This window comes from Lactuca virosa, chromosome 2, assembly GCF_052849685.1.
Source record: "Lactuca virosa cultivar CGN04683 chromosome 2, Lactuca_virosa_CGN04683_v6, whole genome shotgun sequence".
Taxonomy (NCBI): domain Eukaryota; kingdom Viridiplantae; phylum Streptophyta; class Magnoliopsida; order Asterales; family Asteraceae; genus Lactuca; species Lactuca virosa.
Window position 1 is genome coordinate 161,773,794 of NC_136427.1, and position 72,089 is coordinate 161,845,882.

Genomic DNA, 72,089 nt, shown 5'->3' on the forward strand with positions numbered 1-72,089 from the left:
AAATAATCAACGACAAAATAAGGGTTATAGATTGGTACATCGGACGCACATACACCAGATTATACCAAAAATTCACTTCATTTTTTTAGGCCATGTTTTTTGTTGAAAAAAACCGATTACATCGTTGTTCATGGTTTTGCGTCATATTTAAATAAAGATCCATATTGATATGTAAAAAAAAAATTTAAAAACTCATTTCGTTTTTTTTTTTTTTTTGAAAAGTTAAGGTTTATTTTTTATCAACAAATATTAATAAATATATCAAAATTCATATTTTTTGTAGTTTTTAAATATAGATTCATATTGATATAAAAAATAATTTTATTTTTAAAAATTTAGCTCATATTCACATTGTGAAGCTATTAAAATTACTTTCCATTTCATATTCAAAATATGAATAATTATAAGTCAGATTCATATTATGAATTAATAAAATTGAATCATATATAGTTCAAATTCACAATCTGAATAAACTCACTTCCGAATTTCACAAAATTAATTTCCAAAAAAAAAAAAACCTATCTTGTTTTATTGTTTTTTTATCATATTTAGGTTTAGTTTTATTGAAAAATAAAATAAATATATCAAAATTCATAATTTTGTTATACTATTTAAATAGAAATTCATATTGATCTATAAAAACAATTCAAAATTTTAGCTTAGATTCATACTCTAAATCTACTGAAAACTAAATTATATTCAGTTTAGATTTACAGTGTAAATAATAGTAAGTTAGAATCAGAATGTGAATTCTAAAAACTAAATTATATATAGTTCATATTCACAATGTGAATAAATTCACTTATGAATTTTAGAAAATAATTTATAAATAATCAAAATGTTAAAATATTCTAAAATTACAAGGAAAAATAATTTGATTCACATATAAATTCCACTAAATTGATTTGTGAATGATCATAAAGGTAAAATAGTAAGTTCAATTTTACACTGTGAATGTTAAACACTGAATTATTTACAAATTGGACTCACTATGTGAATCAACGTTAAACACTGAATTATTTACAAATTGGACTCACTATGTGAATCAACTCAGATTCATAGTGTGAATCAGTTCAGATTCACAGTAGGAATCAGTTCAGATTCACACTGACTATATGAAGGTGGAAAAAAAATTACATCGATGTTTATGACTATTCATAGAGGACAAAAAACTAATAATTTTGGTATATTTAATTTTCTTTTAAAACAATTTATTGAAAAAAACACCAAAACCAAGTGTGTGTTTTTGAAAAACAATTTATTTTTTATATATCAATATGGATCTCTCTCTCTATATATATATATATATATATATATATATATATATATATATATATATATATATATATATATATATATATAATTTTTGTATATTCGGATTTTGTTTCCAATGAAAAAAAATGGCCTAAAAAAATTTAATGAAAAAAAGAAGTTGTTTTTTTCTGTATAATCCGATGCATGCACGTTCAATGTAAAAATCTATAACCATTTTCTTTGGCCGTGAATTGTTTTAATTTTCGACGCTCACGATTGGCTCTTTAATTATTTGTTAATAATGGTTCCTTCTCTCTCTCTCTCTGTGTGTATATATATATATATATATATATATATATATATATATATATATATATATATATATATATATATATATATACTAGTAATTTTTTTGTAAGAATGGATTTTTGTTAAAAAAAATAGCTAGCAACAAAATTACAATAAAGAAATAGTTTTGATTGGGGTTTTAAGCCGATCAATCCATTTCATATTGACCTTATGACACCTATTTGGTGAAACACCATTGTTTTGATTTAATGTTTAAATCATTTAAAAATCATTTTATCATTTTCGAATCGTCATTTGCGGAAATAAGATCTTACGATCATTGTTCACAAAAGTTTTCTAGTTTTAAAAGGACTTTAAAGGAGGATGAATCGATTATAATATCAAAACAATAGTTAAAGTTACCATACAGTAAAGTGGAATGTTAAATATATAAGCTTCATTTGCATCTGAATACATACATGTAAAAATATAAGCTAGACATTGAATAATACCATAATTTCACACCTTTGAAGTCAATTGATTTGGCACATTCCTTTGATTAATGAGAAATCTCAAAAATCATTTGTAAAAGTCTTGATAAAAGAATTTAGTATCAACTTATTTTGTATATATTTATAAAATGTTGGAGACTGTTTTGAAAATTCTTGAAAGATTAAGGGTAATGTTTTTATGGGGTGGCGATCAGGAAAATAATAAGATGACATGGATTAAATGGGAGAGATATTTTCAACGTTATCTTATTATTTTATATTATATTTTTATATTATTTTGAACAAAATATGCTTATAAAGTTTTAATTTGCTATTTAAAAATATAATATGTTGCGGGAGCAAAAGGGAAGAAAAAACGATGAAAAACAGAGCTAGATTAGAAAAACTGAAAAAGCGTTGAATTTATCTGAGAGGTACGCCTCGTCTTTTCGACAAATAAGAAAAATTCGTTTTTCCAAGCCGACGAGTTTGGGTACGTTATAAATTCTCGTTACCACAACATGACAAAGCCATTACCGCATAGTGGTGTTGCTGAAATCAATAAATAGATGCAAAAAATAACCCTAATAAGAGATCTGATAATTCACTTTGACTTGGGAAATAAGAAACCTCAAAGCTGCCGTTTTGAAGGTCTAGATGGCGGTTGGAGGGCCGTTAAGCTGATTTGGAGTGAAGATCTAAAGCATTCGAGAGTTGATTTATGGCGGGAATTATTCGGTTTGATGTTCTTATCATGATTAGTATTCCAATTGCTTTCCTAATGTTTTTAGTTTATGAGTTAGGGTGTTCAAACCATTTGCTTTGTGTTTGAATTAAATGAATTATTAAGATTTCAGATTAAATTGCTGTTTGGATAATTTATTCTTATTTGATTTATTATGTCAAGTTTGATGAAAGATTCATATGTGTTAAATATCGTTGCTTTATCACCTATTGCTAAGTCTATGTGATTAGAAGACCAATCTAATTATATTTTCTTGAATCAGAGTTGATTTATGACGGGAATAATCACCCCCGGTTATTGATTTTGTTTATTTAATGTAACCTATAATCATAAATTCTAATGTTAATTTATTATCGTTCTCCTTGAGTTCGACATCCATTTCTTATAAAACTATACTATACTTGATCAGGTTAATTGTTTGTAAGGTGTTGGTTTAGATGCGATAGACTAGGATTTATAAATGTAAAACTAGTGCATAAAATACACATCACCGATAGAGAATGGTGGTTTAGGAAATGGTAGCCTTAAAGCATTTAATCAAGCTATGCTTCAAAATAGAGGTGGCTGTTGATACAAAATGATTTTGTTATGTGGTTTCGGCTAATTAACTCCATTCATGGTGTTGATGTAGTTCTTGGTGATGACACAGGAGGTTACAGAATAAGTGGAGTATTTTCTAGAAATGTTGGTTCGATTAACCCACTTCATGACCAGTGGCGAATCTAGAACAAAATATCACGTGGTTCCCAAATTAAGTGGAGCCGATAAAAAAAATCAACAACACTTGTGAGGGGTCGGGTCGGGTCGGATTGTGTACGATTTAATGAAATATAATTGAAAAAACTGATCAGGCACCACCAATTAAAATTTTAAAAAACCGATTAAAATATAATTGAAAAAACCGAACGATTTAATGAAAAACAAGTTGATTATTAGTGCATTGATACCTTATTGTTTGATAAAAAGTATATATTATATTTAATTCTATATATTTAACAGCACAAATGCCCTATGTAACTTATATTTTTCTCCTTTTAAAATGGTTTTTTAAGACATTAAAAAAAAAACAAACTCAAGGTAGGTCCTTTATTTTTTTTAAAGTGGTTCCTAATTTTTGTAGTATATATATTATAAATGAAATCCAAATCTTAGGTAGGTCCTAGGTAGGTCGTAGGACCTACCTTCATGCTTCTTAAATACGCCCCTGTTCATGACAGTGACTTCATTCCAAAATTTACCTTGCTTTATAAAAAAGGAGTGGGAGACAAGGATCGGTTTTGGGAAGATGTGTGGGTGGGGGATCAACTTTTACAAGTTCGGTTTAAAATATTATTCGGTATTGAAACAGAACCAAGTTGTAAAACAATGGAGAAATATCAAAATGAGGTGTGTAGTTGGAGATAGTCTCAACATATAAGTGGAGAAGCCTTAAAGGCGCAACTTGATGGTCTGACTATTTTTCGGCATCAGTTTACGCGAACTAATCAACCTGATGTTTGGTGGTGGAATTGAAGTAATGATGGTGAGTTTTCGGTAGGCATTGCATAGGCTCACATAGATGACTTAATGTTGACGGGTGTAGATGTTCAAACCAGATAGTGTCGTGGAGTCTAAAAAAAGTTAAACATCTTCATGAGTAAGGCCATGCATGATAGATTACCAACATGTCTAATCTGCCGAAAAAAGGCTTTGAGCTACGGTCGATTAGGTTTCCAGTGTGTTTCTAGAGTCGACTGAGCATATTTTATTTCGTTGTGATTTAGCAACTAATATTTGGAGTTTGGTATGGAAATGGTGTGATATAACGTTTCCAAGGATATTGTCTATATGTGAATGGTTATCTTGGATTGATGATATTAGGAAACCGATTCAGACCAATATAAGGTTGGAAGTGGTTGGGTTGAGTACCTGGTGGATGGTATGAAGATTTAGAAGTGATATTGTGTTTGATTATTGCAAAATACAAAAAGACACAATTTTTGAAAGTATTGTTTTATTTTCTTTCTCTTGGTTAAATTATAGACATTCTAATCAAGCATCACTCATGATTAGGATCCATGAAGTGATATTCATGTGGGTCATATCCAATACTTCTCCAACACGTAGCTATGAACTTGGTTGCAACCCTTTTTCTATTTTCATCACCATGAAAATCAATCGATCCAATTCATATTATTCTTATCTCATAGTTGTTCCATAACTATGAACGACTATAGACATATAGAATAACTAGATTATTCAAGGATTAAACATGCTAATATAGAACACAAAAAGTATTCAATGAAAATATCATATTCGATGTATCAAATCATTACAATAGTTGTTACTTAAATTGTTCTAATATCCAAATACTAAATTGTAACAAAATCCAAATACTATATGACGAACTCTCATAGCTCAAGCATGACTTTCATGCTTAGCTAGTGAAGGGGTTCGCTACATTAATTTTTCAAATTTTATATGTATAAACTTTGTGTTCCATATATATCTCAATATAGTGAAAACTCTCGAGAATGTTATAGGTGCTCATAAATGACTTTGGTACCAATACTTTTGTAATGGGTCTCACATAGTCATAAGAGATCTTTATGGGGTCCTAAATGGTAGGAGCAACCTTTGGATCATAAATGAACCTTTTTATTTAAGCAGCTTCTCATGCAGCTTCCTAAACAATGTATTCTAACTCTAATGTATTATGCAACTATATTATGCATGGAACTTTTCCCATTCATCCGTTCCTCCATTCATAATGAGGATATGCCTGATTTTGATCGAGGACCATCTCAATCTATTTAGAAGTTAGCACTTGTGTAACTGTTTACACTTAGCTTTCTTTCAAAAACTTCGTTGATCTGGAATGTTTCTTCAGTTGTTTATAAGTGCTTTAGAATGTTCTTGTCAGTCATCCTATGATTCACTACCCGACTATATTAGTATTTTTTTCATCATGCTCCAAGTATACGACATATATGACCTTTATGCATGCCATGACATATATGATGAATCCAACTTTAACAGTATATGGAATATAATAATACATTCTAGCTCAACCTTTGTGCTAGGATTTTGAGGCATGCTCATAATCATGCCATGTGGTTTTAGCAAGAAAACTCCTCATACTCATACATCTTGTACCTTTTCAAGAACTTGACAGCCAATTCAATTTTATTTAATCCTATAAGCTTTTGTTATATATATATATATATATATATATATATATATATATATATATATATATATATATAGAGAGAGAGAGAGAGAGAGAAAGAGTGAGAGAGAGAGAGATATATAGTAAGATATTTCTCTAGCTTGTGATGAATTCTACCATATCTATGAACAATTTGTGTTTTAATTTTTTGATGAACTATTTGAACAGGTTCAACAAATTATTGTTGATTATGGGTGCCAAAACTAATGCATTTAGCTTAAGGTTCTTGAACTTTGATATATATATATATATATATATATATATATATATATATATATATATATATATATATATATATATATATATATATAGGCTTAGATTATTTTGTTTTTACTAACTATTGTATGCCAGAACGCATAGATCTGGACCACAGGATGGAATAAAATCAATGGTCATGATTTGAGAGTCTATGATATTACAATAGGGTAACATGTACCATATAATCACATGAATTTTAGCATAAGGGTATTTTGGACAATTAACCATATTTAAAAAAAGAAAATTTCAGATTTTAAGTGATCATTAATTATCTTAATTTTAAAAATGTGAATTTTTTAAATTAATTTCAATTTCAATTTTAATTTCAACTTAATTTTGAATAATATCCGAATTTATTCTGTCAGAATAGCCAAATGTCAACCATAAATTAGTAAAGATATTACCGATTTCAGTTTTACAAAATTTCATTCAACATATTTTTAAAACATGTTTAAAGATTTATACAACGCATTATCAAGAATAACATTTTTATTTGAAACATGTTTTATTCTATAAGAATTACGAATTACATTAATTCTTATAGAATAAGACTATAAACAACAATTACATTCATTCTGAAGAAAAATGACTAATAATGGTTACAAATTACATTTGCTCTTGAAGGTTAAAACTAAAAATGATTAAAAAGGAAAAAACAAAACTTCAAAAACACTAATAAATTCTGAAAAAATATTATTGTTAAGAATCACTTTATACATACTAGCAGAATACATTCTGCTATAATACACTCTTATTCTCTCCATATTTTCTTCTTTTTCCACATCAATGACAGTGTCTTAAAAAACCTAAATCCATAAAGAAAAATCATTAGTTTGAACATTGATCTTTGCAAATTTAAAATAAAAAATAAAATTAAATTGAGATCAATCTCTTGGTAATACACACTTATCTACTAAAAATTCTTCCAACATATAAATAGTAAAATTATGTTTGAATGCAACAGTAAAATTCTGTTAGAATACATTATCAACATATAAATACTAAAATTTATCAGAATAAAACAGTAAAATTCTAGCAGAATTTATTATCAACATATAAATAATTATCCAAAACCATGATCGGAAGACATGAATAAATAAAATTAACAGATTTTTATCCTCTTAATTTATTAACAATCAAATGAATAACATATATCTAACCATGGTTTTTATCCTCTCATGTTACGTAGAATTCCTATCACTTTATATATTCTGACAAAATATAAAGAATATAATAGAATACATAGAATGCATTATGGCAGAATACATAGAATGCATAAACATATATAGAATGCATTATGGCAGAATACATAGAATGCATTATGGTTAAAAACTAATGATTGCGTTCCAAAATCAAAATCAAAAAGAAATTGGATGTAAAATCTATTTTCAGGATTGAGGTAAATAATTTCTACAGTTAAGCACAAGTTACTACATCACATAAACAATCTTTTGTTTTCTAGTTACAAATACCTAGATATCGACTATGCATTTTATCGAACACGTGGGGTGCTTCTTCAGTTTCTTTAAAAAAAATTAGTGAGAGTCTTACCAATCATCATGTCGCCATTGATGGCGACATTCATGGAGTTGATAACTCCTTTTGTACATAATCGCTTGGTTCTGAACATCGCTTCTCTTTTTTCTTTCGCCACTGAAACAACATGTTGTCTTCTCCTTTGTACAGCCGCATTCCCAACTGCAGTTTCGAATAAATATAATTGAAATCACTTGTGATTTTTCAAAGTCAAACTCTTTCAATCGTTCGTTTCCCTCAAAACCGAAATTAAACCTTCAAAATTGAAGTAAACAGGGAACTGTATGATGCATAAAAGGGGTCGGATTCATCCAGACAACATGAAATGGATTCATCGCTATATCATCACAATCAACAGAAATAACTGGAAGAGAGAAAAACCAAAGTAAAATTCCATGTGCTATGAACTGTAGAGAAAGAAAGCATGCATGTATTCTTGATCGGTGGCAGCGTTCGACGGTGGTGGCGAAGTCGATCGGTGTTGGGTGAAAGCCGGAGAGAATGGAAAATGGGTAAAGGGATCGACGACAATTGTAATTTTCAAGCGTAGGGTTTTTTGGGTTTGACTTTGATATCTCATGTTTTAAGGGTTGGTAAATATATTAATTATCTATCATATTTATATATGTCAAGATTACTATAATACACTTATATAATTTATTTAATGATTTATTATTTCCTGAATTCTCATTGGTGCATACATGCACACAATAGTTGTCAAAAACATTTGAACCTATCTCTATCTCTCTCTCTCTCTCTCTCTCTCTATATATATATATATATATATATATATATATATATATATATATACTAAATTTTTTTTAAGAGTGGATTTTTATTTAAAAAAAATAGCAAGCGACAAAATTACAATAAAGAAATAGTTTTGATTGGGTTTTAAGCCAATCAATCCATTTAATATTGACCATATGAAACCTATTTGGTGAAACACCCTTGTTTTGATTTATTGTTTAAATCATTTAAAAATCATTTTATCATTTTCGAATCGGCATTTGCGGAAATAAGATCTTATGGTCATTGTTCACAAAAGTTTTCTAGTTTTAAAAGGACTTTAGAGGAAGATGAATTGATTATAATATCAAAAGAATAGTTAAAGTTACCATACAGTAAGGTGGGATGTTAAATATATGAGCTTCATTTGCATGTAAATACATACATGTAAAACTATAAGCTAGACATTGAATTAAATTGATTTGACACATATATGAGCTTCATTTGCATGTACATACCACAATTTCACACCTTTGAAGTAAATTGATTTGACACATTCCATTTATTAATGATAAATCTCAAAAATCATTTGTAAAAGTCTTGATAAAAGAATTTAGTATCAATTTATTTCGTATATATTTTTAAAATGTTGGAGACTATTTTGAAAATTCTTGAAAGATTAAGGGTGATGTTTTTATGGGGTGACGTTCAGGAAAATAATAAGATGATATGGATTAAATGGGAGAGATATTTTCAACGTTATCTTATTATTTTATGTTATATTTTTGTATTATTTGGAACAAAATGTGCTTATAAAGTTTTAAATTTTTATTTAAATATATAATATGTTGCGGGAGCAAAAGGGAAGAAAAAACGATGAAAAACAGAGCTAGATTAGAAAAATTGAAAAAGCGTTGAATTTATCTGAGAGGCACGCATCATCTTTTCGAAAAATAAAAAAATTAGTTTTTCCAAACTGATGAGTTTGGGTACGTTATAAATTCTCGTTACCACAGCATGACAAAGCCATTACCGCATAGTGGTGTTGCTAAAATCTATAAATAGATGCAAAAAATTAACCCTCATGAGAGATCTGATAATCCACTTTGACTTGGGCAATAAGAAACCTCAAAGCAGCCGTTTTTCTATTTTCATCTCCATGAAAATCAATCGATCCAATTCATATTATTCTTATCTCATAGTTGTTCCATAACTGTGAACGACTATAGACATATAAAATAACTAGATTATTCAAGGATTAAACATGCTAATATAGAACACAAAAAGTATTTAATGAAAAGCTCAAATTCGATATATCAAATCATTACAATAGTTATTGCTTAATTTGTTCTAATATCCAAATACTAAATTGCAACAAAATCCAAATACTATATGACGAACTCTCATAACTCAAGCGTGACTTTCATGCGTAGCTAGTGAAGGGGTTCGCTAAATTAATTTTTCAAAATTTATTTGAATGAACTTTGTGTTTAATATATATCTCAATATAGTGAAAACTCTCGAGAATGTTATATGTGCTCATATATGACTTTGGTACCAATACTTGTGTAATGGGTCTCACATAGTCATAAGAGATCTTTATGGGGTCCTAAATGGTAGGGCAACCTTTGGATCATAAATGAACCTTTTTATTTAAGCAGCTTCTCATGCAGCTTCCTAAACAATGTATTCTAACTCTAATGTATTATGCAACTATATTTTGCATGCAACTTTTCCCATGCATCCGTTCCTCCATTCATAATGAGGATATGCCTGATTTTGATCGAGGACCATCTCAATCTATTTAGAAGTTAGCACTTGTGTAACTGTTTACACTTAGCTTTCTTTCAAAAACTTCGTTGATCTGGAATGTTTCTTCAGTTCTTCATAAGTGCTTTAGAATGTTCTTGTCAGTCATCCTATGATTCACTCCCCGACTATATTTGTATTTTTTTCATCATGCTCCAAGCATACGACATATATGACCTTTATGCATGCCATGACATATATGATAGAATCCAACTTTAATAGTATATGGAATACAATAATACTTTCTAGCTCAACCTTTGTGCTGTGCTAGGATTCTGAGGCATGCTCATAATCATGCCATGTGGTTTTAGCAAGAAAAACTCCTCATACTCTTACATCTTGTACCTTTTCAAGAACTTGACAACCAATTCAATTTTATTTAATCGTATAAGTTTTTGTTATATATATATATATATATATATATATATATATATATATATATATATATATATATATATAGAGAGAGAGAGAGAGAGAAAGAAAGAAAGAGAGAGAGAGAGAGAGAGAGAGAGAGGGATAGAGTGAGATATTTATTCCAAGAATTAGTATGTCATTCAAATACAAGACTGAGAATGTATCTATAATCCCACTAGATTTCTTGAAAAACATAATTTTCATCCATGTCAGTTTTCACATTGAAAACCCGATTACTCCTTGTACTCTTAATATATGGAGAAAAGTCAATCAATCCCATACTTGATTATCATATATGGATTGGATCTATGTGTTTTTATCGATTTAAGCCATTTTTCAAATTCAGAATATGATATAGACGTTTGGTAGTCTTAAGTGTTTACCATAAAACTTTCAACATGATTACTCCTTGTAGTCTTACTATAGGGAGAAAAGTCAATCATGCCCATGCTTTATTATCACATATGGATTGCATCTCTGTGTGTTCATGTCTTTAAGCCATTTTTCATATTCAGAATATGGTATAGTAGTTTGGTAGTCTGAAATGTTCACCATAAAACTTTCAACATCAGATACGAGAAATCCAAATTTCTCTAGCTTGTGATGAATTCTACCATATCTGTGAACAATTTGTGTTTTAATTTTTTGAGGAACTCTTTGAACAGGTTCAACAAATTATTGCTGATTGTGGGTGCCAAAACTAATGCATTTAGCTTATGGTTCTTGAACTTTGATATATATATATATATATATATATATATATATATATATATATATATATATATATATATATATATATATATATATATATATATTACATCATATCTTAATATTTTTAGCAATATTTACGCTTATGATAGAATAAAAGGTACTTATTATGTTTAATATCTGTTATGTAGCATAAAAGACATGCTCGGAAGCAATATGGAAATTGGAAGCAGGAAAATGCGAGCTTAGGCAAGAAGAAGACACAAAGAGGATGATGTTGGACAGTATGACTCCTCGTCAGTATTTTGACCATATCTCATGACTCGTAACTTCGATTAAGGAGATTCAAAATGATCTGAAAACTAGACACAATTTCAGAAGACGTTCATGTTTTTGAGAAACGTCGGATTTCCAACAACCACGATGTGGTGATCCCACCACTAAGTGGTGAAGGGAATCTTTGTGATTGTTGCTGCTTGCTTGGAGGATACAGGATAAACACGAGGACCAAGACGTGGTGGCCAGATTTTAGGCAAGTATATATATCCGAATATAGGGTCGAATTGAGAGACTTGGAGGTGACTTTTATGTGAAGTATTACGACAAAAACCCTCTGAAAAAACCTTACAAGAGGAAGAAACGATTGGAGCCCAAGAGTTGAAGAGATCTAGAAGAAAACATCATCAGTTCATTTGGTTTGATCATGTTTAGCTTTATTCCTATTGAGTTTTTGTGTTTGATTACTGCCATGAGTAGCTAATTTAGTAGACTTTCGTTTAGTTAGATGAAACCCTAATAACTACGGTTTAGTTTATTAGTTTATGGATTTATAAAAGTTGGTTTAGAGCTTCTATTTGATTAACTTACCTAGCATGTTAAAGTGTTTCTCTTTGTTGCTTTAATTCAAGTTAAGTGTAGCTTAGTGACGATTAAATTACATAAACTGGTTTACCTAGTGATTTGGTGACCATTAAATTGTTAGAGCTAGGATTGACCACATCTTACTTAAGTGATAAAAGCAACAATTTATCTGTGTTGGAGAACATAATTGTGACCATAATTGTGTTTAACAAATCTTACATAGCTCAATTATAATTAATAACTAATTTTGTGTTTGCTTCTGTAGGACCTTACAAAGTTGTACATGAATTGGTGAAAATATTAGTAGATTGGACCGGTTCACTAATTACATAATAACTGGTAACCAACTTAATTAATCAATAAATAATAACTAACCATAGGAAAAATGTGGATTCGAAACAAAATGAAAGTGTTTTATATATATTTATAACAACCATAGTAGTTGAGTGATTAAGTTTGTCTAAACTTGAAAAATCAGATAAAAACCCTTTTAAATTATTGCTTGTTTTTCTTAGTTTAGATTTTAGTAGTTATTTTATTAATTAAATACCGTTCCATGGGATCGACACCCGACTTACCTAATCTATTCTATAATTCGACTAGGTACACTGCCTAGGTGCATTCTAGCTAGTTAAGTTTGTTAGGTTATAAATTTAAAACTACATAGGTAATATAATTTGCAAACATTAAACCTCGTTAATTTCCATATTGCTCCCACTAGAAACTATATTTCTAAGAACTTGTATTATGGAATGACGATTAGTAGGATTGTAGAAACTTTACCATAAACAATCTTTCAGGATATTCTAAATAAATGTTTTTAGTAAATGTTAGTTCGAGTTAGGCTTCTTATCATACATATTTATACCTTTTAGATAAAAATAGAAAATTCCATCCTTAGTCTTATAAAGGTATTTAATCTACTTTTTTGTTGGAAAAACATATTCAAAATATGTGTGTTGCAGTGAGCATAAATCCGAAAATCATAAAGGAAAAATTATTCTAGTAATCATTATAACACCCTGTTTCTTTTATAACAAAAAGAATAAAAGATTTGTTTTCTCACAATTAAAAACTAATAATAAAACACCATTCATAAAAATCATTCCTTCTAGTGTTACATTCAACATTATCATTAAGAGTAAATAGTGGAAGACTTTATATTTTCAAACATAGTTCTCAGAATGTAATACGGATGTTGTTGCATTCAGGATGGGTTCTCCAATGACGATCTTGTAAAAAATTAATAAACAATGGATAAGTGAAAACTCTTAGTGAGCCTACACAACAATCACCCATTATATTAATCATATACCTTCAAATAGCACATAGGTTCACACAATTACATAACATATGAATCCTAACATATATTGCTGGTACCAACCCTATACTGTCACTTTCCCTTGTCAGGTCACTCATGATAAACAACATGTCTTCCTCAAAAGGTCATCATCTTCTCCATACAATCTCCCCTAATAGGGTTAGGGACTTTTATATTCAATCTTCCCAAAAGGTTCATGGACTTCCGACACAACACAACTGAAGACTGGTCACTTTCCCTTATAGGGTTACTTATGATCATCTGTAACCTTGACTACTTCCCATTATAGGGTCACTAATGATCAGTGCATATACATATACAGTGAACATAATAAATGAGTTAATGTAACTTGCTTTAACAATTACTTGAACAACTAATTGCGTTTAAACTGGAGACCAGGTGCGCCAAGCACATGTTAACCTATAATACTATAACTAATCAATAACTATGAAACTAGTAACTAATAACTAGATCCTTCATTAATCCCATTATGCACAAGCCGCGCCTTTAGGCCACAATCCGGTGGAACTTTGAAAAATCATACCCTCTTCACACGATCACCAATTTTGACGTTCTTTATATCCATGTGTTTATACTCATGTTTACTACAAATTTCTTTTAGACTACTTAGGCTAAAAAGTAATACATTTTCAATTTTATTTCTATAAATAAAGTTTTATACTTTATTATCTTTAAAATTACAATTGGGGTGTTACAACTCTCATTCACTTACAATGATTTCGTCCTTGAAATCGCTTCTGACCCAAACTAGGTCATTAGGATACATCGCTTAATGGATCTACAGTCCATACTAGTCCTTTATAATGAGACATTACTTGAACTCTTAACCATACAAGTTTGCCTGTTATTCTTTCCACAAGGTAGAGCTCATTATTTTTTTCCATGTTGATATAGCAGTACGCGATCCTCAAATTTAACTAAATAGGAGTTCCAATGATTGATTCTACCCTAAGGCAAAATCTAACAAGAATATGTAATGAGGCAAAATCATAGATTCTAAACCTATGTAATTGATCATTTCTATTATGCAAAATCTTCCAGTGGGTTTCAGACACTTGCAACCTTCCTGTCTTCATCAAATGTTCTTTGTCACTCCTCAGACTATCTCAATATTTATTAAGTATCTTCTGATCTATATGTTTCCACATATGAGGGTTTCGTGTTTCTTTTCATTCTATACCTTACAATATAAGAACATATTTGTAACATGCATTCAAATATTAGGATAATAGCTTGTTCCTCGGTGCTTCCTCCAATTCATGAAGTTTTCCAACTCAAATGCAAAGGTTTCTCTTAATATTGATGCCGAGATTCATGGATGAATAGATTATTATGACCTTACCTCATTTGTAAGCATAATACTCAATATAATCTTGAAGTAACTTCTATTTGTTTACTTCCATTAGTTGGTTGCTACTTAGGGTCTCACCTTACCCTTTCTTATAATCTATGGACCTGATCTTACTTTTTAGAGAGTGCGTAGAATCTCTAAGATGAACCTTACGAATCTCATTACGCTTGTCATGCTTGCAACATTTAGATTTGTAAACTTCCTGAATACTTACTCCCTTCTGAAGTCTTTCCTTCCTTCATGCAGCACTGAGAAATACTTCCAAGTGTTTTCTACCGCTTCTTGTTTTTATGCAATTACTTCCTTATGATAATTTGATCAATATTGGAATTTGGGATTTCCCTAAAAAATTGATCAACTAAATATCCATAACTCTTTTCCTTATTAGAACATCCTTAATTGATGTTTTCTTCTTTCCTACCAATGAATAAGTACTTGGTACTTTGGTCATGTAAGTGTTTATGAATCCTTACATTCATGCATCTAAGATCGATATATTGATTCTAAAAGAACGAAATGATGATCTTAATCAAGTATGAATGATTACACAAGAAAGTAAATAGGATCTATTTTTCATTTAGAATGAGAAAGGCGTGAATAAAATATTGATTGTAAAAAACCTTGAAAAAGACTCACTCTCTATCTACGTAACATCCCTTATATAGGCTATTCACCAGGGAGTTGGTTAGAGATTGATCAATCAGGTCATGACAGCTAAGCTAATGACAGATTGTCAAACATTAAAGCATAACACTACAAAACCTAGGTGCTAGAACTACGAAACTGAACCTCCTTTCGTAACGATACAATGAAGACTTAAACTATGAAAACTACGAAACCTTTTCATATGAAACTCAAACACAACACTATTACAATTAAAGACTTAACAATTTCCCCCTTTGTGTTGAGTTACGAAAGAAGTCTTCACTTGAGATAGTCAAAAACCTGAGGAGCATAGGCAAGCATCACAGTCCAAATAGTAATCCACCATATAAGTATCTCGGGCACACATTTTATGTCATTATATGTATTCACTTTGCATAACTCAACCTTAGCAAGAATTAAATTTAATGTACAAGTATTGTAAGAATTCTTATCATGTAGATATATCATTCTGTTCTTCGATGAATCATCCTTTTCAATATCCATTTTACACATCTCCAATAAGTAGAATCTTAACATCTTATTCAAGTGCAAAAACTGATTTTCATATTTGGCTTTATCCTTTGAAAAGAGTGAGAATAACATAAACCAATCATGTGGGTTCATGAAAGGTAAATTAGCAAACGAGAACAAAAATTCTTCATTTTCAGTTCCTCGAACGACCTTGAGCTTGTAATTCACAAATTCATCATTCATCACTTTCGCATCTTCGCAACTAACAATGGTTAAAATCTTCTTGAAACTCTGCACCTCATATTGTGGTGTTGATAGCGAAATGTAAAATTGAAAAAACTTTGTATTCATAGCCCCGTTGTTCATAGCAACACCATAGGTGTTTCGAAAACTTCTGAACAGAAAATCCTTCACAATCATAGAGAATCCAGATTACGGTCATGCTTATTCTTCAAAACTAATAAAGATCTTGGATTAAACCAACACTTCTCAACGTTCTTGATAGATTCACCAATCATCCTATTAACAGTCCATTTAGGAAATTATGCTTTCATCAATAATCAACAACTTATTTTTCCCTTTTCTCTGCTTCTAGCTTGTCCATTTCTATTTGTAACTATTTTATCCTTTACAGGTCCCCGTCATTGTTCTTTTTATCTTCATCATCATTAGGATCAACTTCAGTTTGATTAACAATCTTGACAACACCAGATCCAGAAGCTTTTGTTGGAATGACAGTAGTAATATCTTCTAATTGTTTTCCCAACGATTGATTACCAATACTAATATTTTTCACAAGCTCAGGTCTCTTCTACATATTGGGAACCACATAAGGGTTATCAATATTGACATCTCAACCATCTTCCCCTTTTTGTGAATGAGCATCCCAATTCGTAACACCATAAAACTTTGAAAGTATGGGTTGAAGCTTTGCATCCAATAAAGCAGGCATATAGTCAACATGTGGAGCATCCTTCTCTTCAACGATTTTAACCAACCTTTGATTTATCTCAAAGTGGAAACCCTTCACTAACAACATTTCATCATCCCTCTTGACTAGCTCAGTCTTCGCAAACATTAATTCATGTTTTAGAGACATAATCTTTGTTTCTTTGCTAGCAAGTTCATCGGCCATCTTTGCTTCACCATCAAAATGGTGAACAAGAGTATTGATGGATTCAGTAAATTTTGAATTATGAATAGTTTTTTAGACAAGATAAGAGTTTTAAGCTCATTGACTTCATTCAAAGTTTCTCTCACTTTTGCAATATTCTCATTCACTTGTTTCTCATGTTCTTCAAATAACCTCTTACTCTCTGAATGCAGAGTTTTCACCGTGGCTTTGTGAACAATCATCATATGTTGAAAATTTGAAGTTGAGTAATCAGCACCATGTTGCACCAACATATTAAGCTTTCGGGTTTTAGCTTTATAGTCTTTCCTGGTCATTGGAAAATTATTAGTTTCCTCATTGGATTCACTTTCATCGTAAAAAATTAGTATTTTCCTCATTGGGTTCGCTTTCATCGTCAAGTGGTGAAGGAGCTAAATCAGGTCGAACCATTGCTTCAAAATAGGTATTATTATCCCCAACAACAACATTATCATCCAAAGTGTCATCAACAACTGAGCAATGGGCTCTGAAGTAGGATGATGGATGTAGTGTTTGAGGTTATGGTAGATGGAGTAAAAGTTGTACTTTGTTGTGGTAAAGAAGTGATGATTGGTTGTGTTATTGGAATTTATGGAGTTATAATGGATTAAGTTGTGGTAGTAGGATGGGGTGAATAAGATAGATTGACAATTGTTTCTAAAGTATAGAGAAATGATGAATTGTTGTATTCTATTCAATATACAGTACGTGAAAGATAACAAAACCATATTGAGAGCGACTATCATCAGCGTCAGTGCTTGATCTAGCCACTACCTTTTGTTTTCTTGAAGTCCAACTTATGAGATTTGACCCGTGAAAGATAACAAAACCATATTGAGAGCGACTATCATCGCGATCAGAATTCCACCCAACATCAGAGAAAGCATGAAGAGACTTAGCATTTGTTAGTGTGAAATGTAAACAATGTGTAATCGTCCCTTTGAGGCAGTGTAGAATTTGTTTTACAGCTTGCCAGTGTTGATTTGTTGGTGAGTGCATGAATTGACAAACACGGTTGACAGAGTAGGCAATATCTGGTCTCGTAATAGTAACATATTGTAGAGAACCAACCACTTGTCAGTAAAGAGTAGGATCAACAAACGGGTCACCATTTTGATGAAGACGAGATTGCGGATCAAACGGTGTGGTAATCGGTGTAGCCATGGACATATTGCTGCGTTCAAGAATGTCTTGAATGTAATCCTGTTGTGACAGAGTTAGCCCATTTGCATTTCTTTAAATTTGGAGACCAAGGAAAAAAATGCAAATCACCAAGATCCTTCAGTGAGAAGACACGATTCATATTTGTGATAAACCGTTGTAGATTAACTTCATTTGTACATGTCATAATTAGATCATCTACATAGACAAGCACATATATAGTGGATGAGGAGGAAGCATGAACAAATAAAAAAGTATCAAATTGACATTCATGAAATCCATTGGAGATTAAGTATTGCTTTAGCTTGGTAAACCAAGCTCGTGGTGCTTGTTTAAGCCCATAGAGAGCTTTATGTTGACAAAAAACATGTTGCGGTTTCGTGGAATCCTCAAATCCCTTTGGTTGTTTCATATAGACAACTTCTGCTCAATCACCGTTTAGAAACGCGTTATTGATGTCTAGTTGCCGAATACGCCACCCGCGGGAGAGAGAAATAGATAACACCAAACGAATTATAGTGGGCTTGATAACGGGACTAAAGGTTTCAAAAAAATAACCCTTCATTTACGTCCCCTCGGAGGATTGTTTGACCCTGAAAAGACTTAACATTACAATGGTTACGCCAAAATTCAAGATAAACATCACTGTCCTCTGTTAATTTGGAAACTAAGGAGATTTTTTGTTATTTTAGGAACAATAAGCACATTTGGCAATTTTAGATGAGAAAGAGAAGATGAACCAACATGAGAAGTAAGAAATCGATTACCGTTTCCCACTTGAAGTGTTTCGCCCCCCTTGTACTCTTCTGTAACATTGAGTTTTTGAATGTCTGGTGATACGTGATCTGTTGCCCCTGTGTCAAAGTACCATGCCGGATCCATCACACTTGAAGAATTGTTATATTGAGCCATGTTTGCCTGTCTTTGCTGGTTTCGAGGATTGGGACGGCGTGAGGGGAAATCTGTCTGATTTGTCCGCTGCCAACAATCTATTGCCTCATGTCCTGATTTGTTACAAATTTGACAAACCGGTCGGCAACACCTTGAGTCTGAGTTGCGAGGGGTTTCAGAAGTGCTAGAGTTTTGGCCTTGAAAATAAGAAGACCTGTTGTTGTTGTTGAAGCGATTAACAGTTAGAGTTGTGGATGTGGGTTGAACAGAGGCTTGGCGAAGATGGTCTTATTCAATTCATGCTTCTTCTTGTAGTAAAATACCTGCAAGATCATCTATAGAAAGTAGCTCACTTTTCATCATAAAGGCAGTGGTAAAAGGACTATAAGATGAGTCGAGACCCAAGAGAATATGGTTAATTAAATCTTCATCATTGACCGGATAAAAATTCACAGCAAGAGAGTCAGCTATTGAACGCTTGCGTTCAATGTACTCTATCATAGACGTTGATCCTTTTGAAAGGGTTTGGAGTTGGGCCTTGAGCTGCATACGACAAGCCCTTGTATGGGCTTGAAAATTATTCTCAATAGCTTGCCTACCATCTGTGAGGAGTGACATCGGGTAACAATAGCTAGGGATTTTTCTGATAAGGTAGATTGAAGCCACAGAAGAACAAGTCTATCACGTTTCTTCCAAGAGATGTATTCCGGATTGGGTGCTGTGGAAGCTGGTGTAGCCGGAATCGCAGGTTCATCGGCGGTGGCAGGGGTTCCATTGGTGGCTGGAACATCAATTGTTTGTGATGGTGGATTCGGATTGAGGTCAAATTCATCCAAATCAAACGTTTCTAAGGCCGCAATAATGGTGGCTCGCCATAGGGCATAATTTTCTATGTCAAGTTTAATTACAGTGGAAGGTATCTGGAAGTTAAGAGGGGAGGCGGTGGTAGACTCAAGGTCTTCTTGTTGTTGTTGAAGCGATTAACAATTCTTATATACACGATTAACAATTCATCATTACACGTATTGTTGAAGCGATTAACACTTGATTAGGGACCAGTTGCCATTTGAGAAAAAAACTATAAGGTAAATAGCTCTGATACCATATAGAGAAATGATGAATTGTTGTATTCTATTCAATATACAATACGTGTATATATATACAGAGAGAAGAAATATGAGATATAAACTCCTACTTCTATGGAAAGACTATACGGACTATTGACTATTTTACTCATTTAATGTTACACGTTTTTAATATTCTCTAATATGAAGGAATGTTTTTAATATATCATCTGTAGGTGGAGAAGTAGTTTCTAGAATAGAAGATACCTTAGGAATCAACGAAGCTATCTGAGTCGCAGTAGGAATTGGCTATGTCACTTTCGATTGTTCCATAGAATTCACATTATCTTCATCGTTATGAAAATCCTATTCAAAACGATTGTCACTTAATGTCGTTTCATTATCCTCATCCTTCATGTTCTCATCAATAAGTTGAGACTCGACTTTCTTCTTCCCCTTTCGTTGTTTCTTTTGCTTTTGAGGCTTCACAACAACAACCTCCTCAACCATTGTAGCCTTTCGCTTTCCACCTTCATTTCTTCTTGCAGGAACATTTGAATTAAAAATTTCTTGCAATTCATCTCGAACAACCCTTGGAGCAACCTTTGGGATTTGCTTATAAATTGAAATTACTTCATTTCCTACAACCACTTTCGTAATCATCACCTCTGGAATGCAACCAATATAAAAAAAGTTTGCATCTGAATGAAAAATAAGATTTTCACTTTGTAATGCTATCTGGCTTGCTTCACCATAATCGACCAGAAGCTCACACAATAACTTTCAGAATCCTTTGAAGTTGAAGAAGGACTAGTACAAAACTGAGCCCACAAGACTCGAACAAGATCAATCTTGTCGTCAATATAAATACCATACATCAACGAATGGAATAATTTTCTTGCATTATCTGGTCTAGAAGTGCGTTCAGAAAAGCACTTGAAAAATATCGTGAACATATTGTTCCATACAACTGGCAAGCATGGATTTTTGAATTTTGATAACTTACATAACACATTAGAATAACCCATGTGATTATAGACCTTCAAATTTTCACCATATTATAAACGATTAGGATGATAATAAGCTTCACCAATAGGTAACCCTAACAACTTGAAGAAATTGGCTCATGAAATCATCGTTTTGAGCAACTGAATCTCAACACTCATCGTATCTTGTGACTTGTTGTATTTTGCCGTTGAATAGGCCAAAATTAGAGCATATAGAGGAATATTCTCATTGTGAATCAAATCTTTTCTGAGAATTGAGGCATTTAGGCACTTAACAAAGGGTTAAACTGACTTTAGATACTTTGATGAATCAAGATCAGCAATCAAGTTTTGATACTACTTCATTGACAGCATGGCAGAAGAAGCTGATTGGTCCAAAAATGAAATGTTGTCTCCAACAACCACCATTGATGAAAATAAAGAAGAACATGAAGAATATATTTGAGTATGCAAATAAATCTGGGTATTTTCCTTAGAGATTTTTTTAGCGTATAGAGGTAAATAGTTTTGGGAATGGGTATTTATATTAATAGGAATTCGAAACGGTTGAATTTTGAATTTCAAACGACCCGGTATAAGTAGATAGAGAAACCATAGAAAACAACATTTAATGCATGTCCACTCACAAGCCATGCTTCCATTCCAGTAAAAACCACGCCCATCGTCACGAAAAAATAGGTTCCTATCACACCTTGCCAGCTCAGCATTCTTGAATAGAAAATTAACAGTTGTCCTCCATTACATTCTTAAAATCACCTTTCGTAATGACATCGTTACAATCTGAATCACCATCAGAGTAATACGGTTCATCATAATGGAAGTCAACATCCACATGATTGACTTTCGTAATTGGAACCAAGGTGAGGTTTGTGGTGTTTCAACACAACCATGTTGAAAATGATTGGAATCATAAACACAGAGTTTATAAACCTATTTTCAAGTTGGTATTAACTTGAAATGGCAAGAGTTTTAAGTAACGTGATTTCGAAGAGATGAAGAATAATATAAAGAAGTAGGTATTATTTTTGGTATTTCACTAAAATATGGTAACAATAATTTTAGATCATTAATACAAAACTGGAAAAAGGTAATTTAAGTTGGTATTTACTTAAAATATCAAGGGTTTTAGTGCACATGTGTGAGACGATTAAGAAAATATAGAAAGAAGTCGGCAATGATTGTCGTGTTTCACATAAATCATGGTGATAATAATTTATGATCACAAACACGTACTTTGTAAAACCTAAGTTCATATTAGAATTAATCTGAACCATCAAGGGTTTTAGATATAAGTGTGTGAAGTGATTAAGATATGTAGAGAGAAGATTGGTAAGGTTGTATGTGTTCACAAAAATCTTGGATATAAAGATTTCGATCACAAATACAAATGTGAAACCATAAGTTCAAATTGCATTAAACTCAAACTATCAAGGGTTTCATTTTTTGCATTGTGAAACATAAATGTTCATCCGTCAATTCATATGTTTCAGTCTTGAAAAACTTGTGTTCACCATCAATTCCTTTGTTTCAAACTAAAACAATAAATGTTCACCATCAATTCTTTGTCTTTGAATTCTAAAAATATCAAAAAAGAAAATTATTTTTCATTTCTCAAAATTTTAAGAAAAGTAAATATTTTTGGGTTTTTCAAAAATTAAAAAAAAACTCTTTTTGGATTGTTGAAATTTTTTAAGAAAGAAAAATATTTTTGGATATTTGAAATTTTTAACAAAGAAAAGATGTAAGACTACGATGGATCGCTATCCATCACAAAAGAACAGTAAACATACAAAATGAAAGAAAAGAAACTAACCATGACGAGTTGCGATGGATCGTAGCCCGTCATAAATGAACAGTAACCAGATACTGAAAAACTAACATGTAGAATAAGTGCAAGAAATTTTACCTGTTGCGATGCTTCACAACCCTTCACAATTGAACAGTAATATTTTTCAATTTGATTTTGGAACTGATTCAGTCTCCATTATTCCAAGACCTTGTAATGTTCTCATAAATTCAGCTGCAGGAAATGCCTTCGTGAAAATATTAGGTAATTGATCTGATGATTTGACAAAATGTATCTCCATGTTCCCATCGTCCACATGATCTTTTATAAAGTGATATCTCAATGCAATATGCTTTGTCTTTGAGTGTTGCACTGGATTATGACATATTCTTATAGCCCTATCTGAATCAGAATATAATGGGATCTTCTTCATGTTTTGTTGGGTATTAGATGTTGCGTCATTGGGCTTTTAATTTAGTCTTTTGTATTATCGAGTTGGGCCTGTCCACTCGTAGTTATTTCTAGGGTTAGAGTATTTAAGATGCATGCATGCATCATATTTTTGGTTAACTCTGATCTTTACGCTGTAACCCTAATCACGCCTCTACAGTAGCAATTCTTCATAGAGTTCTTCTGAGGCGTGACACTTAATCATTCAGCATTGTTTGAATCATCAATGTGTTATTGCTTTACTTGTTTTGAATCTAATCGATCTTTAAGGATTTCAATCCTAACAATTGTTATCAGAGCATGAAACTGTATAATCTATACGCATCTCTTCTGTTTACAAAGTTTTAGGGTTTCCGTTAATATAGGATCTGGTACCATCGTCTTCATTGTCATATTGAAGGCATAAAGTGATCTTGATATTACCTTATAAATTGTTTTAGTATACACGCCTGATTCTCTACAGGTATCAAAGAAAATATCATCATGCAGCACGACGATTCTCAAATCAACTCTATTAATATCTCAAGCAGTATTGGTACAAAAACAAGGATCCCGATTCTCTTTCCTCATGAATATGAAGTTTGGGCGCTTCAGTTTGAAGATTATGTTCTCGGTTCAGATGATAATGGTTATTTAATCTGGGAAGCCATTACTCGCGGTCCATTTATTCACACAGAAACCAAAAGAGTTATCAAAACTCAGAAGGAATACAACCAGCTGCTCCTTGATGTGAATGATGTTCCTCAGGACGAGAAAGATAAACTAATCAGCAACGTTAAAGCAATGGGGATCATTAGATTCCCTTTGCAGGTCGATACTTTTCATCTAGTTAGTTCGTGTGATACTGCGAAAGCCATCTGGGATAGGCTCAAAGAACTTTACTCCACTGACGTAGATCTTGAGCATACTACACAAACACTCCTGCTTTCGGAGTTTGGTGCTTTTGCACAAAAGCCAGAAGAAAATCTGAGCCAAACATTCAATCGCTACAATCATCTTCTTAGCAAGATGATGAAACATGGTATTGGACATGAGGTGATCGAGCAAAACATTACTCTCATGAATGGGCTTAGATCTGAGTGGATGGCAGTGGTTTCTACCGTCAAAGCGCACGGGCAGTTCAAAAGTTACACTTTATCCAAGCTTGTTGGGATTCTGAAGGCACATGAAAGTGAGGTGTCAAAAGAAGCGAAAGTTGTTTCTGGTATGGGATCTCTAGCACTTGTTGCGATGGGCAAGACAGTTGCAGAGGATGAGCCTGAGTCTGATCACTCCGAGTGTGATCTTAAAAACGAGGAGTATGCTTTAATGGTTTCAAATCCCAAGCGGTTCGCAAGACAAAAATTTCCTTCAAACAAGAACCGAAACTGGCAGGGCAGCTACAACTCAGAAAAAGTGAAAGAGGAGAACAAAAGCGCTTCTCAAAATGAGGAAGAAAAGAAGGAGAAAAAGCTCATGGGTGACTCCGACTATGATTGCAACTATTGTCATGGAAAAAAACCATTTAGCCTAGGATTACATGTTGAGAAGGTTAAATGAGAAGAAAGAAGGAGAATATGATGAGACTTACAACATACGAAAGTTGGAGGAGATCAAAAAGAAAAAGGTTGCTGATAACTCTATGTCTGCTTTGATTGTGTAGGAAAATGTGGCTGAAAACGAGTTTGGAGGAGTTGAGGTTTGGTCGACAAACTCGGAAGACGACGAGGTGCGCAGGCCCACACATAGCAGGTCGTTCGTTGCGAAAGAGGAGAGTTCTCGGTTTGCAGGAAAGTGTTTGATGGTGACAAGTGATGGGTCATAGACGCAGGCGAATAATACTGGGAGTGAAAGAAGGGGTGATAGCTGTTTCACAGCGAAACTGGCCGGTGAACAAATCAACGATTGCGAACAGCTGATCAACAAGGTAAATCTAATTCTTGAATCTCTAAATATTCCTGTGTCTAGATATGATAATGAATTAAATGACCTAAAATTTACCTTTTCAAGCATTAGTGATAGTTTAAAATGATCCCGTTTAACAAACTCTAACCTAACTGATCAAATCAGCAGGGTGTCGTCGAAAAGCGATGAGAGGCGAATGTGGATTGAGAAGATCGAGTCGGATTTGTCTAAGTCTAGGGATCAATTAATTTACTTGAAACGAGACAATTTGATGCTTTTAAAAGAACGTAACATTTTTTGTTTGATTGCTAAAAGGCTTTACTTTAACATTACTCAGTTGCACCTTGATTGTGAGATTGGTATGAAAATTCACATGATTATTTCGCCATTTCTTGAATTAAAGGAAGACGAAATTGACGCCGATTGTTATAAGTATGAATCCATCGTCTCATCTGACAAGACTTCTGATGCTTACAGGGTAGGACTGGAAAGAATTGAATCGTACATTAAGTCCAAAGATCACAAAAACATGTTACAACAGCTTTTGGACGAAAACGATAAGAAGCAAATTAAATTTGATACTATACAGCAATTCGATTCATTGAGTACCAAATTGAGTTCAGAAAATAAGATAAATGTTGAAAGCACATCTGAATTCGATAAGGACAGTGATATGAGCGAAATCTCTGTAGAGGATGAGGAGGATTGCTAAGAGTTTGTTAAAAACGAAAATGAACCTGTGAAACCTTTGATTTCTGAAAAATCAGCTGAATTCACACGTATTTCTCAAAACAAACCTGAAATTTTAAAAGCTAAAGCAACGGTTTTTCCCAAAGTGCAAATTGTCCCTAATCAAGTGTCTGTTACTAAAGGACTGGAAAAAAATCAAACTGTCGAACTAACGTCCATCGTCATCGAAGACAACAAAGATGGTTGCGACGAGTACTTTTGGTCCGCTCCTATAGAAAATGCAGACGAAACGAAGGGTCTGTCAGAATGAACCTCATGGAGAGTGAATGGAAGATACGTGGTAGAACCACTGAACAATCGTTCAGGCTATGAGAAAGGAAGTTCAAGTAGAACAAAGGAAAGTCCAAGCGAACCTCAGTCAGTGAAGTACGAATCTCATGCAAGAAAAATGAAACCCAAGGCCAATATTGACAAGTCCTTTGAGAAAATTGCAGAGCAAAAACATTAAAGGAATCAGAGATATCAGAGAAACCTCAATGAAAGGAAGAAATTTTGGCAATCCCAAACTTCCAACTATGTTCGCAAAGAAAAATCTTCCAATCAAAATGTGAAAGCTCGTTCGCATGCGAACCCCAATCAATGTTCGCACTGTCATTCTTGCAATCCGCAGAAACCCAAAAAGAAATTTGCTCAAAAACACTCTCTTTCAAAGAAGCCCAATGAGAAACCAAAATCTCATCATTCTCAACCGACGAAGGCTTCTTTCAAAGATGTCAAAGGAAAGGGAAAGTTAGTCTCAGATTCTGAAGCTTATACCAAGAAATCGACTGCTAACCCAAAGAAAGTTGAGAAAGAATTTGTCAAGAATCAAATAAAAAACAAACAAAAGCGATCTGATTCAAAAGAAACGAAAAAGAAAAATAATAAAGTAAAAGTTTTCACCATAACTAAGAAAGATGAAACCACGTTAAAAGATTTTGAATGGTATATCGACAGTGGCTGCTCATGTCACATGACTAGGAGGAAGGAGGAGTTGCGAGAGTTTCGAGCTCTCAAAGATGGTGGAAATGTAATGTATGGAAACAACTCTTTTGGAAAGATCAAAGACTATAGAATGATAACGAACGAAGATTTTTCGATTCGTAAGGTGGCGTATATGGAAGGCTTACAACACAACCTAATTAGTGTTTCACAATTGGTTGTAGGGACGGGCTTGAAAGTATCCTTTGATGATGAAGGATCTAAGATAATAGAAAAGAAAACGAAAGCAGTTCTTTGAAAGTCGTAGAAAAAAGGAGAAATGTACCCTTTGAATCTGAACCCGATACGAGGGAAGCCTGCCATATGATTACTTACGAAAGCTCACTCTGATGATAGTTGGCTACGACATAGAAGACTTTCGCCCCTCAACTTCAAAGACATCATCAAGCTTGTTCTTGGTGATCATGTACGAGGGCTTCCTCTCTTGAAGTATGATAAGGATCATTTGTTTGCAACCTGTGAGATGGGGAAGCAAAGCAGGAAAAGTCATCCAACAATAGTAAACACAAAAGTCATTGAACCATTAGAACTTCTACATATCGACCTTTGTGGACCTTCTACAATTGAAAGTGGTGGTGGTAGTAAATACATTCTTGTAATAGTTGATGATTTTTCACGTTTCACTTGGGTTTATTTTCTTAAACAGAAATCTGAAGCTACTCCTAAACTTAAGGACTTTATAAAGCAAATTGAGCTTCAACTGCGAAAGCTGGTTCGCAATGTTCGAAGCGAAAATGGTCTAGAATTCAAAAATCAAGCGTTTGAAGAATTTATTGCTGAAAAGGGAGTCTCACACAACTTTTCTGCTCCTTACACTCCACAATATAATGGTGTAGTTGAAAGGCGAAACCGCTCTTTGTGCGAAGCTGCATGAACTATGCTCACGTTCGCATGTCTACCTCTATATTTCTGGGCGGATGCAACTGCGACTGCTTGTTTCACCCAAAATAGATATATCCTAAATAAGCGATTCTCTATTACTCCTTATGAAATCATAAATAATCGTAAACCTAATGTTAAGTTTTTCCATGTATTTGGTTCCAGGTGTTTCATCTTCAATCCCAAGGAACAACGAAACAAATTCGATGCGAAAGCTGACGAGGGTATATTTTTGGAATATACGCTGACATCCAAGGCATATAGGGTTCTCAACAAACGATTAAAGACGATCAAAAAAACCTACTATGTTACGTTCGATGAAAACTACTTGAAGAGGATTCAATCGAATGAGATTCAATCGGAGGAAATCTTTCCTAAGCCAAGTCTAGCCACTGTTCCAATCTCCAATCTGTATGAGGAATTCATGCTACTTTTTGATGAGCCAGAGAAGGCTATCACATCTGAAGCGAAAGCGGCTGAGAATAAAGTAGACGAATTGAAAAAGATCATTGATGACGCTGCGAAAGACATGCACAATCAGCCATCAACTGCGAAAGTACCTCAAGACACGAACACTACATTCCAGGGGGAGATTTCTGACTCCATTGCAAGACCTCAGGGGGAGCAATATCCACTACAAAATATGAACATTCCATCGCAGGGGGAGGGTTACACTTCATCTCTTTCTTCTGACCCACCCTCTGATACAAATGACTCACATCCCACAATGTCTCTCGAACCTCCATTCACAGGAGATATTTCAATTCCTAAAGAAGAGGACCACTTCTCATTCGAGGGGGAGAATAAGGATGTGAATGACGATTCAGACGTTCAATCAGAATTCAAAGAAGTAAATGCTGAATTGGATCCCTCTTACGATCCAAACTATCCTCCACTAACCAAATAGACCAGAGATCACCTCAAAACCCAAGTAATCGGTGAATCTTCTGCAGGAGTCCTTACGAGATCTCAGCAAAAAGCAAAACAAACTGCATTATTCTCTAAAGTAGAATTTTGTATGTTTAACTCATTCGTTTCCAAGGTAGAACCCAAAATGGTCAATGTTGCTCTTGATCATTCTGATTGGGTGGAAACGATGCAAGACGAACTCAACGAGTTTGAACGAAACAAAGTTTGGAGGCTAATTCCAACTCCACCAGATGCATCGGTTATAGGTTTAAAGTGGGTGTTTCGCAACAAAATGGATAAAGAAGGTAATGTTATAAGAAACAAGGAGAGACTTGTGGTTATGGGGTATTGTCAGGAAGAAGGCATCGACTACGAAGAAACCTTCGCACCTGTTGCAAGGTTAGAATCTGTTCGCATCTTCTTGGCATACACAGCGCACTAGAACTTCGAGGTATTTCAAATGGATGTTAAATGTGCTTTCTTGAACGGAGAATTAGAAGAGACTGTATATGTGGAACAACCACCTGGGTTCGTAAATGAGAAGTATCCCAATCACTGCTACATCTTAGACAAGGCAGTTTATGGTCTCAAGCAAGCTCCAAGAGCCTGGTATGAAACTCTCACTCGCTTCCTTAAAATGTCCAAATTTAAACAAGGTTCGATTGACCCAACATTCTTTCGCAAGAAAGAGGGTGACCACTTGATGATCGTCCAAATTTATGTTGATGAAATCATTTTTGGTTCTACGAATCCCAACTTAACAACTGAATTTCGAAAGTTGATGGAAACTAAATTTGAGATGAGTTCCATGGGTCCAATTAACTTTTTCCTTGGATTGAATATAAGACAGGGACCAGAAGGTATTTTCATAAATCAGGAAGCATATACGAAGACCTTACTAGCTAAGTTTGGCATGGTGGGAGACTCTAAAGTGAAGGTTCCAATGGCATTCAGAACGAAACTGACACCATCTCTGGAAAAACCAGCTGCTGATATGACCCTTTATCGTCAAATGATAGGATCATATATGTATCTAACAGCTAGTAGACCAGATATTATGTTTTTTGTTTGTTATTGTGCTAGGTTCCAAGCAAATCCTCACGAACCGCATATGGTGGCCGTCAAGAATATCTTCAGATACTTGAAACGAACCTCATCACTTGGCATATGGTACCCTGCGAAATCAGGCTTCTTTGTACAAGCATTTTCAGATGCTGACCTTGGGGGATGTGGATTAGATAGAAAAAGCACAACTGGAGGATGCCAATTTCTCGATGGAAAACTTGTCAGTTGGCAATCCAAGAAGAAAACGTGTGTGTCCTTGTCAACAACTAAAGCTGAATATATAACTGCTTCCTCATGTACATCTCAAGTCATTTGGATTCAAAGTCAGCTTCATGACTATGGCTTAAGCATGAAACGAATCCCACTATATTGTGACTCTGAAAGTGTCATTCGCATTTGTCACAACCCAGTGCAACACTCAAATACGAAACACATAGCACTGAGGTACCATTTCATTAAGGATCACGTCGAAGATGGCAACGTTGGAATTCATTTCGTAAGATCCTCTGATCAGTTAGCTGACATATTCATGAAAGCCTTACCTGAGACAACCTTCACCAGAATTCTTCAAGGCCTAGGAATGATGGAAGCTGAATTTGTACCAAAACCACCTTCGCTTCAATAAAGTTGTCGATGCGAATTGATGTGAACGCTCGCAGTGACTTACAGTCAACTGTTCATTTGTGGTTCAGTTTTACGAATATCCTTTTGTACTTTATGTATAATGTTTCAAAAAACTAAATAAATAAATAAATAAATTCAAAAATCATTTATTTGAAAAATCCAAAAATACAAAAATATTTGTTCTTTTTTCGCTCTCTTGGCACCCTTTCGTTTTTATTCTTGTTACGCGAATTGGCACGAGCGCTCGCTCTAATTCGTTTCTGATTTTTTCGGGACATGAATTGACACGAACGTTTGCCTTAATTCGCATCAAATATTTTTTGTGCTCGCTTTCTATTTTATTTTTTTCATGCGAATTGGCACGAGCGCTAGCTCTAATTCGTTTTCGATTTTTTCGGGACACGAATTGACACAAACGTTCACCTTAATTCGCATCCACATTGTTTTTGTTTTGTTTGATATTATTTTGTTTTCTTTTGTACATTATGTCTTTAAATTCTATTTTATTCAAAATTGAGAAATATTTTTTTCTTTTTTCTCTGTTTTTATTTCTTTTTTCAGAAAATCTCAAAATACAAAAGTATTTTGTTTGTGTTTATTTTTATTTCTTTTATTTTAACAAATCTCAAAAACACCAAAAACATGTTAAGAAGATCATGGAGGCACATATTCGTATCATGTCTCAATTCGTGTGATAGGGCAGGTATAAGTTTCTTTATCTATGTATTAGCTAAGTGTCCCTAGAAGCATGTTGTTGTATGTTGTCCAAAGCCTCAATTGACTCGATGTGAAGCCTTAATAAATCAATTCTACCACACCTTTCTTCCCAATCAGGATGTTAAATTCACATTAGTCGTGAGCTACCTTACTCTTCTTAATTTGAGTTAAGAGTTATCTGCTTAGTCACTTTCGTACAACAGAGGTACATTCGCTTCTCTGGAACCACCTTCACACTTCTCCATTGCCTTCGCACTCATAAATGTAACCCTTGAGACTCTCAGCTATACCACTGAGGTTTATGGTTACACAACATCTGTGTTAATGATCTTAGTTTCATTCACCACGAACTGAGTGAAACCCCAAATCCAACACACTTACATGAATTGACGGTGAACTATTAAATGTTCTAGATTTTCACCATGGAATTAACGAAAGCCACTTTCGTGGTCTATATCAAGGAATCTCTTCTTTTTTTTTTGCGATATCTTTATGAATTGTTCTGGGTCCAAGACACTTCTTTCCATAAGATCCAGTTTTATTTTTTATTTTTGAGATTTCAAAGTTTTATCTTGTCACTACAATAATTCCAAACATACTCGTTCAACTGACTACACTGGTCACACGAGTACTTCATCCAACATTCGTACTTATATCAAGTTCGTTGTTTGGTTGAAGAGTTAGCCACCCATTAAGCCTAATTAAAAGATGCATTTCAATGTTTCTTATCAAACACTTGATCGTATTTCAACGGAAAACCACACATATACTTCTTAGTCTTTCTTGACTTTGAAGGAAGAGATCGTTGCCCGGGATCTATAGTTTCATGTCTCTTAAGACATCACTAATATCCTACAAATATATCTTGCTTTATTTCTTTTTCTTTGGCACACTCTTGCACGGAAATCTCTCTGATTTTCCTAATGTCTTGTTCGTGGTACTTATGGCATTTTCAGTTTCGCAGATTCAATGATGCTCGGTTTTATACACACAAGTTACCTTGTGTCTCAAATGTGAACGGACGTATGAGCATTTACTAAAAAGACTGGAGGTTGAAAGGATGAGAACAAGATAATGATGACGCGGCTTGTGGTGGAGAAAATTTCGAAATTTAGGCGCGTGGAATTTGAAACTCTTCCACTTATCACGCCGCCTGACACCTTTATCGGGGCTATAGTTGTCAAATCCCGCTTTTTCAGGTGCCATTTTAGAGGAAATCGATCAATCGACGCTTCAAATTCTCTCTCTTGCATAATCGTATTAAAGGAATTTTCATCCACAAAGTTACTTTTTACCTCTACCAATTCTCTCAATAACCCTAACAACGATTTCTCTCTATTGATCTTCTTCGTCAACCTGCAACAATGGCCGTTTCTTCATCAGTTCATGATCAGACCGCTCACTCGTCACTACTTCCCATCAAACAAAATCAAAACTTGATTCTTGATTTGTCTCCCTTCAAGTACGATTCCTTCATGTTACCAATCATTGAATGCTTGAAGTACTCCCCTATGGTCACTGACTTAACTAAGGTTGAGTGCATCCCATTGTCTCTACTATCGAAGGCTTATTCCTCAGCATCATACATCAAGAAAGAAGAACACATCACCATTGAAATCTCTGACAAGACAAGTTCTATCAGCAAGCCCATGTTTTGTTCTCTATTAGGGCTTACATACGATGACTCCATTATGAATCCATACTCAATCTCCATCGCAACTATTGTGGAGATGTTCTATGAGATGCGGTATAAAGATTTCATTCCTTCTATCTCCAAGTTCATAAAACCCAACTTGCCTCCTCAATGGAATGGTCTATTTACTCTTCTTTTCAAGGCTTTCTTTGAAAGAGTCACTGGTTCTGACTGTGCCAGTAAGCTGTTTATGACTCTTATGTATGGTCTTTACCATGGCATCAATCTTGATTATGGCACCGTTCTATGGGCTCAACTGGTGCAAAGTACTCACTCCACGACTCGACACAATGAGATTTCATGTGCTCGATTTTGGACTATTATTGTTCAACAGGCGATTGAAAAACACCAAATCCCCATGATGAAAGATTCCTTGATGTCCTCGATTGCCACTTTTCATACAACCAAGATCATCATTGCTGATAACTCGAAGTTTCTCTTTGCTGGCTCTATTCCGGAGACAATGTTTTGATTTGTGCCAGCTGTAAGTAAAATTCTGTAGGAGTACAAAAAGCTTCCATCTTCAGGAGCTCGCACCATTACTCCTGAGATGCACACAACAATTGATGAAGCTGACAAGGTGAAAAAGGGAGGTAAACAAAAGCAAACAAAAGAGGGTCCCACTGAGCCAGCGATGAATCCAAAGAAGCGAAAGGCGAAAACTGCTCCTTCTGCAGCAAATCCCAAAAGGAGAAAGCAGCCAGCTCGCAAACGAAAGACCCCCACTCCCAGTGCAAGCGAATGTTCGGAGTCAGACATTCGTATCGAGGAGGATGATAATGTTTGCAACGAGGATGACAACGTTCGCAACACAGAAGAGATATCAAGTCCTGAGGTAACTCAAACTTTTAATGATTTAGTTCCTTCTCCACCTCATTCACCTAAAACCACCTCTATCCCAATTACCATTGAACCATGCCCTCCACCAGTCTCTTCACAACAACAAACCAGCATTCCTCTTTCTATCCAACTATTCACTGATTCTATAGTTCCACCCACTACCTCTACCACACCTCTTGTTTCGGTCAATGTATCTGATATGGGGGCTAAAACTTCAGGTTTCTCAACCCATATTTCACCTCCTGTTTCCCCTCTTAACTGAGATGACCCGGATATGATCTTCGATGATGCTGATGACGAAGATCTTGGGGGATTCACTTACAGTTATTTCCAAATACAGACTGAGAGTAAAGATAATGTGTCTGTTTTGAAAGGGAAACTTCAGTCCCTACAAGAAAAGATTGATCAATTGCTTCTCGCTTCCCAGGCTTCGTCTTCTGACACATACTCTAAGGCTGCAGTTGAGTCTCTCTTTGACAGAATCACGAAGGAGCATTCTGTTAATGCTGAAAATATGAATAAAGTAGTTGCTGATTCGTCTGAAGTTTTCAAGACTACGACCGAAAAATTAGATAAACTAATTGCTGACACTACTACCTTCATGGAGAATTTCCAAACCACCTTCAACTCCAACACCACGACAGCCAATGAAGCTTTAAAGAGTCAGGGCTCTCTCTTCAAAACTGAGAAGACGAAGTTGCAAGAGATTCGTACTGGTCTGAAAACTGACCATGAATCGTTTCAACCTCCATCTCCTCTCAAATTTACAAGCTTCAATACGAACTGGCAAATGAGAGTAATCTCAAGGACTCTCTTTCCCTCAAGACGGAAGAAGTAAAGATGTTGAATGTTAAACTGGACACTTCAGAGAAACAGGTCAATGACTTGTTATCTGAGAGGGCTGTTATGCGAAATTGTATCACAAATGTTACCGGCATGCTCTCGGATATCATTGAGTCCAGGGACTCAATGATCACAATAACAATGCGCAAGCATCTGGTAGAGAAGGTAAGTTCAGTCTTCGCAATGCTTCACATGCTAGAAGGTGTTTCAGATCAAAGCTTTAATCAGAAACAAGGGGGAGAAGGTGTGTTTGGTGGGTCAAGAAAAGAAGAACCCAAAGCTCCATTTAAACCTGTTGTCAAGAAAGAACCTAAGGGCAAGGAAAAATTGTTCAGTGAAGAGCCCATTGTTGATAACAGTGAAGACGAGGAGCTGGATGAAAACGATTTTAAAAGGCGAAAGGCTCGTGAAGCCGAGCTGGATGAGCACCAGCGGATCATCCGAGAGGCTGAAGAAAAGGAAAGAGTTGAGAAAGAGGCTCAGGCTACTCTTCAAAGCAAAAAGCTCTTATTTCCTAAGTGGACCTTGAAGCGAATCCAGGGTGATGATGTTGATCTACCAAGCCAGTATTGGTTAGAGACAGTTGTGTCGTTTGATCTTCAAAACACACGAGACTCACAACTAGATCTACCAATCACTCCAAAAGCCTTCAGGTTCCGTTCTTTTGTGAAAGTGGCGAACGCTCCATCCACTAATAGCGGGGCTGATCATATGCTATTCTCTTTTTATCTGAAGCATATGAAGCTGCAAAAACGAAACATGGTCTTTAAGCAAGATTACTGCTGTGAAAGTCACAGGACCAATCGAGACTGACAGGTTTCCGAATGCGAAGTTCAAAGTGGCAAGAGGTTCAGCCAGCCAGTGCTACGAATTCACTCTCGCAGACTTACCATGTCTTTGTTGGATAAGGTGTCTAACTCCATAACTATATTTGGTATGTACTTGACCCGAGAGTAGCATGGTCCATTTAGGTTGCACTTCACCAGAAGAATTTGTAAGGATGGACTTTTGAGAAGAGGTTATTTATGATTTATTAATATATTATAAGTTCTAATATATTAATACGAAATCATATTATTTAATTAGTATTGATCAAGAATTAATTTTGTGATCAAAAGAGACTAATTAAATATATAGGAATTGATTGTGTAAATCATTCATTCTTATAAAGTGGGCTAATGATCCATGATTCCTTATGTTGGGCTACACCCATGTGGTGACCCATGGATACTCCATGGAGGTTAAAACCCATGGAGCATGAGGAATGTGGAAAGACATTCACATTAGGGTTTGCATGGTGTAACCCTAATGTAGCCACACTATATAAGAAATCCTTTGGTTCATGAAATCGGGACCTAGAGTCTTTACAAGAGTGTGGCCGATTTTTGTGAGTAAAAGAGTTCTCTTCCAAGTCTTCCATGTGTTAGTGGTGATTTGTGATTCCACTTGAGGCATTCGTATTATTGGTGCTAGGCTCTTGAAGCTCCAAGCAACAAGCTACAACAAAATGTTTGTTATCTAACTTGTTTTATTACCAAAGTATCAAAGTTTTGTATGCTAGTTAGGGTAATACCTTGGAAAATGAAATTTTGCATGTGTAACAGAGAAAGCATAGATCCAAGGTATTTAGGGTTGCATGTACACCTTAGGAGTGTTAGAATGCTCAAAACCCATCAGTGGTATCAGAGCCTAGGCTTGTTTTCAATTATACTTGATGCTACTTGCTTGGAAATGCTTTAAAAATAAAAAATTTGCTGTCTGGACAGTGGACTCGTCGAGTCCCTTCACAAAATAGCCCAACTCGCCGAGTTTGTTCATACACTTGACAAGTCGGAACCCCTGAGTGTAGAGTTTCGAGTTTTAAGGCTGGAATTGGACTAGGATTATTACCCTAAACTGTTTTTGAACTTATAAACCTGTTTTTGATGTGGTAATGATCATGCTTATCCAATTCAAAATATAATTGTCAAAATTTCATGTTTTGCATTAGTTTATATGATTAGTCTAATTACATGGAATTTGTTGGATTTGAATTATCTTGTTCATATAAGTTTAATCAAGAACTTGAACATGCTTGTTAGTTTAGTTGATGATCTTGATGATTTTAATGGACTCCATAACTTTTCCTCAAGTTATGGAATTCCAAAGTTTTTTTTAAATGAATCATTAAAAGTCATAGGTTATAGAAAAATGAAGAGTCTAATTTTAAAAGACCATTAAACTCATATGTTATGAAGTTGAAAAGTTTTGAAGAGTTTCAAAACTTTCCCTCAAGTTTTGGAATTTGTAAAGTCACACATTAGAACTTTAATTCCAAACCCTAGAATTTTAAAAGTCTAAAATTCAACCCTTATACTATTATAATATTATAAGTTTAATATATATATATATATATATATATATATATATATATATATATATATATATATATATATATATATATATATATATATATATGTGTGTGTGTGTGTGTGTGTGTGTATAAGAACAAGTCAGTCTTACCGTTAGTAGGCCTCATTCACGAAGCCGATCTATAAGGGGGGTATAAGGTTACTGCCTATAAAATGGTGGTTTAATGGGTGTCCACTCTCACCCACCGCTTCCTTGACTGGTGGAGGGTCGTTAGCCAAATGGGTAGGACAAAGACTATCATTCACATTCTTAGTTACTTTAGGAAAATGTGAAATTGATGTTAATCCATGAAATTACACTTTTCACCTTACCAAGTCGTTGATGGAGCGTATGTGGTTAACAGGCACATTAACTTGGACTAGTAAGGGTAGCAAAGGGTAGCTTCATGTTTATCATAAGGTCAATGGAGCGTGTGTGGTTAACCGGCACATTGATTAAGGTGATAATTGAAATTAAGAGTACCAAGTACATTTGCATGGTTATTCACACCTTGTTTGTGATCCTCAGTATCCCAGTTACAAACCTGAAGGGCATACTCGAGATTTAAACATACCATTGAATTGTTCAATGAATCTCAAAGGATCTAGAGTTTCAAATCCAATTAAAACTTAATTAACAAATTTCGTTTTCATGGTGGAAATTGGTAAATCGTCATTTACCTACCTTCAAATATTTTGCAAGCTGGATTACGACATCCCTCTTCCAAATTGTAAAATATTGTGTCGGGTCCTAGCCTTAATATTCCATTTTGGTTGTTATATTAAGGACTCTTTAGCTAATCTAAACTTTTTCTTTCTTTCTTTTCAGATGTCTTCCAACACTGCTTCGGGCTCTAACCCTACTAGCTCATTCTCTCTCATGAACCTTTATGGGAGAGTCATCTTTGATGGGACTAATTTCAATGATTGGATTAGGAACATCAGGACGGTCAATCGCTACGAGGACAAAGAATATATCCTCGACAAGGAGCTGAACGAAATTGATGAGTCTGATCTACTCCCCTAGAGATTGCTGATTTTAGGGTACATGAGAAAGATGCCACCAAGGTAGCTTGTATCATGCTTGCCACCATGTCTCTTGAACTCCAAAAGTCCTATGTGGAATTCTACCCTTTTGAGATGCACCAGGACCTGATGGAAAGATACCATCAGAGTGCTCATCAAGAGTGGTATGAAATCATCTGCTCCATGATTACAACAAAGATGAAGGATGGTGAATCCATCACATGCCACTTGCAGAAAATGCAAAGGTTTGTGGATCGTGTGCTCAAATTGAATGTGGACTTTGAGGAGGAGCTGGCTATATACATTATTCTACACTCCTTACCTCCATGTTATGATCAGTTCTGCATGACATATCATATGAACAAGGAGGAAGTCACTTTGAGCAAACTTCAAGGCCTTCTGAGGACTGCCGACAGAGGTCTCAAAGGTAAATCTGTTGTAATCACTCCTACTGCTAATGCCCCTATTCTGGCGATTGGGCAAGGTAAGGGGAAGAAGAGGAAGGCTCCTTCCAAGAGCCGCAAGGGAAAGTCTCTTGATGGATCCTCTTCAAGTGGAACTAAAGGAGGTTCTGCTACTCCCTCGGCCATCCCAAAAGAAGCAGAGTATTTCTATTGCGATGAAAAGGGGCACTTGAAGCGAGGCTGCCCCAAGTACTTGCAGAATGTTAAGGATGGGAAAGTTAAACCCACCCATGCAGGTATTTACACTATTCTATTTAAAAACTCATCACACTCTGACTCTTAGGTTCTTGACACAGGTTGTGGAATTCACATTTGTTTTTATGTGTAGGGCCTAAAAAGAAGTAAGGATGTGGAGCATGGGAAGATAAATTTGATCATGGGGAATAGGAAGGTTTGACCTGTCACCAAGATTGGAGTTTACTCTTTATTGCTTAGCAGTGGGTTAGAAATAGATTTGAATAAATGTTGCTACTCGTCTAAAATGGTGAGAAATGTTATTTCTTTTCATGGTTTGTACAAACAAGGTTTCACATTTTCGTTTGATAATGAAATTGGTGCAATAAATGCTTATTATAATGGTATTTTTTTATTTTAAAGGATTACCTTGCAATGGTGTATATGAAACTGTGATGGTTGTAGACAACTTAGGAAATAATGTGTTGCATATCGATTCTTCTAATGATTTGGATAAGGCATCCTTATGGCATTTTCGTCTTGGACATGTCAACAAGAAGCGCATAGGTCAACTCAAGAAGGCTGGAGTTTTGGAGACATTCGACTTATGGTCGGATGATACTTGTGAGTCTTGTTTGCTTGGAAAAATGACTGAGTCAACCTTCACTAGTTCTTGTGAAAGAACCGAGGGTTTGTTGGATCTCATACACACCGATGTGTGTGGGCCCTTCAGAACCGCCAGAAGGGATCCTAACCGCTTCAATGTGACTTTTACTGATGATTACAGCAGATATGGCTATATCTACTTAATAAAGCATAAGTCAGAAACATTTGAGAAATTCAAAGAGTTTAAGCAAGAAGTGGAGAATCAGCTGGGCAAGAATATAAAGATGCTCCGATTCGATCGAGGTGGTGAGTATCTTAGTATCGAATTCCTGGACTATCTTAAGGAGTGTGGAATTATTTCACAGTTGACGCCACCTGGGACACCACAACTTAATGGTGTGGCTGAGATGCGCAACCGAACCTTGTTATACATGGTTCGTTCCATGATGAGTCGAGCTTCGTTACCAATCTCATTCTGGGGGAATGCCTTGGAGACTGTCGCCCATATCCTAAATTGAGTCCCAAGTAAAAAGGTTTCCAAAACACTTCACGAGATGTGGACAGGGAAGGTTCCCTCATTAGCACACATCAAGGTTTGGGGTTGTGAGGCTTTCGTAAGGCGCGAGACTCACGACAAGCTTGAACCTCGGAGTGAGCGGTGTATTTTCATCGGCTACTCACAAAATTCCTTTGGTTATCTCTTTTACAGACCGAGTGACAATGTTTATTCGTTGCGAGGACAGGGGTTTCCGAGAGAGGGAACCCATATTCGAAGGGGACAGTGGGAGGCAAATTGATCTTGAAGAACTTCAAGAGTCAAGCGGTGAAGGAACTGATGGGTTTTGAGCATTCTAACACTCCTATGGTGTGCATGCAACCCTATGTGCTTTGTATCTATGTTTTCACTATTATACATGCGAATATACAAAATTCCAAAGCATCATCCTAACTAGCATATTATGGAGAAACTCTACTATAAAAGTCTAGTTAGATGACATAACTTTTGATGAAGCTTGATGTCTTGAACCTTTAAGAGCTTAGTGCCCCAAGTGTTTCACCTCAAATGGTTCACACAACACCACCAACTATTGGAATAACTTGAGAAGAAGGTTATTTGGTTCACCCTTATGAAATTCGGCCCTTGCCCTCTTTTGTGTATGCACTAGTGCCATTTCATGAACCATGGGATCCTTTATATAGTGTGGCTCATTTAGGGTTACACCATGTAACTCATGACTTTCCATTTCCTTCATGATCCATGGGTTTTAACCTCCATGGTTTACCTCATGGGTTAAGCCCAACATGAAGGACAATGGATCACAAGCCCACATATATAAGAATGAATGATTTACATAATCAATACCCATATATTTAATTAGTCTCTTTTCATCACAAAATTAATTCCAAATTAATTCTTGATCAATACTATTTAAATAATATGATTTCATATTAATATATTAGAACTTATAATATATTAATATAAATCATAAATAACCTTTTTTCATTTTGTCTATCCAATTGTTCCGATGCCATGCAACCCAAATGAACCATGCTACTCTCGGATCGAATACATACCAATAATAGTTATGGGATTAGACATCTAATCCAACAGGAACCTCAAACACTAGCGATCAACCTGAGGAGGAAACCCATGTCGATCCGATTGACGAGTCCGTACCTCTGAGGCGTTTTAGTAGAGTTAGTGTTCCACCTGTTTTATATGGTTTTCATATAACATATGAGGGTGATACATTTATCAGTGATAGCACATTTATAAATTCAGATGAACCTAACAACTACAGGGAAGCCATGGCAGACCCTGGGTCTGCTAAATGGAAAGAGGCGATGGACAGCGAGATTCAGTCCATATATGACAATTAAGTTTGGAACTTAGTTGACAATGTACCGGGTCGTAAGATAGTCGGGTGCAAATGGATCTTCAAGAAGAAGACTGTCATGGATGGGAAGGTACACACTTATAAGGCGCAACGGGTTGCGAATGGCTTTAGACAAACTCCGGAGTTGACTATGATGAGACCTTCTCACCAGTAGCGAAGATTAATTCTATTACGGTTATGCTAGCCATTCCTGCATTTCATGACTATGAAATATGGCAAATGGAGGTCAAAACCGCTTTCCTTAATGGGAAGTTGGCTGAGGATGTTTACATGAGTCAGCCAGAGGGTTTTGTAGACGCAAAGTACCCTAATAGAGTGTGTAAGCTTGAGAAATCCATTTATGGATTAAAACAAGCATCTCGAAGATGGAATCTTTGTTTCGATGAGAAAGTCAAAGAGTTTGGATTTTCAAGAAGTGAGGATGAGTCCTGTGTATATTTCAGAGCTAGTGAGAGTATACTTAGCTTTTTGGTACTGTATGTGGATGACATGCTACTCATAGGAAATGACATCCCAACCTTGCAGGAGGTGAAATCCTGGCTTGGGAACTGTTTCGCTATGAAGGACCTTGGAGAAGCTGCCCATATCCTAGGGATAAGGATATTGAGAGACAGGAGTAAGAGACTAATTGGACTTAGTCAAAGTACTTACTTGGACAAGGTGTTGAAGAGGTTCAACATGCATAATTCCAAGAAAGGTGACTTACCGATCCAGATCAATGCCAAACTGAGCAAGGCTTAGAGCCTGAGTACAGAGGCTATGATAGCTGAGATGAGTCGATTACCATATGCTTCCGTGTGACAACCCGTAAATTTCTATCTTGGAAAGCCATTCAATTCAATCAAAAGTCAGACTTGTTTCTGTTGACTTTTAGCTTTGTTAAGGGTCTGTTTGAGAGTTCTAAGCCTAGTACACTTAAGAACTGAGTGTTAGGAAGTATTTACTTGAATTCATTGAGTAGCAATTGAGCCGGAACCACCTTCACAAGGAGTTCACGGCCGTAAACTAGGGTTTACGGCCGTAAACCCAAGCTTGGCTGTGAACCCCATCCTTTATTTTTCTTAATTTCTCACAACTCCAAGTCAAGAACTCTCATTCTCTCTCAAGTATTATCAAGAACACTTCCATTTCTCTTCAATATTGTAAGAGATTCTTCCATTGTTTATTGATATCTTTTTTGATCTTGTTAAACCCTTTGATTTCATCCATGAATTCAACTCTTTTGGGTTAGATCTTTAAATCATCATCCTTTTCATCAAGAACACCAAGAACACATACTAGTTTCTTGGGCCGTAAACACCCTAAAGACCTCCAAAGTGTGAGTATCTCTTCTATCATCTAGTTATCTAATAAGAAACACTTGATTCCTAGCCATGAAACAAACAATAAGTACATGATCTTCAAGAGTTTACGGCCATAAACTCTTCCTTCGGCCGTAAACCCTTCATAAGATCATAGTTTGGCCATAAACACATCCTTGCGTGGCCGTAAACTCCTTATGATCAATCACATGTGATTCTAACACCACAATCCAAGTGTTTCCTAGTCCCTAAGGTTGTTTCCCTTACTTGTTAGTTGTTCTAGACACTAATTATATACATATATGTCAATTAGGACTCGTTTGTGCCTCGGGTTTCATTCGTGGAACTTCTCATCCTTACTCGAATCTTCAATTGAATCACCCACATAAGGTGAGTTCATACCCCCATAACCAATCTTTTAAATGGCTTTAAATTCTTTTAGGGGCGGGGGTACAAGTAAAACACAAGAAATGTTGTGTTTTAAAATATAAACTGCTTATTATGTCTTTGTACCAATAAATTATATGTAGAACATGAAACTGTGAATAGAACATGGAAATAAGCTTATAAAGTTTAATAAGCTTAACTTAAAGAACAAAAGGATCTTTTTAAGAACTTATATGTTAAATATAAAAAGGGTTTTCCACATTAATACTTGTAAAGTCGTTAATCCAGCTTGTGAGACATGTCTTCTAGTACTCATATAAGTAGCAGTGAAAGTCTACCCTTACGACCAGAGTCTCCTGGAGGGAGAGCGTGAGTTTGTGTATAGATCTATACGGGTAATAAACTTTTCATGAACAAATATCAAAGGACACTAACTATGTGATTACTTAATGTATACTTTAGGGTTAGATAGAACTGAAGTCTGATAGACAGTGGAATGTGTGACTTCCGCCTCATTTCCTGTTCCTTGTTTGGTTGTGGGCTTGGGGCAGATTCACCCATTGAACTCTCTATTCGATCTCGGTTATATGCAACTCGTATGTATTAGGTAATCATAGGAGGGTAGTATCGTCGTATCAGGTGTCCAGAACAACCAAGTCATAATTCAGTTTAACATATCAACAAAACTATACATCACTGTAGTAAGTATAGGGAGTATACTTGTGCTTTTCAAACTTAGAACAACATGGACATCCAATCGGTTTTCTTATAGGAAATATAGGATTTTCTATGGTAAACATCATTCTTTTAAGGTAAACAGTTTTGATTGTGCTTTCTGAAAACAATAGCATTTTACAACAAACAACGTTTCACAATTGAGTTGGTGAAACTAGAAACTTATTTATAAAAGGGGTTTAATACTTCTTATTAAACCAATATAACTTAAAGGGCCTTTTAGTAGTTAATTCTATAATACCTTAGTTTATACATCGGGGTTATATATAATTAATACCCGACAGGCAATTGGATGTGTGTTTTCCGCCTCATTTCGTGTTCCTTGTTTGGTTGTGGGCTTAGGGCAGATTCACACAATTAACTGTCTGTTCGATATTAGATTATATATAGCTAGTATAAACTAAATGATTATAGAAGGAACTATTGTGGTTACCATTTTACTAAAGGAAATATAGGTTTTTCTCAAAGAATGTTTTCATCAAATATAAAGGAACTATTACAGTTAACTCTGTAAGTACCAAATGAATACGCCAGGGTTGTATACAATGAAGATCTAACAAACAATGGGATATGTTCTTTCCGCCTCATTTCCTATTCCTTGTTTGGTTGTGGGCTTATGTGACAACCCAAAATTTCTATTCTGTACAACCATTCACTTCAATAGAAGTCAGAATTGTTTCTGCTAACTTTTGAGCTGTGTAGAGTCAGTTTGTGTGTTTTAAAGCTTAGTACTCCAGGAGATAACTGGAGAGAGAATGCTCTAGGGTTTACTGTGAATCAGTAAGGTCTCAAAACTCCAAGAGTTTGGAGTTTACGGCCTAAACATGGAGTTTACGGCCGTAAACTCCAAAGAGTATATATATGACACTTAGTCATTTTACTCATTTTTTTTCACACTTTCAAGAACTAGAACTCAAATCCTCTCAAGTATCATCTGATTTTCCCTCTTGATCTTCAACTTTGTTAGTGTTTATTGCCCTAATTAGTTCTAGTGATCTTACATGATTTCATCCGTGAAATCATTCCATTTGTGTAGATCTTCAAGTGTTCTTAGTTTCACCAAGAACACCAAGAACACACACTAGTGTTCTTGGACTTTTAACACCCTTTCAAGCTTATATATTGTAAGTACTCTTACCCTAGTGTGTTATAAGACTTGTTACACTTCTTAATCAACTAGAAAACACAAATAAACACAAGATCAAAGGTGTTTACGGTCCAACATGTTCTTGGACCATAAACCCTAATGAATGGGCCATTGTGTGCCCTAGTCCCTTAGCAAGCCTTGTATACTAGTCTAGATCATATCCTTGAAGTGCTTAGAACCTTAAACATCAAAACGACCATGAACCATTAGAGTTTACGGCCGTAAACTCATGGAGAAGTGGTCCATGGGCCGTAAAATCTACAAAGGGGTGGAATGTTGCCCCAATCACTTCCTAAGGCTTAGACTTGAAGTTAGGATGCTTCCTTATGACCTTTAAGACTTCAAAACACAAATGGTAGAAGTACCATGAGTTTACGGCCGTAAACTCATGGGTTTACGACCGTAAACTCCAAGAGAGTTGGTCACAAAACCGTAAACTCCAAAAGAGTGTCCCCTTGGACCCTAAACTCAATTGCAAGGCCCTACAACCCTTAGATGCAATCCTTAGTACTTATAGCACTTAAATCAAGTGTTTTTCATGTCCTAGGGTGTCTTAACTTGGTTAATTAGTTGTTTAATGACTAATTGGATACATATATGTGTTATTATATGTGAACTAGGATCCTTGTACGTGTTCAAGTTTTCACTTGACACTTAGCATCCTATAGCATCCGTTCATCCAAACCACTCACTACAGGTGAGTTCATACCCCCTTAATCAACCTTTTAAATGATTTTAAATGCTTTTATGGGGGGGGGGGGGGGGAATACAAGTTGATCTATTATAGTTATTATATCAATCACATGTGATTAATAACTACCAAACAAGTGGATTTCTTACTTTTCAAAATGTGTTATCAAACAAACTACTTCAAACTGTTTTATTAAACTCTTTTACATGTCAAATACTTTTATTAAACTCTTTTAAACGTATATTCTGTTAAATATGTATATATATATATATATATATATATATATATATATATATATAGTTATATAAGTAGGATTTAAAGGACTTAGGACTGATAGCTCACCTTACCTCCTGTTCTTTGTGTGGTTGTGGACTTAGGGTATCGGTTGTTTGTCCGAAGGCCGTTTGAATCCTAGTCATATATCATGTATATGTGTATAGATATAAAAGGTTACTTCTTTCTATTCAATACCTTTGGGTAGCAAAGGTATACACACATGTTCATACATTCAAACAACATTACTAGTAAGCTATAATAGGTATAGTTTAGGGAGATACTAATACTATTACTAGAACAGTGAAACATACAAAGAGTCAGTTCATACATGAGTCAATACCATACAGAGAGAACATACAATACCATACATAGAGAACATACATACATACTAGACAGAGAGAGAACATATAATACGGCTAGTACATACAATACATATACAAGTGCACTAATACAGTTATGTGAGCCACGTAACGGGGCATGGCATCACCTGTCATGGCTCGTTTTGTATCCAAAATCTCCTTAAGTGGAGAGCGTTGAGTTTGTGTATAGATCTATACTGGATTGACTATCCTACACCTTGCTGCTCGCTACAGTGGGACTTGCAAGTCTACGGGTGCCAAACATCATTTCTTCCGACGTCTTACATCGTCGTGTTTATAGTCGGTAGTATGGTACATGCCGATCACATGGTACTTTAAATAACAATTGGCTTAAGGTAGTTAGTACATCAGTAGTTACTTAATACAACATTACAGTACTATTTCATTTTCCCATTTGCATTCACTTTGTGATCTTCACACAATAAACAGTAATGTAAAAACTATATTTTTGGTTAATGATAGTCGGATTTGGGAAAATACATACTCTTACAAGAGACACACACACAAACACTTGATGCCTTGGTAGAAGGATACTTTTAGTAGGAAACATAGGGTTTTCTAGGAGAGTTCAAACAATTACAAACTTTTACAAACTTATACATCACATACTTACAAATACTTTCATACAAATACAGACACTAAAATACATATGATCTCACCAAATTTAAAGCTGATAAACTCTTTCAAAATAACTTGAATTCTCAGGTCACCAGTAGACAGGTACCGGTGCCAGGTTTTGAGAAGATGGAGCTCGTTCAAGACTCATCTTTTATTTTGATTTATGTTTTTGGTGTCTATTTAACTTGATAGAACACACATGTATTAAATTATATTATTAATGCAATGGATGATGTTGTTGCTCGTTTACTACTTTGCATTGTTGTGATACTGTACATGACGTCCTCCACCCCCGAACGATTCCGCCGTTCCGGTTTTGGGGTGTGACAGATTGGTATCAGAGCATTGTTTATAGTGAATCGAGTATATCAACCCATAAAAGATATACGAACTATAAACACAGCGGGATTAAAATACTCTGATAAAGAGTTTATACTTTTAAATAATAAAATATTTAACTAAGTATACATGCCTGCATTCATACTAAAATCAGTGTCACTAGGATAGAACAAAAGTATTACGATTGTTAGACAGCACAAGTAGACTTAGAGACATATAGTCAAATTTGGGAAGATATAGCCTAATCAACTATATTATCCGAGGATTGACTAGCATGTGCCTAAGTGTGGTTGTGAGGTTGCAACAAGTCTAAAAATTTACCAACAGTACTACAATGAAAACATTAGAACAGAACATAAACTTAAAATACTATAGGAGTATTTTGTGTTACTATAATTACTTATCTGAGAACTAAAGGTCTTTATTAGTATATCAATAGTTGTTGGCTGGATACGTTAAAGTTATATGTATCTAGGATATCATAGAATTAGAATATGTGATCTTTGCTTTACTTCCTGTTCCTTGTTTGGTTGTGGACTTAGAGTTAGGGTCACTTATTCGAAGGTATATCCTGTTTTGAGTACACATAACTGGTATGCACTAAACAAGTATTGAAGTAACTGATAAAGATCATCTTATAATTATCTAATTAGTTCGTCTATTTAGTTATTTCTTATATCCCTTTTCTCGCGTAGATATCATGGTTGGATTCCATATCCCCGGAGACCCGTACTATCCCAACCACGGCAATGCAGGATGGCTGGGAGAAGAGCCAGAAGACGATCACCCAATCCCTTTGGATGATCACTATGCTGAGGGTTTTTCTGATGGTTCTGACTCAGAACCTGAAGTCAACAACCTACCCCCAGCTGCTCAAGACCCAAACCCAAACCCTCGTCTAGCATTTCAAGGACCCACACCTCTGTGGGCCACAAACTTGAATAGATGGAGTCAGGAACAGGGTCAACCTATTCCCTATAGTGGGGACAGAAGCTTTTATAACCTCACCGAGGTAGGTTCAACTGATCGAGTCCTGCCCATCATGGTCCGTAGGATTGCTCGGAACACCGAGCAAGGTGGAGCAACTATCGACAGAGTCCTAGAGATTGGCGCCAACTCTGGCGTTAACACGGTCCGCATTCGCCAACTAGAAGTAGCTATGGAAAGGGCTAGGATAACGAATGGGACTCTGCAGCAACACTTAACTGCATCCCAAGCTGAAGTTAGGGAACTTCGGACTAGGCAGTCAATGTATGAAAGGCGCATGCGAGACGTAGAGCGTCGTCTGCCTGAATCAAGAACTCACTCTAGTAGTTCTCGTCGCCGCTAGAGTCTCCTCGAATTCTCTTTTGGATATAACTTAGTTTATGTAAAAACTCTAGTCTAATTTCCTATCTTCATAAATCTTAGACCTGTTAGGTCTTGATTAGGTCGTAGATCTGTCAAAATTTTCCGATCTTGGTTGATGTAAGACCTACTTCTAGGTCATTTTTCCCGAACTTGTTACATCTGTAATACCAGTATTATTGACAGATATCTAATCTCATGGAAATTATTATCCAAATACTATCATCTGTTAGTACTAGATCTACATTAAATCGTGCTATTCAATTGTGTTGTTGGACTATGGAGAGTTAGTCCATGAGACATTCTCATCAAATTCTCCCTATTAAATTCTTATCAATATCTTCATCTTTCTAAACTTATAGATAAAAGATGCCTCCATGTCGATCAACAAGACGCGATCCTCCATCAACTGCAACACCACCTGCTCCTCAAATCGATACGGCAGCTCTGAATGCCGCTGTAGTTGCGGCTATGGCAACAGCCATTGCTCAATATCATTCTTCTGGTTCCACTGGGGGAGGAACCCCTGTTCAATCTACTCATGGTGAAGCTCCAGTGCGCTTGAGAGAGTGCTCCTATAAGGACTTCAGTAACTGCAAGCCCAAGTCCTTTAAAGGGACTGGCGGAGTCATTTCCCTCTCGCAATGGTTCGAGAAGACCGAATCGGTTTTCGAAATCTGCTCCTGTCCAGAAGGGAGCAAGGTCAAGTTCGCTGCTTGCACCTTTGAGGAAAAAGCCCTGACATGGTGGAATAGCCATGTCAAGTCACTATCTCTAATAGTGGCTAATGTTATGGGTTGGGAAGCTCTGAGAGAGCTGATGATCGAAGAGTACTGCCCGAGGGGCGAAATCCAAAAACTGGAGGAGGAACTATGGAGCCTAACCATGAAGGGCTCCGACATAGTCTCCTACACCGTGAGGTTCTGTGAACTGGTGGCCCTCTGTCCCAACATGGTTCATACAGAGGGAAAGAAGATAGAGAGATTCATATGGGGGCTGGTGCCTCCATTCCAGGGAAATGTTTTGGCTTCAAACCCCACTACATTCGATAGTGCCAAATGATTGGCACAGCGGCTTATTGACCATGGAGTTCGTACCCCGACCGCAACAATAACCCTGGCCATCTCAGAACTTTCCAAAACCGCTGATTCCAAGCGGAAGTTCTGGGATGACAAGAAGAAGAAGAAGGCTGCCAAAAAGCAGCAGGTCGTGGCAGTTCATGCTGCAATAGCACCTGCCGCTGCTGCTCCGGTAAAGCAGTACGCTGGAAGTTTGCCTAAGTCCAACAAATGCAACTTCCACCACATAGGAGCCTTCCGGGAAATGCAATGTTCAAACTGCAACAGGAAGGGGCACACCACTCGTTTCTGCAAAGCACCGACGAGGCCACTCAACCAAGTCCCCGGCGCAGGAGTGGCCAAGCTTGCTATGGTTGAGGAGAGGTGGGACACTACAAGAGGGATTGCCCAAAGGCAGGGAATGCCGGTTGAGTGGGAAGAGTTCTGGCCATAGGCCACGAGGAAGCGGTTGCCGACCCCACAGTGGTCACGGGTACGTTTCTCCTCGATAACTCTTATGCATGCATATTGTTTGATAGTGGAGCGGAGAGGATTTTCGTGAACCAAAAATTTGCTCATTTACTTAAGCAAAAATCACGAGCCCTTAAAGAACCGTTCACTGTAGAAATGGCTAATGGAAAGACAGAAAGCACTAGCAGTATATTCATAGGGTGTACCCTAACACTAGATAGTCAGTCATTTTCGATCGACCTCATGTCGGTCTCAATTAAAAGTTTCGACGTCATTATCGGCATGGATTGGTTGAGTCTACATTGTGCCGACATCATGTGTTACGAAAAGGCTGTTCGCCTTAACCTGCCGTCTGGCGAAACTCTAGTCGTTTATGGCGACAAACCCGGCACGAACCTTAGTATCATCTCGAGCATTCAAGCCCAGAAATTCTTGCGAAAGGAATGCCGCGCATTCCTTGCTCATGTGGTCGAGGTGAGCCAAGAAACGAAAAACATTCAGAACATTCCAGTAGTAAGCGACTTTCCCGACATCTTTTCGGAAGAACTCCCAGGATTACCTCTGCAACGTCAAGTCGAGTTCAGAATCGACTTAATTCCAGGGGCTACCCCTGTAGCCAAATCGCCCTATCGTCTAGCACCTGCAGAGATGCAAGAACTGTCCTGTCAACTTAACGAACTGCTCAACAAGGGCTTTATAAGACCAAGGTTCTCACCCTGGGGAGCTCCAGTCTTGTTCGTCAAGAAGAAAGACGGATCGTTTCGTATGTGCATCGACTACAAGGAGCTCAACAAACTGACCGTCAAAAATCGTTACCCTCTGCCTCGTATTGACGATTTATTTGACCAACTTCAAGGGGCAAACTTCTTTTCAAAAATCGACTTAAGATCCGGATATCACCAACTACGAGTGCTAGGGGAGGATGTTCCGAAGACAGCCTTCCGAACTCGTTATGGGCACTACGAATTCGTAGTGATGCCGTTCGGATTAACAAACGCGCCCGCAGTAATCATGGATTTAATGAATAGGGTGTGTCATCCTTACTTGGATCAGTTCGTCATCGTCTTCATCGATGACATACTTATCTACTCTTGTAGTAAGGAGGAGCATAGTCAACATCTACGACAAGTCTTAGAAACACTGCGTTCGGAGAAGCTCTATGCGAAGTTCTCGAAATGCGAATTTTGGATCCGAAGAGTCGAATTCTTAGGGCACGTGGTTAGCGAGGAGGGAATACACGTGGACCCTTCCAAAATCAAAGCCATTGAGAGCTGGTCAGCACCGAAGACGCCTACTGAAATACGTCAATTTCTAGGCCTTGCTGGCTACTATCGCAGGTTCATTCAGAACTTCTCACGAATTGCAAAACCTCTTACAACACTGACCCAGAAGGGCGTGGCCTTTGACTGGGAAGAGAAGCAGGAGAGAGCGTTCCAAACGCTCAAGCGAGCCTTGTGCACCGCACCAATACTGTCCCTCCCCGAAGGGATAGAAGACTTCGTTGTCTATTGTGATGCGTCAAATCAAGGGCTCGGCTGTGTTCTGATGCAACGAGGTAAGGTCATCGCCTATGCCTCGAGACAGATAAAGACACACGAGGTCAACTACACTACCCACGATCTTGAGTTAGGAGCAGTTGTGTTTGCTCTGAAGATGTAGAGACACTACGTGTACGGTACAAAAAGCACTATCTTTACAGACCATAAAAGCCTACAACATATATTCGACCAGAAGGAGCTCAACATGAGACAACGACGGTGGGTCGAGCTACTCAGTGACTACGAATGCGAAATTTGTTATCATCCGGGTAAAGCCAACGTAGTAGCTGACGCCCTAATTCGGAAAGAATACTCTGGTCGTAGGGTCAAATCATTGACCATGACTATCCATTCACACTTGTCCATGCAAGTTAATAAGGCTCAGCTCGACGCTTTGAAACCTGAAAATGTGGCGGGTGAATCCCTGAGAGGGATGGATAAAAACTTGGAAGTCAAGGGTGGCGGAGCCTTATATCTCATGGATCGGATCTGGACACCGAAACACGGTGGTTTCAGAGACTTGGTCATGACCGAGGTGCACAACACTCGTTATTCCGTCCACCCAGGTTCATATAAGATGTATCTGGATCTTAAAAAGCTATACTGGTGGCCTAACATGAAAGCAGAGATTGCTACCTTCGTGAGTAAATGCCTTACTTGCGCCAAGGTCAAGGTCGAATACCAGAAACCGTCAGGATTACTCCAGCAACCGGAGATACCAGAATGGAAGTGGGAGCGGATCACTATGGACTTCATAACCAAGTTGCCCAAGACAAAGGGTGGACTTGATACCGTATGGGTCATCGTCGACAGATTGACCAACTCCACACACTTCCTGCCTATCAAAGAAACAGACAAGATGGAGAAGCTTACAAGAACTTACATTCGGGAGATTGTGCGACTGCACGGTGTTCCCATATCCATTATCTCGGACAGAGATAGTAGATTCACTTCGAGGTTCTGGCAGTCGCTACAAAGTTCCCTAGGAACTAGGCTGGACATGAGTACAGTCTACCATCAACAGACCGACGGACAAAGTGAGAGGACTATCCAAAGCTTGGAAGATATGTTTCAAGCATGTGTGATCGACTTTGGGAAAGCATGGGATATTCATTTACCCCTTGTCGAATTTTCCTACAACAACAGTTATCACACGAGCTTAAAGGCTGCTCCATTCGAGGCCCTCTATGGCCGAAAGTGCAGATCCCCTCTGTGCTGGGCTGAGGTGGGTGATACCCAGTTAGCTAAAGGACGAGTTCCTGAAAGCACTCTCACGGGTCCGGAGATCATTCGGGAAACGACAGAGAAGATCGTTCAGATTCGTGAACGATTGAAAGCCTCTAGAGACCGACAGAAAAGCTACGCTGATAAACGAAGGAAACCGTTGGAATTCCAGGTGGGCGACCGTGTTCTATTGAAGGTCTCACCCTGGAAGAGCTTAATACGCTTTGGAAAGCATGGAAAGCAAAATCCAAGATACATAGGGCCTTTCGAGATTCTTTCCAGAATCGGCCCTGTAGCTTACAAACTTAACTTACCCCGCGAGCTCAGTAACGTACATTCTACTTTCCACGTCTTGAACTTGAAAAAGTGTCTGTCCGACGAGACTCTTGTAATACCACTCGACGAAATCGAGATCAACGAGAGCCTCAACTTCGTGGAAGAACCTGTAGAGATCATGGACCGAGAGGTCAAGCAAACGAAACAAAGCTGTATCCCGATAGTGAAGGTTCGCTGGAACGCCAAGCGAGGACCTGAATTCACTTGGGAGCGAGAGTATCAGATGAAACTGAAATATCCTCGTCTTTTTACTTAGTTATTTGTAACTACTTATTTGCTTAAACTCTAATTTCGGGACAAAATTCCTTCTAACGGGGGGATGATGTGACAACCCGAAATTTCTATTCTATACAACCATTCACTTCAATAGAAGTCAGAATTGTTTCTGCTAACTTTTGAGCTCTGTAGAGTCAGTTTGTGTGTTTTAAAGCTTAGTAGTTCAGGAGATAACTGGAGAGAGGATGCTCTAGGGTTTACTGTGCATCAGTAAGGTCTCAAAACGCCAAATATATATGACACTTAGTCATTTTACTCATTTTTTTTCACACTTTCAAGAACTAGAACTCAAATCCTCTCAAGTATCATCCGATTTTCCCTCTTGATCTTCAACTTTGTAAGTGTTTCTTGCCCTAATTAGTTGATATCTTACTTAATCTAGTGATCTTACATGATTTCATCCGTGAAATCATTCCATTTGTGTAGATCTTCAAGTGTTCTTAGTTTCACCAAGAACACACACTAGTGTTCTTAGACTTTTAACACCCTTTCAAACTTATCTATTGTAAGTACTCTTACCCTAGTGTGTTATAAGACTTGTTACACTTCTTAATCAACTAGAAAACACAAATAAACACAAGATCAAAGGTGTTTACGGTCCAACATGTTCTTGGACCATAAAGCCTAATGAATGGGCCATTGTGTGCCCTAGTCCCTTAGCAAGCCTTGAATACTAGTCTAGATCATATCCTTGAAGTGCTTAGGACCTTAAACATCAAAAAGACCATGAACCATTAGAGTTTACGGCCGTAAACTCATGGAGAAGTGGTCCATGGGCCGTAAACTCTACAAAGGGGTGAAATGTTGCCCCAATCAATTCCTAAGGCTTAGACTTGAAGTTAGGATACTTCCTTATGACCTTTAAGACTTCAAAACACAAAATGGTAGAAGTACCATGAGTTTACGGCCGTAAAATCATGGGTTTACGACCGTAAACTCCAAGGGAGTTGGTCACAAAACCGTAAACTCCAAAAGAGTGTCCCCTTGGACCCTAAACTCAATTGCAAGGCCCTACAACCCTTAGATGTAATCCTTAGTACTTATAGCACTTAAATCAAGTGTTTTTCATGTCCTAGGGTGTCTTAACTTGGTTAATTAGTTGTTTAATGACTAATTGGATACATATATGTGTTATTATATGTTAACTAGGATCCTTGTGTGTGTTCAAGTTTTCACTTGACACTTAGAATCCTATAGCATCCGTTCATCCAAACCACTCACTACAGGTGAGTTCATACCCCCTTAATCAACCTTTTAAATGATTTTAAATGCTTTTATGGGGGGGGGGGGGGGGAATACAAGTTGATCTATTATAGTTATTATATCAATCACATGTGATTAATAACTACCAAACAAGTGGATTGCTTACTTTTCAAAATGTGTTATCAAACAAACTACTTCAAACTGTTTTATTAAACTCTTTTACATGTCAAATACTTTTATTAAACTCTTTTAAACTTATATTCTGTTAAATGTGTACCTATATATATATATATATATATATATATATATATATATATATATGTATAGTTATATAAGTAGGATTTAAAGGACTTAGGACTGATAGCTCACCTTACCTCCTGTTCCTTGTTTGGTTGTAGACTTAGGGTATCGGTTGTTTGTCCGAAGGTCGTTTGAATCCTAGTCATATATCATGTATATGTGTATAGATATAAAAGGTTACTTCTTCCAATTCAATACCTTTGGGTAGCAAAGGTATACACACATGTTCATACATTCAAACAACATTACTAGTAAGCTATAATAGGTATAGTTTAGGGAGATACTAATACTATTACTAGAACAGTGAAACATACAAAGAGTCAGTTCATACATGAGTCAATACCATACAGAGAGAACATACAATACCATACAGAGAGAACATACATACATACATACTAGACAGAGAGAGAACATACAATACAGCTAGTACATACAATACATATACAAGTGCACTAATACAGTTATGTGAGCCACGTAACGGGGCATGGCATCACCTGTCATGGCTCGTTTTATATCCAAAATCTCCTTACGTGGAGAGCGTTGAGTTTGTGTATAGATCTATACTGGATTGACTATCCTACACCTTGCTGCTCGTTACATTGGGACTTGCAAGTCTACGGGTGCCAAACATCATTTCTTCCGACGTCTTACATCGTCGTGTTTATAGTCGGTAGTATGGTACATGCCGATCACATGGTACTTTAAATAACAATTGGTTTAAGGTAGTTAGTACAACAGTAGTTACTTAATACAACATTATAGTACTATTTCATTTTCCCATTTGCATTCACTTTGTGATCTTCACACAATAAACAGTAATGTAAAAACTATATTTTTGGTTAATGATAGTCGGATTTGGGAAAATACATACTCTTACAAGAGACACACACACACACAAACACTCGATGCCTTGGTAGAAGGCTACTTTTAGTAGGAAACATAGGGTTTTCTAGGAGAGTTCAAACAATTACAAACTTTTACAAACTTATACATCACATACTTACAAATACTTTCATACAAATACAGACACTAATAACTTGTATTCTCAGGTTACCAGTAGACAGGTACCGGTGCCAGGTTTTGAGAAGATGGACCTCATTCAAGACTCATCTTTTATTTTGATTTATGTTTTTGGTGTCTATTTAACTTGATAGAACACACATGTATTAAATTATATTATTAATGCAATGGATGATGTTGTTGCTTGTTTACTACTTTGCATTGTTGTGATAATGTACATGACGTCCTCCACCCCCGAACGATTCCGCCGCTCCGGTTTTGGGGTGTGACAGCTTAGGGCACATTTGTTGGATTAGGTGTCTAAGTTCATAACTATTTCTGGAATGTACTTGACCCGATTAGCATGGTCCATTTGGGTTGCATGGCATCATGCATTTTGGATAGACTAAAATGAGAGAAATAACACTTAAGGTTTATTAATATATTATAAGTTCTAATATATTTATAATGTTATTTAATTAGTATTGATCAAGAATTAATTTGGAATTAATTAAGTGATCAAAAGAAGACTAATTAAATATATAGGTTGATTGTGTAAATCACCCATACTTGTATAGTGGGCTAATGTTTCATGGATTATCAAGTTGGACTAAAACCCATAGGATGCTCCATGGATGCTCCATGGTGTTTTTTGAACCCATGGATCCAAGAAATGAAGATTCATGTCAATTAGGGTTTACATGGTGTAACCCTAATTATGACACACTATATAAGCAACATGTTGTAGACCAAAATCGGAACCTAGTAAGAATTGTGAGGGCAAGCCGATTTCAAGAAGTGTATCATTTCTCTCTAAGTTATTCCAAGTGTATTTGGTGTTGTGTGAGACATTTGAGGCATCATACTTGAGGTGCAAGGCTCACAAGGTTTTCAAGGAATCCAAACTACTACAAGGTATGTTTTTCTTACTTACTTTTATGATTAAAAGTTCCCCGTGTATGCTAGGTAGGTTATGAACCTTGGAAAATCAATTTTGCATGTATCATAGTAAAACATAGATCCAAGATCTGTAGGGTTGCATGTACACCTTAGGAGTGTTAGAATGCTCAAAACCCAACAGTGGTATCAGAGCCTAGGCTTATTTGTTTGATACTTGATGCAAAATTGTGAAAAAAAACTCAGTTTTTCTGCACTCTGCAGCATGAACTCACCGAGTCCATAGGGGGGCTCGACGAGTCCATGAGTAAATTCATCCTACTCGTCGCGTAGGTTCATGCACTCGACGAGTAGAAGCCCCTGAATGCATATTTTCGAGTTTTGCTGCTGGAAATGGACTAGAAACATTACCCTAAATTGTTTTGATGTTATAAAACTTGTTTTAGATGGTGTAATGGTTATGCTAATCCATTTTCAATAGCTATTATCAAAATTTCAAGTTTTATATGGTTTATTTATGACTCTTGAAATTGTTGATATGAACATTCATGAACTTATGAGTTTAGAAGATCATAGAAATAATTTGTAACTTGCTTGTTAGTTTAATTCTTGATCTTGATGTGTTTTAATGGAATCCATAATTTTTCCTCAAGTTATGGATTACCAAAAGTCTTTCTTTTAAATTCCATTAAAGAAACACATAGGTTACAAAAAATGAAAAGTCACTCATTTTATTACATCATTAACTCATAAGTTATGAAAGATGAAAAGTTTTGTAAAGTTACAAAACTTGCCCTCAAGTTTTGGAACATGTAAAGTCACTTTAAAAAAACTTTAGTTCCAACCCCTAGAATTTTAAAATTTAAAATTCAACCCTTATACTTTATAATATTATAAGTTAATATATATATATATATATATATATATATATATATATATATATATATATATATATATATATATATATGTGTGTGTGTGTGTGTGTGTGTGTATGTATAAGATCAAGTCGTTTTACCGTTAGTAGGCCTCATTCACGAAGCCGGTCTATAAGGGGGTATAAGATTGTTGCCTATAAAATGGCAGCTTAATGGGTGTCTACTCTCACCCACCGCTTCCTTGATTGGTGGAGGGTCGTTAGCCGAACGGGTAGGACAAGGACTTCTAAATCTTCATTAAAATTATGATGAATATAAAGTAACTAAATGTTTTATAAATTCCCAATCTTAGTTACTTTAGGAAAATGTGAATAAGGTGCTAACCCATGAAATTACACTTTGCACTTTGATTATGTCGTTTGTGGAGCGTGTGTGGTTAACTGGCACGCTAACCTGGACTTAACAAGGTAGACAAAGGGTAACTTAATATTTATCATAGTATCGGTGGAGCGCGTGTGGTTAACCGACACATCGATTGAGGGTAAATATTAAGGGTACCAAGTAATTTGCATGCTTACTTCACACCTTGTTTTGTGATCCTCGGCATCCCAGTCACAAAACCTGAAGGGCACACTCGAGATTGAAACATGCCATTGAAAAGTTCAATGAATCTCAAAAGATCTAGGAGTTTCAAATCCAATTAAAACCTAATAATTTATTTCGTTTTCATGGTGGAAATTGGTGAATCGTCATTCACCTACCTTCAAATATTTTATAGCTTGGATTATGGCATCACTCTTCTAAGTTATAAAATATTATGTTGGGTCCTAGCCTTAATATTTCATATTGGGTGTTATATTAAGGACTTTAAATCAACTATCTTGAATATCTCCCAAAAGATGTCTGGTTCAGACAATTATGATCTTCCCAAAAACTCTTGAAGATGATGTCCCGGAAATCATTCTTCACTCCCTCCACCTCCTCCAATAATTATCCCTAACCCATAAGTTCAAGATCACTCAAGCCCTATTGGCAAGCAAGGTCTATGTGTGATCACATCTTGGAGATGAATTCACATATTGACAAGCTGGGAGAGTTGGGTGTCAAAGTCTTGAGAAAATTGGTTGTTCAATCATTTTCTAAGTCTCATAGTAAGTGTCCTTTTTGGACTACTATGTAGAAGACTATGACATGACCCTTAATAATCTTATCTATTTGCTTGGTGGTGCTGAATCAGCAATGATTTGGAGCACTGGTAGAGCAAATTTGATTAAGAAGATCAACTTCCCAGACTTCAATGGACATTGACAATTGGTAATATTGGATATCCAGAAAAGCTTTCTCTTCCCAATGGAAAGGGATCGGCCATAGTCAACTCGGTTGACCAAATGGTAAAGAGAAAGGCAAGTCTGAGATAGTCCAGCGCACCATTCCCAAAGGCTCCATATGTTTCTGTTGCCAAAGGAAGGGGCATTGGTTGCGAAGCTGCCTTAACTACCTGAAAGATCTGAGAGAAGGTCTAGTCAAAAAGCTTGACTCTGCTTCAGGTAAGTCCACTATCTAATTCTCTTAAGTTCCTATTTGAAGATTCTTAATACATTTTTAATGTATGGCAGGATCAAGCAAAGGGAAGGGAACTTAGAGAAAGAGTATGATGAATCTGATCGCGAAGATGGATTTCAATCGTATGGTTCAAAGATCGGATTCTTGAGCTACTACTTAGAGAGTTATGATAGATTGCTAGAAAATATGTAATAGAATAGTTTTCATTTAAAGTTGCATTGTAAGGAAAGTCTTTCCGCATTTATAAATAAATAAAATTTTGTTTTATTTTATTATATCTCCTTGCAGTGGCATTTTATGAAAATTTAATGTTTGTATGGTTCTAGCAATAATGGAAATGTGAATTTGATTCTTTCATTTGTCGTAGTGTCTAAATTTACCAAATAAAGAATATTCTCATCAACCAAGTTTCAATTGGACCAAAACTTAGAATCATACATGTTGTATAGTATGATGAATGAGAATTTTCATCTTTGGAAAATTAAGACTAATTCCTTGTTCACATTTATATGTGAGTCAAGTGAAGGACTAAGGGATCGAGTACACATTCTTGTGTACTGGTCAAGTCCACCACAAAATATCGATAAGACTATTCGTCATGATTTATAAAAATTTTTAGTAAATATGGTTATACTTACCAGTTTAAGTATAATTCTGAAACATTGGAAAAGTTTCGATGTTTTGCAGGACGAATGAGAAGAATCAAATTAGGCAAAAAGATAAAAGTTTCTCAAAATCTGAAAAGATGGGAGAGTACTTTAGTATCATCTTTTGTGATCATCTTATTGATTAAGAAACCATATCACAATTGGTCCTTTAAGGACATCTTAGTGCATTCCTATGGCTAAGAAGAGGAATCATGAATTGTTGAAATGGTTGAATCAAGAAGATGAGTCATACTTCGTTCCAAAACAAGTCTTAGAGTCATACTCCAAGACTGTAAGTTGAGTGACATATCTTAAAGAAAGGTTTATAACACTTGTCAAAATGTAAGAGTAAAAGTGTCCTACTCTTGTACATTTGAAATTGGTAAGTTGTGATGTTTTGGATAAAACAAAGACCAAATAAGGCCAATTATGTGAAGTGTTTGTGTTGATAAAGAATCCGCACTATCTATTGAATATTTGGCAAGTGAGTCTTATATGTTATGAGGACAGTGGGAGTCTTAAAGATCTTGAAAAAGCTTCTGGATCTAATCAAGAAGAAAAACCTATAGCTTATCACTAGCACACGACTTGAGGTTTATAACCTATCGCGTTGACATATTCCTATTTATGTGCCCATTCCAGTTAAAGTTGGCTTTATATATGACTTCTAAGAGTTCTCACTTGGTTGCATAACAACTTGGAAGCAATGGCAGGCCCTTGTGCTGCCAGATGGCAAGAAGTTAAGACTGCACAAGTTCAATCCATAAGAGTTTGGATTTGTCACTAACATTGTCTTGTTATTATGGTTTTGACAAATTCGCATGGATAGGAACACATACACCATAAAATCTAAAGTGTCATAAGGTTTCTCTCCGATTCATGAAAATGATGGTGAGGAAACGCTTTCACTAAGTAGATTTTAAGTAGATAGCAATTGTGATATTTGCATTCTCAAAGTCGTTAGTGGAGCGTGTGTGGTTAACCGGCACACTAACATGGACTTGTGAGAAATGGCAAATGTCTAAACAATTGAGACTATGATTACGGCATCCCTTTTCATAGTTCTGAAATTGTTTAGACACATATGTGTGCTATCTAAGGAAAGGTGTATGATTTTGATAAACTTTTATCAAAGCATCTCGTATCAGAAATATGAACTTTGTAAGAAGGTCAATAAAGTATTGACTTCTAGAGGTCCAGTTGATTCCTGAGTACATGTCAAAGCTAGTGGGAGCATACGTGTTATGCTAATAATAATCATGCAAGTGGGAGCACGATAATTATAATAAGTGTTGCAAGTTAGCAATGTTAATTATAGAAAACAAAAGGTTTCAATTTGGAAAAAGTTGTTTTGCTATAATCAAGGGAGAGGAAATTATACTTCATTTCAATTCTAAAAGCTTAGATTGAGGTTTTAATCATCTTTAGTCAAGGATATATATATGAATTTTATGTTGGAATGGCTCAACATAAGGAAATTCTATATATGGTTCCATTATTTGCATTCTAAAATTCTATTATGATTACGGCATCCCTTTTCATAATCTTAATTATGAGAACTTGGCAAATAAAAATAGAAATATTATAGCAAAAGACTGGTCAAGTATCATGTCTTTATGAATCGTGTCCCATATGCTTCGGATATAGGATCGATTGCATGTGCTATAATATTCATATGTTCTAAATTTTTTCAAATTCCCAGAGCATTAAGAGGGAAAAAGTACTAGAACTAGATATGACTAATTTGATTAAGCAATTGTCGAGGACAATCTAAGGTTTACCAAAGATTGGTTGCTCAGGGACAGTTGAAAGTATATTGTTAATTTTGGAAGGACCATATTGACATATTCTGAAAAGAGGCAACTCTTGTTCAGGAGTAATAGTCAAAAGGGGAATATGGAAATATTCCCGTAGGTGGAACTTATTCATTAAATATGTGTAAGATTAGGAAACTTAATGCAAGAAGAATGTTCAATGGCAATGAACTTTGAATATGAGACTTCGGTTCCATGGAGTTGATCTCCATTGGAATACTCTGTAATGTCTGTTGACAAGTTTTTGTGACTTTGTGCATAATCATTACAAGAGGACCAATGCATATAAGTTTAGAATCTAACAGATTTAGGTAAATGGCAGGAATTTGGAATTCTTGCATTTGCGGTAAGGATTTGGGATTGTGAAATGAGTATCACTGGAATTATGTTCAATCGATCTATTTCACAGAGTAAAGATCATAGACAAACTTAGTGTGCATACTTGGTGTATGGCATAAATAATGTTTGGAAAAACATAGTGTGCATACTTGGTGTATGGCATTTCTAGTATTTAGAAAAACATAGTGTACATGCTTGGAGCATGGGACAACTATTGTTTTTAATTCAAGTATAAAGTTTCTAGTTTGAAACAGTATGCAATGAATGATGGGTAATCAATATGGTGATAAATAAAAGATGTTTTATTTATATTCATAAGTTCTGAGACCATATTGGTTTCGATTATTCTTGTGTTTCACTTTGCATGTTTTGACTTCCAGAATAACTAAGTCGCTCTTCCTGAATGACTAAGTTATTCAAACCATCCACATTCGGTCATATGTTGAAAGTAGATATGAATCAAGACTGTCATGAAGCTGGATTGTAGATGTCCAAGGTATGGGACATAGCAAGGATTGCTGCAACATTCATGAGTGCTCATAAATTCTGAGTATTGGATTCAACCCATGCTTACTGGTATCACTTCATGGAATTTATCTCGAGTGATCGTGAGACACTAATATCATATAAGTATTCAAACCTAGAGATATGACTTGTTGCCTATGAGTTGGTTATACATTGATTGTACGTAAACGCATTGGTAACTCGACGTTATAAAACGTGCCTTTGTGTATGATTCAATAAGTAGTAGAACAAGCATATGAGTCGAAGTTGATCTGTTCCTTCTTGGATTAGAAGCGATATTTGGGCCCCTCGATGATTTTGTGTTGACCCATGTATCGGGCTCGGTCCGAACTAAGTTGATGTGTTCAATTAAGTTCTACGTCAAACAAATCGGAAATCGGGAAACAAACTGTTGGACAATAAGTAAGACATTGTTCCATGTATTTGTCCGGCTGATATCTAGAACAGAGGATTATATGATCACTTATCTTAAATGGCGTATCATCATCATCTCAGTTCCACGAGACCTTAAAAGAGTTACGATTGTTGATCGGTTCCTGAAGTCATTCTCGCAGTTATAGTTATTAGACTTATCCAAGTGGGAGACTGTTGGATTAGGTGTCTAAGTTCATAACTATTTTTGGAATGTACTTGACCCGATTAGCATGGTCCATTTGGGTTGCATGGCATCATGCATTTTGGATAGACTAAAATGAGAGAAATAACACTTAAGGTTTATTAATATATTATAAGTTCTAATATATTAATAATTTTATTTAATTAGTATTGATCAAGAATTAATTTGGAATTAATTATGTGATCAAAAGAAGACTAATTAAATATATGGGTTGATTGTTTAAATCACCCATACTTGTATACTGGGCTAATGCTTCATGGATTATCAAGTTGGGCTAAAGCCCATAGGATGCTCCATGGAGGTTCCATGGTGTTTTTTGAACCCATGGATCCAAGAAATGAAGAGTCATGTCAATTAGGGTTTACATGGTGTAACCCTAATTATGACACACTATATAAGCAACATGTTGTAGACCAAAATCGGCACCTAGTAAAAATTTTGAGGGTAAGCCGATTTCAAGAAGTGTATCATTTCTCTCTAAGTTATTCCAAGTGTATTTGGTGTTGTGTGAGACATTTGAGGCATCACACTTAAGGTGCTAGGGTCACAAGGTTTTAAGGAATCCAAAATACTACAAGGTATGTTTCTCTTACTTACTTTTATGATTAAAAGTTCTCCATGTATGCTAGATAGGTTATGAAACTTGGAAAATCAATTTTGCATGTATCATAGTAAAACATAGATCCAAGGTTTGTAGGATTGCATGTACACCTTAGGAGTGTTAGAATGCTCAAAACCCAACAAGATTCACACAATCGATTGTCTGTTTGATCTGGATTGTATATAACTTGTATCCATTTAGTAGTCATAGAAGGAATTGTAGAGTCATTTTTACTTATCTTTCATCACATCAGAAAATATACGATTTTCTGGAGGAACAGGCGAACTTTTTCTAAAGAACTTACTTTTCATCACTTAAATACTTATGAACTCACCAACTTAAATGCTTATCTACTCTTTCAAAATAACTTGTATTCTCAGGGAACTAGTAGACAGGTACGCACTCAGGGATTCAGAAGATGGAGCATAGTAGCTTCATGTCTTGTTTTTTTTATTTACTTTTGGAGTCAACCTTTTGTGAATCATATACTTTGTAAACACCTTAATATTAATGCAATGGTTGTTTGTTACTTTGATTACTATGATGCATGTGTTGTGATACTACATATTGTTGGATTATGTGTCTAATCCCATAACTATTATTGGTATGTATTCGACCCGAGAGTAGCATGGTCCATTTGGGTTGCATATCATCAGGACAATTTGTTAGGATGGACTTTTGAGAGAAGAGTATATATATGATTTATTAATATATTATAAGTTCTAATATATTAATATGAAATCATATGTTTTAATTAGTATTGATCAAGAATTAATTTGGAATTAATTTAGTGATCAAAAGAGACTAATTAAAACTATGGGGACTAATTATGGTAATTAGTTATATTTATATGTGTTGGGCTTATGATCCATGTTGGACCAAGTTTATGTATGGATACATAAAGAGTTGGGCCACATGAACCATGGATTATAAGACCCATGGATATGGGTTTGGGTTATACCCATGACTCTTAGAATTTAACACATATAAATACAAATGTTATGACCTAAAAACCGTACCCCCACTAGTGTGTGTGCATGTTCTTGGAGTTCATGAAGGTTTTAGAGTGCATGGAGATTCTCTGTCAAGTCCTACCTTTGTCCTTGATGTGTCGTGACTTCATTTGAGACTTCCACACTATTGGGGCTAAGTTCTTAAGGCCAAATACATCAAGACTTCCAGCCACACAAAAGGTATGTTACTCTATCTAGTATTTTATTTAGTTTGTATGACAATTGCATCCTAGTTATAGGTTCAATACCTTGGAAACCATTTGCATGTATAATTAGTGAAAACATAGATCCAAGGTATTTAGGGTTGTATGTGCACCATAGAATGTTGTATTATACCAAAACCCAACACATATGACGTCCTCCGCCCCCGAACTTTTTCGTCGTTCCGGTTTGGGGGTGTGACATTCTGCTGTTGGCTCGATCATGTATGTTATGACTTGTACTCGCCCTGATGTAGGCTTTGCTTTGAGCATGGTCAGTAGATATCAAGGGAATCCTGGAAAGGCTCACTGGACTGTGGTGAAAAACATTCTTAAGTACCTGCGGAGGACTAAGGACTGCGTCCTTACACTCGGTGGGAGTGATAACTTGAGAGTGGTGGGGCATAGTGACGCCACCTTTCAAACCGACATAGATAATTTCCGCTCTCATTCGGGCTGGGTGTTTACCCTAAATGGAGGAGCAATTACTTGGAAAAGTTCCAAGCAGGAGACTATATCTGATTCAACATGCGAATCAGAGTACATAGTAGCAAGCGAAGCGGCGAAGGAGGCGACATGGCTGAAGAACTTCATCGGAGACCTTGGAGTTCTACCAGCTATAAAGGAGCCTGTGGAGATTTTCTGTGACAGCGATAGTACGGTTGCCTTACCAAGGAACCAAGGGATCATGGCAGGTCTAGACACATCGACAAGAAATATCACTTCATAAGACACAAGATAGAAGAATGACTCCTCGTGGCAAAGAGGGTATCATCAGATGAGAACCCGGCAGACCCCTCACGAAGGGATTGAGTAGGGTTAAGCATTTACAGCATGCGAGACGCATTGGGCTAAGGGATGATATTAGTTTTAATTATTAGATAGTTGATTCGAAACTTGTAATAGATAGACTGTAATTAACATTTGATGCTTAAATAAAAGGTGCTTTTTATTTACTAGTATGGTACTGTCTCATGTCATATGTTTACTATTGTTTCAATTATGCATGTTTTGACTTCCAACATAATTAGATTATTCAAACCATCCACAGTTGATCATACTTTGGAAGTACGTATTGAATCAAGACTCATGAATTTGGCTTGTAGATTGTCAGAAATGGTTAGACATTGTTATGACATTTATAAGTGCTCATAAGGTCTGAGTATGGGATTCAATCCATGCTCACTTGTATCACTTCATGGAATTTATCTCGAGTGATCGTGAGTCGATAATATCATATAATCTTCAAACCTAGATGTATTAGTTGTTAACTATAAGTTGGTCGTACATTGATAGTATGAAAATGCATCGGTAACTCGATGTTATAAAACCTGTTGTTGTGTATGGTTCAGTGAATAGTTAGTACAAGTATATAATGTCAAAGTTTATTTGTTCCTTTTAGTCCTTGGAGGATTAAAAGCGATATCTTGGGCCCCTCGATGATTTTGTTTTGACCTATGTTTCGGGCCCCGTCAGAACTGAATTGATGTGTTCGATTAGGTTCTATGTCAAATGAATCAGAAATCGGGAAACAAACTGTTGGACAATAAGATTAACTGTGTTCCATGTGTTTGTCCGGCTGATATCTTGAGAACAAATGATTCTATGATCACTTGTCTAAAATGGTACGTCTAAGCTCGACAAAGGCATTTAAGAGCCACGATTGCTAGTTGGATCCTGAGGTCATACTTGCAACTATAGTTATTAGACTTATCCAAGTGGGAGACTGTTGGATAAGGTGTCTAAGTCCATGAATATATTTGGTATGTACTTGACCCGAGAGTAGCATGGTCCATTTGGGTTGCACTTCACCAGAACAATCTGTAAGGATGGACTTTTGAGATTAGGTTATTTATGATTTATTAATATATTAAAAGTTCTAATATATTAATATGAAATCATATTATTTAATTAGTATTGATCAAGAATTAATTTGGAATTAATTTTGTGATCAAAAGAGACTAATTAAATATATAGGGATTGATTGTGTAAATCATTCATTCTTATAAACTGGGCTAATGATCCATGATTCCTTATGTTGGGCTAAACCCATGTGGTGACCCATGGATACTCCATGGAGGTTAAAACCCATGGAGCATGAGGAATATGGAAATACATGCACATTAGGGTTTGCATGGTGTAACCCTAATGTAGCCACACTATATAACAAACCCTTTGGTTCATGAAATCGGGACCTAGAGTCTTTGCAAGAGTGTGGCCGATTTTTGTGAGCAAAAGAGTTCTCTTCCAAGTCTTCCAAGTGTTAGTGGTGATTTGTGATTCCACTTGAGGCATTCACACTATTGGTGCTAGGCTCTTGAAGCTCCAACCAACAAGCTACAACAAAAGGTATGTTATCTAACTTGTTTTATTACCCAAGTATCAAAGTTTTGTATGCTAGTTAGGGTAATACATTGGAAAATGAAAGTTTGCATGTGTAATAGAGAAAACATAGATCCAAGGTATTTAGGGTTGCAATGACACCTTAGGAGTGTTAGAATGCTCAAAACCCATCAGTCTTAACCCCAATGACTGGTTCGTTCTGTACAACATGCTTCTGAAAGACAAAGAAAAATACGAACCTGCCATGCCTCATCTCAAGCTGATGATAAAGTCTTACATTCAAGAGATTGGGGAAATGGATGTAGAGGTTGCTGCTGTGCTACGAAAGAAGCCTTCTACTGTTCCCAAGGAATCTCCTAAGGACTTCAAAAAGTTGAAGTTGGGGAAGATTTACAGTGGAGAATGGTTTGTGGTCTATTCAGCTAGAGAACGAACTGGTGCAGACTTTCGCAAAGGATGCTTCTTCCTTTCTGATAAGCATTTATATACTACATCCTTTCTTGAGTATATTTTGGATTTGGTGAGCAAATACAAAGGCAACAGTAAGGATGACCTCAAGTGCTTCTCTGATATGGTCTTGTGGTACATTGAGATTCGTCAGGCCATTTTTTGGCATCATTCCGAAAGTTTATGAAGTGCAGAAGCGAATCCAAGGCTAATGGTTTCGTGCCTCAATTGACGCAAAGGGGGAGATTGTTGGGTATTAGATGTTGCGTTATTGGGCTTTTAATTTAGTCTTTTGTATTATTGAGTTGGTCCTGTCCACTCGTAGTTATTTCTAGGGTTAGAGTATTTAAGATGCATGCATGCATCATATTTTTGTTAACTCTGATCTTTACGTTGTAACCCTAATCATGCCTCTACAGTAGCAATTCTTCATAGTGTTCTTCTGAGGCGTGACACTTAATCATTCAGCATTATTTGGATCATCATTGTGTTTTTGCTTTACTTGTTTTGAATCTAATCGATCTTTAAGTATTTAAATCCTAACAATGTTGATAGCACAATCTCACAATTGACTTTGTATCCAAATTATTTGCGATGCGCAAGCAGCAACAACTATATATTCAGCTTCAGCAGTGGAATGTGAAACACATGTTTGTTTCTTTGAATGCCAGCTAACTACCTTCCCTTATAAGATCTGACACCCTCTATAAGTGATTTTTCAATCCAAACCACATCCTCCTAAATCAACATCAGAATAAGCATGCACAAAGAAACCTGTGTTGGTTGAATACCACAACCCTAAAGATGTAATTTTGCAAAGATATTTGAATATGTTCTTCACAGCCAACATGTAAGGTTCTCGTGGATTCAATTGTTACCTTGCACATACATACAACAAACATGATATCAGGTCTACTATATGTAAGATATAACAATTATCCAACCATACGATTATAAAGAGTGATGTCAGTTGGTAGTTTGTCCAATGAAGGTGTTAGCTTTGTTCCAAATGCTATCGGTGTGTTCACCTTCGTATCAAAATTCATTCCAAACTTAGTAAGTAATGTCTTCGTAAAAGCCTCTCGATTGATGAAAATTCCCTGTTTACTATGTATTATATTCAAACCAAGGCAAAAAAAACTAATTGGACCAATTGAGCTCATCTTAAATTTAGTTTCCATTAAATTTTGAAATTCAGTAATTAATGAAGGATTTGCTGAACTGAAAATAATGACATCAATATATATTAGACAACCATCAAGTGATCACCAATGGTTTTACGAAAGAAGGTGGGGTCAAATGAACCTTGTTTAAATTTGGACAGTTTAAGAAAATGAATAAGAGTTTCATACTATAATCGTGAAGCTTGTTTAAGACCATAAACAAACTTTTTAAGAATGTAACAATGGTATGGATATTTTTCATTTGAAACCTGTAGGTTGTTCAACATACACTATTTCATCTAATTCTCTATTCAGAAATGTACATTTAACATCCATTTGAAAGACTTCAAAATTTTTGTGTGCATCATAAGCTAAGAAAATGTGAATGGCTTCAGGTCTTCAACAAGAGCAAATGTCTCTTCATAGTCAATACCCTCTTCTTGGCAATATCCTATCACAATGAGCCTTGCCTTGTTTCACACCACATTTTCTTGTTTATCAAGCTTGTTGTGAAAGATCCATTTTAGACCTACAACAGATGCATCTAGAGTTGTTGGAATTAAATGCCAAACCTTGTTCCTTTCGAATTCGTTCAGCTCTACTTGCATTGCCTCCACACAATTAGAATGGTCAAGTTCCATATTCACTATTTTGCATTCGGCTTTTTAAATAAATGAACTAAACATGCAAAATTCTTTATTGATATTCAACACTGCATGTCTTTCCTTTTTTGTGCACGTGTTAAGAAACCAGTTGATATTTCACCAATGACTTGTGATTTTGGATGATCTTTTGTCCATTTTACCAAAGCATGATAATTTGGATATTATTTAGGTATCACTTCAGAAATAACTTCAACAACTTCAAAATAATCACCAATATATTCATGCATATGACTCTCCCCATGCATATTAGCATCACCATTAGTTAGACTCTCCCATTGGATTTATGCTTCTTTGTTTAGAGTTTTGGAATAAATAGGCTCTTCTACACAAGATTGAATATTTTGAATCACTTGCTCTTCATTTACAATACTCTCCCCTTCTAGTGGATCATTTGTATTTTAAGAAGAACCACTCTCCCATTCAAATTATACTTCAACATCAATTATTACTTCTTCAACAATCTTTAGTAATTCATCACCTTCATTGTCAATGACTTTCGCTTCAGAACTGATAGCGCATTCTGGATCATCAAAAAATTGTAAGAAGTCATCATCGAACGTCATGATTAGAGATGTTTTTTGAAATTGGTGATGGAAAGATCTCTTCACAATGAGTAACTTCTTTTTGAAAGGATTTGATGTATTTATCATCAAAAGTGACATAGTAGCTTTCCTCGAGCTTTCTAGTCTTTTTGTTAAGACACTATATGCTTTCAACGTGAGAGAGTAGCCAAGGAAAGTACCTTAATATTCCTTAGCATTAAACTTGTGGTGATGATCCTTTGAATTGAAAATGAAACATCTAGAACCAAACATGTGAAAAAATTTCACATTAGGTTTGTGATTATTCAAACCCACATAAGGAGTAATCAAAAATCCCTTACTAATTTAAGATCTAGTTTGAGTAGAACATGCGGTTCCAATAGCATCTGCCCAGAAGTAAAGTGGTAAGTTAGCAAAAGAGAGCATTATCCTGGAAGCTTCGCACAGTGAACAATTTTTCCTTTCAAGTATACCATTTTGTTGAGGTGTGTAAGGAGATGAGAAATTATTACTAATTCCTTTGTTCGTCAAAAATTCCTCAAATAACTGATTTTTAAATTTCGTCCCATTGTCACTGCGAATTTTCATTACTAGATTTCGTAGCTACAACTCCACTTGCTTTACAAAATCAATCAACTTTTGAGTAGTTTCAGATTTTTTAATAAAAAAATACCATGTAAACAGAGAAAAATATCAACAATGAGAAGTATGTACTTATTACCAATGATGACTTCAATCAATGATGGACCACCTAGATCGATGTGAATTAATTCAAGTGGTTCAATGATCTTTGTATTCATGATTGATGAACAGATTTTGCAACTTTGTTTTCCCATTTCACAAGTAGCACATAGATGTTCTTTATCATACTTCATTAATGGAATCCCTCGCACTAAATCACCAAGAACTAACTTCTTGATATCCTTAAAGTTCAAATGTGATAGCCATCGGTGCCACAACCAACTATCATCATAAAAAGCTTTTGTAAGCAAACAAATTGACGGCTTTTTTTCAATTGCTTTCATATCCAAAGGATACATCTTTCCTTTCCTCTTTGATTTCAAAAGAACTTTCTTTGATTCCTTGTGAAATATTTCAAATCCCTCACCATAAAATGACACTTTTAATCCTTTAACTACAACCAATTATGAAACACTTCTCAAATTATGTTGAAAGCCTTCAACATAAGCTACCTTTCGTATCATGAATTATCCATTCATAATCATTTTGTAGCCTTTATTTCTCTTGTCGCATTGTTTACATACTTAACAGTTCCAGCATCCCTTAAACTCTGAAATACCCTCAGTTTTGATTTACCCTCAATCATATGATCAGAACATCCATTATCGATGTACCATTCATTATAGTATTGTTTGTCATGTATCACCTACGAAATTACACCAATTTAGGAACTCAAATGATCTCGGGCCCTTGTGAGAGTTGCAATTTGGAGTTAACAACTTGAAAATTCCTAGTCTTTTCAATCCAAAACAATTTTGTAATCGGAACATTATTCACATCTTTCATTATTTTTTAAACTTGAGTCTTTTGTCACAAATATTTAATTCCAAAAATGTTCTTTTATTTTGAATCGAAGCCTTTATTATTGGAATTAACTCTTTTAGAAAACCTTTTTCTTCTTCCTCTTGTTTTGCCGCTTTTGTTTTTGGAACTAACACTTGTTTTGAAACATTTTTCGTTTGAACAACTTTTTGTTTTAAATCCTTTTTCTTGGGGACAAACTTTTGTTGCTTTGAAACATCCTTTTTTAGAAAGAAAAAAAATTGTCTTAAAAAAATATTTTTTGAATCAAAATTTTCTTCGGAGACATTCTTTTTAAAACAAAAT

The 72,089-nt window shown here is 35.8% G+C and overlaps 1 protein-coding gene and 1 long non-coding RNA gene across 2 annotated transcripts; one reads left to right on the top strand and one right to left on the bottom strand.

Annotated features, from left to right (window-relative positions):
• Positions 1 to 17,936: 17,936 nt before the first annotated feature.
• Positions 17,937 to 20,440, bottom strand: LOC145159674 (uncharacterized). The gene is made up of 2 exons (XR_013737841.1): positions 19,192 to 20,440; positions 17,937 to 19,017 (listed from the first exon to the last, which is right to left on the bottom strand). It is a non-coding gene; the product is annotated as an uncharacterized LOC145159674 (long non-coding RNA).
• A 3,665-nt stretch (positions 20,441 to 24,105) lies between these two features.
• On the top strand, positions 24,106 to 32,471 carry LOC145157931 (uncharacterized). Its single transcript, XM_079076903.1, has 9 exons — positions 24,106 to 25,152; positions 25,265 to 25,330; positions 25,427 to 25,528; positions 25,910 to 25,984; positions 26,867 to 27,348; positions 27,574 to 27,832; positions 27,884 to 27,996; positions 28,282 to 28,672; positions 32,388 to 32,471. Exons 1-9 carry the CDS (start codon positions 24,106 to 24,108, stop codon positions 32,469 to 32,471), a joined length of 2,619 nt encoding a protein of 872 aa, XP_078933029.1.
• Positions 32,472 to 72,089: the final 39,618 nt, after the last annotated feature.

Coding starts and splice junctions, on each gene's coding strand:
- LOC145157931 (XM_079076903.1), top strand. CDS start 24,106: ATGCAGCACGACGATTCTCAAATCAACTCTATTAATATCTCAAGCAGT. Junction 25,153..25,264: donor TAGGATTACATGTTGAGAAG/GTTAAATGAGAA, acceptor TTGATTGTGTAG/GAAAATGTGGCTGAAAACGA. Junction 25,985..26,866: donor AGACTTCTGATGCTTACAGG/GTAGGACTGGAA, acceptor TGCAATCCGCAG/AAACCCAAAAAGAAATTTGC.